The following is a 72,089-nucleotide window of genomic DNA, read 5'->3' as shown; positions in this document are numbered from 1 at the left end:
TCCCACAGACTTGCAATAAAAGAGAGACCCAAATAGGCTTGGGATCAATGCCTTTTTCACACATCACTAATTGGAAGATTTTCCAAATGATAATCTATATATCAGTACTTTTAACAGATATAAATAGGGCTGCTCGTTGCACGATAGTCTTAGTCTTGTCAAACATGTAAAGTGTGAGTGGCAGGGTAAATAAAATGGGGTTGCACACCGGACACATCTGGCAGACAACATGGCCCGTTTCAATATTCGTAACAATTATTTTCTATAAAGGTATGCATACAAATTCTGCAGTGCCACTGAGCACAACTTGCATAGTTTTTCATTAAATTTAACCCAAATCATTATCATAGGACAAAAATGATTTACTCTAGGCATCGCTGGATGATATATTGTATATGTATCTTTCATATTGCCTACACAATGTATTTTCAGTAACAAGTATGTCGTTTTGTGGTTAATGTCGTCATTTCTAATTGTTCAGTTTGCACAGTTACACCAGTTTTATACACTAACCTACAAACTCATCAATGTCACTTTGTTCATTCCTGAAGAAGTACAAAACCCTTCATATCTTTGGACTCGTCCTTTGTGTGTCAAGGAGATCTAACATACAATGTGTGCGATACCTTTGCCTTTCCCACAATATTAAATGTTATATCACCCTTTTGTGGTCTCCCAACGCCGTTACGCCAGACCGTTAAAGAGAAGACCAACTGAGTGAATTGGAAAGCATGCAAATTAGGCTTCTAAATAAAATGTATATCTAAATAAAAATAGTTTTAATATATCGATGACTCATAAATAACTTGATGAAATAACGTGCTCATCAATGATCAATTTCTCAATATTTTATTAAATCTCTAGACCCAAACCATATCTAGGGACAAGAATGTCATAGATACATGGGGGTGGGAACTTTGGACTTGGGCCTGTGAGTAACTACCAAGCTAACAAAGAAAATCCTAGCAACTAGTGGTGTAAATCGGACATTTCATCACGATACAATCTTATATCGATTATCTTGGCCTGCGATCCGATATTTGCAGATACTTCAAAGTCTTTCGTGATACAATTTCAATTTGATAAGATTCGGGGCCCTGCAATCGATATTCCCATATTATGTGCCTATTTTACACAATCAATTAAAAGAAATCACACCCAGACCTCTGGAACCTCCACATCTGGTCCCTGGATGGGACGTGGAAGATTAAGACTTAATTCCTGGAGTGGTGTGTGTTCGCTAAGTGGTGTTCTTCCCGCAGCAAAGACCCCCAGAGATGCGCAGTCAGGTCAGTGCTTTCCTTCCTGAAGGTGTAGCTGGAGGGGCAGCTGTCCTCCTCCACCCTGAAGGTGTACATAGCAGGCTATAGCAGTGCACCACGATGCAGATGAAGGTCAAAATCAAATCAAATCACTTTATTGTCACACTACCATGTACATAAGTGCAACAGTAGGTGAAAGTCTTGTGTGCAGTTCCGAGCAACATAGCAGTCATGACAGTGACGAGATATATACCAATTACAATAAACAACATATTTACACAACACAATTTACATATCAAATGTACACATACTTACACAACACAATAAACACAATAAAGGTAAGTCCCTTAGTAAGCACGACCTGATCATCAGGTTCCTGAGAGGTGCCAGGAGGCTGAAACCTCCTAGGCCTCGCCTGTTTCCTTCATGGGACCTTTCCGTCGTGCTGCTGGGCCTTCAGCAGCAACCACGAAAACCTGCTAGAAACCACATAGCAGCACGCAACCCATAAATCAGTAATCCTTGCAAAAGCGGAGCAATCACCAGAACATAGCAATAACCCAGAACATCCTTCAAACACCCTGGCATCCACTTAGCAATGCCCTAATACAGTGTTTCTCAACGTGATAGATTGTCATGTGTACCTTGGAAAATTATCAAATTCCACAAAATAAATAAATGCATGAAATAATCATTTCAGGGATCCAAACTCCTCACGTTTCGCCATTTTGAAACCATAATCGGTCACTTTTTTGATTGTGAAGAGCAATGATTAATGTGCATAAGTGAGTGATATTTATACTCGTTAAGGGTCTTTCACATGACTCTGCAGAATACATTGAAGTATATAAAGTGACGGTACTTTTTTCACACATGTTTTTGCTTCACCAATAATGGCTTTGAGAGTACTCAGCAACAAGAAATATTAAAAAACTGACCACATTTTTGAATAGACATTGAATGTCTCATAATTTATTTTATTTAAATATCACATTATTGTTTACGAATTTCAGAGACCCATATTGAACTAATTCAAAATCACCAGGAAAACGCTTCAACTTAAACCTTTTATTACTTTCTGCTATCAAAGCAACTGCAAGCTTTTTTCTCTCTTCCAAATACATGTTTTCAATGAGTATTGTGCAAACCTCCCATTTTTTTACGTGGCAAAGTCTTAAATCGCCCCTCTTTCTGCAACTCTTGTCATGTGGAGTGTGATGTGGCGCTTGACGCTGGTGTTGAACTGAGTGTTGACGCCTCGACTCAACTCATGTGAAATGCTCTGAAAGTACATTATTAAAACTCATAATTATTATTATTTGTATATTATTGTGGTCTTTTCTGATAAAAGACTTGCTCAACAGTTTAAATATGCTACTGTAGGAAACGTATCCCATAGATCTGCTTTGTGTTTATAATTCTTATACTGAAGTCAGTAGATTTGTAACCATGCAAGTTTTAATAAAGGAGAAGGTAAGGACATTTTTGAAGCTCACTATTATTAGACTATTATTGTTGTCTTTTTGGAGGAAAAATAATGCTCAGACTGAAGGAAGACTATAAATTTGCTTTATTCATTTAATGCTTAAACACTATAAAGTCTCTTGGTCGATTTAGTTCATGAACGACTCAAAATGATTCACTAACTCACTCATAGCACATAAGACGCTCATTTGTCACCACCTAGTGACAAATGGAATAGATGCAATTGGATTTAACATAGAGTAATAAGTAATCAGCGTATAAGGCTAATTTATGTTAAATTCCCTTGTGGATTATACCCTGAAAACAGGAAGTGTTCTAAGCATTATTGAAAGGGGCTCAATAGATATGGCAAAAAGTAATGGGGATAGGGGGCATCTCTGGCACGTACCCCGTAATAAAGTACAATATTCAGATTTAACATTGTTAGTATAAAATGAAGCTTGAGGGTCAGCATATAATAAATGTACCTATGAAATCAATCCCTCCCCAAAACCAAACTACTCCAGTACCCTAAAAATATAAACCCATTCTATCCTATCAAATGCCTTTTCGGCGTCCAACGAAATGATAACCTCAGAGGAGCTACTGTTTTGTCTTGAGTATAAAATATTAAAAAGTCAATTTCTAATGGATATTAGAAAATGAATACCGTCCTTTTATAAATCTGGTTTGTTCCTCTGAGATAATACTAGGAAGTATTTCTTCTAAACGAGAGGCCAAATGTTTGGCTAAAATCTTAACATCAACATTGAGGAGGCTAATAGGTCCGTATGAGTTACATAATGTTGGGTCCTTCCCATCTTTAAGCAATAGAGTTATAGATGCTTTTCTCAATGTTGGGGGCAACATACCTTGCTCTAAAGATTCCTCAAATACAGACAAAAGAAGTGGGGCCAATTTAGCATGAAATTTCTTGTAAAATTCGGAAGGCAGCCATCTGGGCCAGAGGATTTCTTAGATTGCAACAAATAAATTGACTTAATAATCTCCTCTAAGGTAATGGATCTATCAAGTTCGGATGCTAAATGAGAATCAGCCTTAGAGAAGTTAATACGCCAAAGAAAAAGCAGTCAGAAGCCTCAGTTTTGTACAGAGGAGTAAAAGTTTTTAAGAGCAAATGTTTTGAGGTTAGTGCACCACCGGGCTGTGCAATTTGAGTTATAAAACGTGAAGCCGCTTGACTGCGCAGCTGGTAGGCCAGGAGTTGACCGAACTTTTCCCTATATTTATAATAATTGCCACGCATGTGTAACAAAAGTCTCTCTGCCTCACCTGTGGATAACAGATTTAATTCTGCCTGCAAATTAAGTCTTTGTTTATGTAGCTCAGGAGACGGGCTATGAGCATATTGGTCTTCTAGAGCTTGAGTATTGTCAGATAATTTTTTAATCCTATTCCTCCATTCTTTATTAACATAAGCAGAGTAAGAATCTGTCCTCTTAAAAAAGACTTCAAAGTAAGGAATAAGAGATTGAATCGGTCTGATTAGTATTAAGAAATTCATCTATTGAGTTAGAAATATATTCACCTAATGCTGAATCAGATAGAAGCAAGGACTTGAACATCCAGGGCGGTCAAGAATGTCAAGGCTTAGAGAGGCATGGTCTGAAATAACAATGGGCAGATATTCAGAATTTACATCCTGAGGAATTAGAGGACTATTGATAAAAAATAATCTATACGAGAGAAAGATTGAGGGACAAATGAATAGAATTAATATATTCTCGCTGTGGGATTAAAGCGTCTCCATGGTTCAATGTAACCATTCTGAACCATAAACTTAGAAAATATCTTTGACATGGCAGAGGGAACTTTCATAACAGTACTTGATTTAACCAAATCTGGATCAATAACACAGTTTAAATCTCCCCCAAATATTAAAAGATGTGTGTGTTTAGAGCTGGGATTTTTGACAACTAATTCTGAGCAAAAAGGGTATTATCAAAATTTGGGGCATATACATTTACCAAAACTACTGGTGTTTGTGAAATTTTCCCTTTCACAATTACATATCTACCATTCACATCCGAATTAACATTGTCAATAGAGAAAGGCACAGTCTTATTAAATGAAACGGCAACTCCTCTAGACCTGGAATCAAAGTTGGAATGAAACATATGTGATGTCCAGCGAGCTTGGAGTCTGCATTGATCCTTGAAGTGCAGATGCGTTTCCTGGAGGAATACAACGTCAGGTTTTTGTAGTTTTAAATGTGTCAAAATGTTTGATCTTTTAATGGGACCATTCAGTCCTTTTACATTCCAACTCAGGAATCTTATTGAGCTTCTGGTATTCTCCATCAAGTTAGGTTAATATATATGTAGAGAGGAGGCCACAAGCGAAGGGAGAAAAAAAACAAAAAACAACAACCACCATCCCTCCCCCTACCCTGAACATCACTCAATTTCTTATCTCCATTCCCAAACAATGGAGGCAGAACACCAAAACTTTGGAACATCCCACACTTGTAAACCATTTCTATTCACATTTATGTCGAATGAAGTCACTCCCGAACATATGGAGTAACATAGAGAACATTCAATTCAGGCGACATGAAAACATATATTTGCTAAAACACCCTGGGTTAATAGTTATCAGTTATCCGAGTACAATTACTCATATATTTGTGTCCTTTGCATAATTAACTCTACGGGATTCCTAGGATGTTGAATACCGTTAGTTAAACTATCGCTGTGCTTTTTGGAGCAGTCGAAATTAAGCTTCTCATCACCGAGGTCAATCAGCAGGCGAGCGGGGAATCTAAGAGAGAACCGCACGTTTTTCTCACGCATGCTGTTTCTCACAGCTGTAAATGCCGCCCTCTTTTTAGCAACACTGGAGTTGAAATCAGGGAAACTTAAGACCTTAAGGCTCTGATAGAAGAGTTGAAGGCGAACAGCCTTTTCTTTGTCATTGAAGTAGTGAAACCGCACGATCATCACTCTAGAATCCTTTGATTCTCCCGGTCAGCCGAAGGTGCAGGGCCAATACGATGCGCTCTATCCAGCAGCGGGGGAGTTGGAAAGATTTCTGATCCGAGCACGTCCTGTAAAAATTGTGACATAAAAGTAACCGGATCGCTCTCTTCTGTTAGCTCAGGTATGTTGTTGACCCGAAGATTGCACCGCCAAGAGCGTGACTCCAATCCTTCACTTTGTCGGTAAGTTGTTTGTTAGCCGAATTCAACTTTAGCACCGTCTATTCCAGTGCTACAATATGGTCGTTGTAGTCGTTCATGTGCTGATTAAGCTCGTCAATCTACCGCCCTTGTGACTCAATGCTCGATTTAAAAATCGCAAAAGATGCAACAACTGGGGCAAGAGCGGAGTCAATGGCTGCTTTTACCGGTTCTGCCATGGTAGATGATAGCTCGGAGATCAGAGCGACACAGAGATTTTCTAGACCCAGCGGCAGCTTGTCGCCATAAACCTCTATTGTCGTTGTTGACAAATTAAGTTTCCGTTGCCTTTTAGAAGCCATGAATCTTTCCAAGCTACAATCTTAGAATGAGTAATTAAAAAAAAAAGCTTCAGGTAGCCTGAAAGATATAATTGTAAGACAAAATGCTTGGGAGCCCACTTCATGCGTGTCTTCTCTCTCACAAAAAATATGTGAAAAATAAATAATTTCACCATGTATATGCAGAAATGTATGTATAATGTGTGACAATAGATCAATTAAACTAAATTAAATTAAACATGCTCAACCAGAAGTCAGTGGCAGCAAGTTTTTAACTGGCACTGGGCACTCATATTTTCATCAGAAAATGTAAAATTCAGTTATTTACAGAATATACGCTTCACCTATGATGGTGCTTAATAACTCCATGGATACATATACACAACTGTATATAAATAGTTGGCTATATATGAAATGTATATCAATTCAATATTAAAATGAAAGTCTGGGAAATTTGTATTTTTTATTTCACCATTTATTTGACAAATAATTGGCACGTCAGTGTATGTTTTTCCATTATCAATACTTGACAATCATTATGTGAATTCATTTTCATGAAATTTTCATTTTCATGGGGTCAGGGTGTCGCTGTCCTTTTCTGAATATCGCTGCCCCCTTCGGCACATCATTCTGCATAACGGCAAAAGTCCCGGTTCTCGCGATGTCAGTCCGCCCCTGTCGTGTCTTTAAAATAGCGTGGGAATTGGAAGGTAAGGTTTAACAAACCACAAAAATGTGTTTTGAAAATCTAATGAAATATATAGACAGACACAAACTATATCCCATCTGGACAGGAGATCAGACAGATATCCAGTCACATTATTTTAATTTAGTCTTTGTGACCTTTCTTATGTGCCATATCCATTTAACTCTTGACTCTGGTAACTCACATATGCACTGTTATTATGGAATATTTGTTGCCATGGAAACACCCTCTTGCAGGGGACAGACTGAAGTTTGCTGGAACGAATTAGGTCATGTGGGGCTGAAAGCTGTTATTAGTCTACAATTAAGCTATCAAATTCTTAGCAGGCAGACACTTGTAAGTATAGACCACACTCTAATAAAGAGTTATACTTTAATAAAAACAAAAAACCAATTACAAAAAATATTTGTATGTAGATATAATAATACATTATATACACTGGCGGCCAAAAGTTTGGAATAATTAACAGATTTCTTGATTCGGAAGGAATTTGGTACTTTAATTCACCAAAGTGGCATTCAACTGATCACATTGTATAGTCAGAACATTACTGATGTAAAAAACAGCACCATCACTATTTGAAAAAGTAATTTTGGATAAAATCTAGACAGGCCCAATTTCCAGCAGCCATCACTCCAACCCCTTTTCCTTGAGTAATCATGCTAAATTGCTAATTTGGTACTAGAAAATTACTTGCCATTATATCAAACAGTTGAAAGCTATTCGGTTCATTAAATGAAGCTTAACATTGTCTTTGTGTTTGTTTTTGAGTTGCCACAGTATGCAATAGACTGGCATGCCTTAAGGTCAATATTAGGTAAAAAATGGCAAAAAAGAAACAGATATCTCTGTATAGCCTTCATTCCTCAAAACAATGATTGACTGGCGAGTTTCTAATGCTTGAAATGGCCAAAAATCTGAAGATTTCATGCAAAGGTGTACACTACAGTCTTCAAAGACAAAGTACATCTGGCTCTAACAAGGACAGAAAGAGATGTGGAAGGTCAGATGTACAACTAAACCAGTGGATAAGTACATCAGAGTCTTTAGTTTGATAAATATACGCCTCACATGTCACTGACAGCTTCATTGAATTCTATCCGCTCAACACCAGTTTAATGTACAACAGTAAAGAGATGACTCAGGGGTGCAGGCCTTATGGGAAGAATTGCAAAGTGAAAAATACTTTTGTAACAGAAAAACTAAAAGAAAAGGTTAGAGTGGGCAAAGAAACACAGACATTGGAAAACAGATAATTGGAAAAGAGTGTTATGGATCTTAACCCCATTGAGCTTTTGTGGGATCAGCTAGACTGTAAGATGCGTGAGAAGTACCCGACAAGACAGCCACATCTATGGCAAGTGCTACAGGAAGCGTGGGGTGAAATGTCACCTGAGTATCTGGACAAACTGACAGCTAGAATGCCAAGGATCTGCAAAGCTGTCATTGCTACATGTGGAGGATTTTTTGATGAGAACTCTTTGAAATATTTTAAGAAGTTCTGAAAAATTTCTAATTGTAATAGCAATTCTACACGTTATTAATGTCCTGACTATACATTGTGATCAGTTGAATGCCACTTTGTTGAATATAAGTACCAATTTCTTTCCATAAGTGTCAAATCTGTACATTATTCCAAACTTTTGAAAACCAGTGTGTGTGTGTATATATATACTGTATATATACAGTGGCAAGAAAAAGTATGTGAAACCTTTGAAATTACCTTCATTTATGTATATATTTGTCTTAAAATTTGGTTTGATATTCATCTAAGTGACAAATAATGAACAAACACAATCTGTTCTAACTAATACACATAATTGAATTGATCTTGTTCATATTGAAGACATCATTAAAAAAATAAAAGTGTAGGTTGGAAAAAGTACATGAACCCCTAGGCTAATGGCGTCAACAAAAGATAAATAGAGTCAGGAGTTGGCAAACCTGGCATTCAGTTAATGAAGTGAGATTGGAGGTGTGGGTTTGAACTACTTTAACTTATACATTTTGAGTTTGCTATTCACATCTGCTGATGTGGACCATGCCTCACCAAAAAAAAAGAGCTTAGATATTCATCTGTCCACAGTTAGACACATTGTCTATAAATGGAGACTGATTTAGTACTGTGGCTACTCTCCCTAGAAGTGGCAATTCAGCCAAGATGACTCAAAGGGCACACTGCAGAATGCTCAATGAGGTAAAAAAGAACCCTAGAGTGACAGCTCTACACTCAACCATGGAACTGGTTAACATCTCTGTTCATGAGTCGACTATACAGAAAACATTAAACAGGCATGGGGGGCCTGGACCACTTGCCATCATCAAGGGAACAATTAATTCCCAAGTTTGTCAAGGTATAGCTGTGTGTCAGCTGTAGCTCAGTAGAAGGTGGGTGATGCAGAAGGACAATGACCTTAAACAGCAAAGTAAATCCACTACAGAATGGCTTGAAAAAAGATAATCACCTTTTGGTGTGGCCCAGTCAGAACCCAGACCTTAGCCCAATAGAGATAGTATAGTATGACCTCAAGAGAGCCATTTACACCAGCCATCCTAAGAATATGGCTGAGCTGAAGCAGTTCTGTATGGAAACATTTTCCAAAATTCCTTCTGAACTTTGTGCAGGTCAATCTGCAGCTACCGGAACCACTTGGTTATGGTTATTGCGGCCAAATGAGGATTGACCAGTTATTAAATCCAAGGGTTCACTTACTTTTTGTTTAATGGGATTTATTTAATAAAAACATAAAAGATTATACTTTTTTGTGTTGTTAGCTTAAGCACATTGTCTATACTTGTGACTTTGATTAAGATGAGATCACATTTTATGACCAATTCTTGCAGAAAACCAGCTGATTCCAAAGAATACACACACACACACACACACACACACACACACACACACACACACACACACACACACACACACACACACACACACACATACATGTTGGGTTTCCATGTTTTATGGGGACTTTCCATAGACATAATGGTTTTTATACTGTACAAACTTTAGATTCTATCCCCTAACACTAACCATACCCCTAAACCTTACCCACACAGAAAACCTTCTGCATTTTTAAATTTTCAAAAAACACGTGGACCAACAAATTGTCCCCACGACGTCAAAAAGTTTGGGTTTTACTATCCTTATGGGACATTTGATCCCCACAAAGTGATAAATACACACTCTCTCTCTCACACACACACACACATACACATGCATATATATAAATATATACTGTATACTTTATATAATATTAAGAGGGTTTAATTAAAAATGGCAGCTTATTTCAGGTATGTTATAAAAATTAAACCTTCGCAATTTTAGATTTAAGTTTTTGTACTCTGAAGGTCAACATGAAATGCCATTCATAGCAAATTTTACTTAATATTGCATATTTCAGTGTAAAACAAGAGAAAAAAGAAAATAAATTCAACAACAGAAAATGTAGGGCAGAACTAGATTTTATCCACTGGGAATTTACTGTATTGTGAAACGATGGTGTTCCATGTCAGCATGGAGCCAGAAGGTTATTACATTGAGTTGTTTTATTACATTTCTTATTTGAAATTATTTGTACCGATATATTTATGCACAAACACACAAAAGCAAATGTTTTTGGTTACTGATGCTGTGCTGGTTACACAGATAAATTAGAATATAGTCTTGGAATATTGTATAGCTGTTGCCCAAAGCTAGTTTTTACTACAAGCAGATCAATTACTAACATAGTATAATTTTTCCATTTATCTTTTTCTGATATTCTTGGAGAATGATTTAACAGCACTGGAAACCACTCAATAGTCAGCATGCCACAAGAATACTAAACCTATATACCCATCACAACATCTCAGAAATCTAGTAAACACAGCTGACCTGCGATACCAGTCCATGCCCAAATATATCCTTCAAAATGTTCTCATTCCACTATCCCAAAAACACATTTCCACCTAACAGATTTTGTTACTATAAATATATATATATATATAAAGAAGTAGAAAAAAAGTTGTGTGAACATGATTATTGGCATTTTACCCACAACCACTAAGTGTGTCAATTTATAGAGGAGAAGAGCAGGACTGTGAGCTGTTTAGGTCAAAAGTGATGCTACAAAACTATTATTGTGGTGGTGGTGGGATAAAGGACATAACTGTTAATCAGAAGGTTGCTGGTTTGATCCCCACAGCCACCACCAGTGTGTCCTTGAGTAAGGCACTTAACTCCAAGTTGCTCCAGGGGGATTGTCCCTGTAATAAGTGCACTGTAAGTCGCTTTGGATAAAAGCATCTGCCAAATGCATAAATGTCAAATTATTGTCACCATGTTGAATAATAAGAATCCACCCTTCATTGAGTCTGAATTCTTCTAGTAGCACATATCTCACACCTTCATCAAAAATACTTGTGAGTGACCCAAATAGGCTGCATAACATTGAAAGTGGCACTTCATTTTGGAGATATTTAACTTCAGAAGTAAGAGATGGATTTGCCAACAGCTTTAGAAATCTGCATGTGTCACAGTTTGACCTGTTTTCAGCATCATATTACTATAGAGGAGTTTTTAGTCATCTCAGAAGAGATATTCTAAGTGAGGATATCAAAATGGGTATGGAGATACGCAGGTATTCATGTTGGTACCATGGACCAGAGAACCAGAGAATTCTCCACAGGTCCAAGAGAGACCATGAGAAGCTTTATGTGAAAAACAACCCAGTTCTAGGATAGTACTATATACACATTCTCATAAAGAATATTTCAAACACAACACAGAGAACAACCATCAAAAATGCATACTGTGGACAACTCTACATATTACATGGCTGAAGAATCAAAGAGGGGTGGTGAAAAGCAGACAAGAGTGGAGCTCCCCCTACTGGTCTGGAGAGGAGATGCAGAAAAACACAATCACCACATAAACTTTAGCACACACTCTAAATCATCCTCTTCTGCTCTAAGTGTTCTCCATCACTTTGTAGAAGGTTCGATGGTGGAGCTTGAGGGTGGTCGACTGAAGCGCATGGAGGATTTAAAGATGGAGGATTTGGAGCAGTGTGCTGAGCTACATCCTGAGCTGAGATTGAGCCGTTTTACTGTTTTGAACATCACATCCTCACACACACCTGCACTTTCTTGTTTACATGTTAAGCTTGAGCATGATCACTCACAGGTATATGTACACATGCACAGAAGCTACTTGTGATGTGCTGCATATTACACTTAAAGGGATAGTTCACCCAAAAATTAAAACTGTCATCATTTACTCTCCCTTGCATTGTTTCAAACCATATTATGTTCTTTCTTCTGTAGAACACAAAATGAGTTATTTTGAAGACTTGGCCGCTTTATATAATATATACACCAATCAGCCACAACATTAAAACCACCCAGTTCTGTGGATGGAAATTCCTTATTGATGAGAGAGGTCAACAGATACATGTCGAGACTGGTTCGACAAAGTTTGACAAAGTCTACGATATCTCAGATAACCACTCTGTACAATTGTGGTGAGAAGAATAGCGTCTCAGAATGCTATTCTAAGATGCGGTCATCGCAGATTTTGTGGCACGAGGGGGACCTACACAATATTAGGAAGGTGGTTTTAATGTTGTGGCTGATGTGTATATACGACTCATACGTGGTATTACAAGTCTTCTGAAGCAATTCAATAGCTTTGTGTGAGAAACATTCATTAATATTTAAGTAATCATTCACTGAAAATCTTGACATCTGGCTCTTCTTGGCTCATTTATGAGAGAAGTATAGCGAAATCCGATTCATGAGCAAATAATTCTTTTGAAAAATTCCTTTTCAATGAATCTGTTGATGCAGTTCACAAAACCGGTATGAATGATTCATTCAGGATCATCAATCAGACCAATCGGTTCTAAGTTCAACTCACTGAATCAGTGATCCGGTCGCAGAGGTTAACAGCTTTTTGGAGGGGAAATTATCATTGAGAAACAACACAGATTTGTGTCTGATTCTCACACAAAACAATGAAAAGGCTCCAGATGACTTGTATTATAGTATATTACAAAGTAAATCACCATACACTTGTATGGTAAACAGAAGCTCAAACATTCTGCCTAAGATCTCTTTTGGTGTACATAATGACAAACTTTTCATTTTTGGGCAAACCATTTGTTTATAATATCTCCATTTTCTCTGCAGTTGTCTCTGGAGGTGAGTGAAGGGTTTCCCTTCTTTGTATGTGGACATGGCTGGTCCTCTTGTAACCACCATACGAGTCAAACCTGCAGACTGCAATGCCACCAACTTAAGGTGGGTGACATGTGCCTGGCACTGACACATGTGCCCACCCCACGGGCAGACCCTAACAATCAGAGCCCAGCTGAGGTGAGCAGTGGTCACATGGTCCCAAACTGCCAAACCGAAATAAAGACCACACTGCTGAGAAAGAATAAATCATGAAAGAGACACTTCACAGCACCTGAGCTCAGGGAAATTTGTACGGTACACCGTGTCAAAGATTAAAAATAGAATGGTTGTATTATAGCTATTCTAGATTTTAACTAATCCCCATATCTGTTTTTTTTTTCTTTCCTGATCAGAGTTACCCTCTAATAAAAAAAAAATTATTATTTTATGTATTGCAGATAACTATGTATGAGCATTGCAAATGTCAAATATTGTGATATCTATGTATATAGCAACTGTAAATTATAGCAACTGTAAATTTGTATACAGCAGCAATCTGCATACAATCTGAAACTACCAATTTACAAGTCATTTTTATTTGTATAATGCTTTCACAACACATATCATTTCAACACTTTCAACTTTACAGAAAATTATGCTTTAACAGAAAAAGAAGCTGTAATATCTGTAATGTCTTAGAGTCATAATTGTGTATTTTGATAAAAAATTGTCAATTGTGCCTTAAAATACATAATTAATTAACTAAACAAGTAAATTATATTTTAATTTAGACCCCACAGTGAGCAGGCCAAAGGCAACTGTGGCAAGGAACACACAACTCCATTAGGTGTTAGGTGTTGGTTATTGGAGAAAATAACCTTGGGGGAAACCAGGTTCACTATGGGAGCCAGCTACCCTCTGGCTAAAACAGTGTGAATAATATAATGTCAATATTTACGTGTAGTACAATGCATGGTTTAAAATGAGTAAACTAAGTAAGTGTTAGGGGCCAATGTTTAAACAAAACAAAATTGTATGAACTGGAAGATTAATGACTTAAGTCTTTGAAGTCCATCCTGAATAACCTGCAGAAGTACACGCGGATGCATTACCTTTATTATTTGGCTGACGAAGGCTTTCATTTTTAATAATTTATTATTTACTGTATGACTTCCATTTTAAGAGTGTAGTCCAACAAATGTGATGCAGGCAGAGGTCAGTAAAGTGCATTGCAGTTCAAATGGAAGCTTGTGGTAGTACAGTACAAAGGGTTTTATAGTAGTGCTGTTTTATTTCTGTTTCCTAGTCACCATCATTTTCTAATGGAAGCAGGATCATGCCACGGAATAAAAAAAGGTAATTTTGACATCATGCAATTGTAACTTTATAACTCACATTTCAATTGGAATGAATTGGAATTGCAAATTATAAAGTATAATTGCAAGTTGATTTCACGTAATTGCAACTTTTATCACACAATTTTGACTTTATTTCTCACAATTGTAACTTTATAATTTTCAATTCCAATTGCAACCTTATTTCTTAGAATTGTGAATTGGGTGATATAAACTCGTAATTGCAAGAAATAAAATCTAAATTGTGATTCCAAGTAATACAACTGGAATTGTGAATTATAAAGTTGCAATTCCAAGAAATAATGTCGCAATTGCGACTTTATATCTTACAATTTGTACTTTATTTCTCGCAATTGTGAGTCTATAATTTGCAATCTTATTATACCAATTACACTGACATAAAGAACACTTTAAAGGCCCCATGATATCAAAATGTGCCTTTTAGTTCTTTATCATTAAATGGTGTCATACTGTATTCTTAAAAGTCGACAAAGTAAACTGTTAGCAAATAAACACATTCAATGTGTAGTAATTTTTCCTTAAAAATGTACCAATCATGCCACCAAGGAGGTCTATAATACCTGGAGAGAGCTATCTGCTAGCATTCCCATATCTCAACAGCAGTTGCTTGGCTGCACTGTAACAAATTCCTGTAAATTTACATGGAAATTTAACAGCAAAATGCTGCTTTCATGTAATAACAGCAAGTTGCTTTTTTTTTTACAATGCATTATGGGAAGACTTGTTCACTTCGGGTTGCGTGGTCGATCAACAGCAGTTGTCACTGTTATTTAACAGTATTATACCCTATTTGTATTTGCATCCAATGTGCACAAGGTGGCATTTTGGATTATCTGAATGAGGTAGGTTTGCAACGATTTATTATTGTATTATCTTTAAATGAGCTATTACTTTAAAATATAACATCTTAAACATCTAATGAAGCTTCTGTGATTTAAATCAGATGCCTCCATTAAATTATGTGTTTTAGGCAACTAATTGATCGACCGAGTGAGATTGAGCTCAGACTGCCGTCATACTGCCGTTTTATCACAGGTAAGAATCCCTAAATTTCATTCAACCTGCATATATTTTACCAAACTTTATCCAAGTAAAAGATGAATGGGAATGACCGAAATCAATAGTTTTTTTTTCTTGTGTGGTAAGTTAATGTTAACGTGCGCATTCGGTCCATGAGAGACATTATTATCTGCCGGTGTAATTTGCCGCTTCGCGCTTATTTTATTCGCCCTGTTATCAAGTAGCCTACTTGTAAAATAACAATACAGATCCAGTGAATCCTTTGTAATTTTAATTAGAAGCCGGTTAGTGAATGGGTAAGATTTGCACGTACATTCAGAACGCGTTTGTACTGTCAAGCATGCAAGTGAATTATGAAGTTTGAGTTTTGAATTATGAGTGTTTATGAAACGGGCCCACGTGCAAATTATTATTTTTTGTCAGTAAATGGTAAGTGAGGTATGAACAAAATTTTAAATTCTGTAAACGTGCCAATGCAAACCACTGCTGGCTTGATCGCAGAACTAGGCCTATTAGCAGCATGACAGTGACTGCATCTGTTTTAGCCATTTTATAACGTATTTTAACGAGAATCGATGGCTTCGGTAGTTATTAACTAGATAATCTATCTGTTCTTTACAACATGTTTCCTTGTCAGCTCTGCCGTGAAGGTTTTCTCTGCGATGTCTCCATTGAGACTAAACGTCAGAAGCTGGAGCATCTATTCTGTTGAGAAGGTGCAAAGGGAGCTGAGAAAGCTGAAGTAGAAAAACTGATGGAGACAACTTTCTGCCTGCAATGAAGCCAAATAAATATTGTGCCAGCACCTTCTGTTGCGGAGTTGATGGAAAAGTGGCCATACCTCTTTTTTCAGAAAGGCCTGTTCACACATTTTGAGCTTCTCACTGACATTAATGTCCTGCGTGCACTCGAACTTTTTATGGAGGAGTGTGGAAAGAGCATCGTAGAGTTTTTTAAAAGCAAGCCTACCAACTCCGAAGTCAAGTCAATCCTTTCCAAAGATGAACCCATTTTCACGGAAAAGCAAGAAGGACTCATTCTTCAAGAAAATGTAAGTTTATCTTTAGTTCTTACAATGAACACCTGTATAGGAATGGTTCAACCAAACATGATAGTCCTCTCATAATTTACTCCAATCAAAATATCATATTTTTTGTCATACCAGTTTGAATCAACATAAAGGTGAGTAAATGATGAGAGAATGATCATTTTGGATAAACTATTCCTGTTCTGAGTACAAAAAGCCTTTTACCTCTGTAGAATATTATCAAAGTTATCAGCAAGTATCACATTAAGATTTGTCAGTTGTCTTAAATTGTCATCTTTGACAATAGATGTCTGCCACTCCTGCTGACCTTGAAAAGACGGGTAACCTGCCTGTGTGTCCTCGTTTGATCCTGCTTGGTAAGTATATCATATTAGACATATCTGCAATTTGTTTTACTAAAACAAGGCTCTCACAAGTTTTACTATTATGAGAGGATTTATATTTATGTGCTTCATTCTAGAGTTTACTGTCTTTGAATCATGTTTTATTACACTGTGCTGGTTTGAATTTGAGGACATTTTTATTCATCAATGCCAAGTTTGAGTCTTTACAACACAATCACTATACTTAACTTTTTTACTTTTTTTCCCTCTCGGAAGCTGGCTTAGCGTTAAAAGTTAAAGTTAAAGTTAAAAACAGACTAAAACAAGCTTTCCTTTTCCTTTTTTTAATTTGTATATAGATATTGTAGGTTTTGTTATCTTGTAAGACATGACATTGTGTGCCTTTTTCAGGTTATAAAATAATGTATTAATTTCTCACTACCTTTTCTACACCAAGCTCTCCTGAGATCATAGAATAAACATGAATTTATCCATTCCTTTATGGTCCAGGTGATAATCCGGAGCAATGGATGAAACGATGGATGATCAGCCTGGAAGGCCGAATAATCTGCGAGGGTGTGCAGCCAACTTTTCTCTCTGGACTTGCTGCATTGTTCTCTTTGTTTTACATATTGAATTTGCAGTACCAAGAGGAAGCAGCATCCACACTGGAATTCCTTCAAAGGTAACAAGTTTGGACTTATTTTATTTATTTCTAATTAATATGTTAGTATTAGTATGGTGACAATAGAATAGGTAACCCGAAACTTAAATTTATCCACCCTCAAGCCATCCTAGGTGTATATTACTTTGTTCTTTGAGCCGAACACAGTCAGAGTTATATAAAATTGTATACTGGCTTCCAAGCTTTGCAATGGCATAGAATGGACCCGAGTTTTTGAAGCTCCAAAAAGCGCATCCATCCATCATAAAATCCATACGACTCCAGGGGGTTAATGAAGTGAAACGATGGGTTTTTGTAAGAAAAATATCCATGCTTATAACTTTTATAAACTATAATCACTGGCTTTCGGCAACAGCAGTACGCGAGTTCATGAGAGAGTTGAGTTCCGGCGGAAGAATGACCTCTGACCCGACATATGCAATCTTATATCAAAGTCCTTTTCTTTCAAAACGTCTCTTTTTAGACTTCTAATTCATGACCGGCATTTTGTGTTTTGCTCTATCCGCTGCACTTCCGCGTTCGTCAATTCTAACCTAAGCTTTCGCTACGTCTTCGCCATACGTCCTACGTCATGCGTCAGGTCAGAGGTCACCCTTCCGCCAGAACTCAACTCAATCATGAACACGCATACGGCCATGCCAGAAGCCAGTGATTATATTTTATAAAGTTATAAAATACAGATATCTTTCTTACAAAAACGCATGGCTTTTCTTCAGAAGACATTTATTAACCCCACTGGATTTATATCGATTACTTTTATGATTGATTGATGCGTTTTTTAAGCTTCAAAAACTTGGCACTGTTCAGTGCCATTACAAAGCTGGGAAGGATTTTATTTAATATAACTCTGATTGTGTTGGCTGGAAGAAGAAACCATATACACTTAGGATGGTTTGAGGGTGAGTAAATTATGGGATAAATTAATGTTTTGGGTGAACTATTCCTTTTAAATCATTGTTCACTGAAGATATTCTCCTCTTATTTTTCAGACGTTTTGTTGGAATTAATCCAGAAAAGGGGACCAAGGCTGCAAGGGGAAAAGTGGTGTCCAAAAATCTGGGAAAACCGTGCAGAAGAAGACCATAACCGTCAGTACCAAAGTATCAAATCTTTTAAAAAGACTTATGGACTTTGAGTGGCACTTCATTTAAAATGTAGCTGACACTCCCCACAAATGCAGTTTGTTTTCAGAAACATGGTGGGCTGGTGTGTTATATTTTGTTTATACAGAATTGTTTAGATATTAAAAAGGGCTGGTGTTTTGTAAAGCCTGATTTAAGAGTTTTTATTATTATTTAATTATTTTAAATAATTGCATTGTTTTAGTGAAACTGTTTTTGGGCTAATGTTTGCTGAAGCCTCATTTGAAACTAGATTTGTATTTTATATACAGGTAATTCAATTCTATATATTGTGTATTTTCATAAAGGAGAACTCCAGTCAATTTTAACATTGAGCTAATTTCTTTGTAAATTTGGAGTGCTGTCAGTACAGAGAACAATTGACCGGAGTTCTCCTTTAAGCCATTTTTGCATTTTGATGGGTGCTTATTTGTATGCACTGAATATTACTCGACTACCTGTATTTTTTTTATTTGCCTGTTTTAGTTCACAATAATTGAGCAGAATTTATCTGGTGTTGTATCAGAATAAAAAAAAACTTAAAAATCCTAACTTGTCTTTATTCCTTTTTGTAATTCATGACAAAAATAAAGTGCAGGGTTATAATAGCATTTAGAATTGAAATTATTGGGGTGTCATTGTAAAAAATAATCCTGTAAAAAACAGTAAACTACTGGCAGCTGTGGTTGCCAGCATCATACCAGTAAAAATACAGTGTGTTACTGTTGTTGAAATTAACAGCTAAATACCGTTTTGTCAGCTACAGTATAAAACTGTAAATTTACAGCATATAGCTATAGTTTTACAGTTTTATACTGTAGCTGACAAAACGGTATTTAGCTGTTAATTTCAAAAACAGTAACACACTGTATTTTTACAGTATGATGCTGGCAACCACAGCTGCCAGTAGTTTACCGTTTTTTTACAGGATTATTTTTTACAGTGTGACACGTGACAAGCCCTTCAATATGTCCCCAACTGTTTCAATAGGAAATACATCGACACAGTAAAGAACAATGCGTTCATAAGACCTTTTCATTGGGACTTTAACCTAACCTAACCATTTAATCAAAATGCAAATATCCAAGAGTTTTTTTTTTTTTATCAACCTTGGGAAAGGGACACAAGGGGTCACACATATTAGACTCCCACTGTATTGCAATACTAATATTGAAAATTTAAGAAAGATTGAGAAACGTAATGTATGGCAAATAAAATGATTTCCAGTTCCCCAAACATCTGGTTTGGAAGGTCACATCTTCCATCACTTGAACCTCTGTTTAATGCGTGACTACAATGTTGTATTATATTGATGTTATTGAGAACATCTGCAGGGTTCAAACTTTCATCTGCCAAAATCTAGTGCACCTGCTCCTCTTTAGACATTTTTATTCATTTCATTTTATCATTCGATTTATTACGAATGTTCAGATCATAACCAAATTCTCTCTCCTGATACCGCCCACCTGCTGGCTTGGCAATGCTTCACAGGCGGGAATGGCTAAGGGATGACTGATACTGCAGGTGGACATACTGCAACACTAGCCCTTGAGAATGGGGTGTTTTCACTGCATGAGGGGGCCAAATACACACACAAACATATATACATGCAAACAACGTCCACATTCACACTCATCAGAAGAAAGTGATTGACAAACTCACAAAATCAATTTCTCCTGAGACATTTGAGCTGTAAACAGAGAACAATGAGTTAGACTTTTCTGATGTCTCTGAAAGGCCAAATCCAGGCACATGGAGGGTTTGTCTTTTTATTGAATCTTTGAGCAATAACTGCTGAGAGAAAACATGTGCGCTTTCATGTATGTGATGAAATCAAAGTGACTCCAAGGCAAGACTGAGTTTCATCTTTTCTGCTGTCTTGTTTAACTGAGGAGAGAGTGGAACATATGTGAAAAGGGTTTGTTTAATGTCCTGAATAAGTGGAATTGAAAATAATTGCTTTGTGTCATTTTAACGGTCTCGCATAATTTGCATTTCTATCTCACATCTTGTACTGAAAGATATATTTATATTAAGTGAATCAGGGACGGAATTTTCAATAAATTACTTGAGTGTACTAAGAAGTTATATAAATCATTAATATCATTATAAATCCTCAAACTTAAAAGTGTTGGACCCCATTAACTGGACAAAAACAAAATATCTTCATCAAAATATCTAGTTTTGTTATGCAGAAGAAAAAAGTTTGAGACGGCATAATGATGAGTAAATGATAAAAGAATTTGCATTTTGTGGTGGGACAAACTCAGTTTAAAGCATTTAAATTCAAAAAGATACAAAATTTGCAATCTATTATAAATATATGTTATATTTTATGTATTTTTATTTGCAGTGGAATACGTTTTTTCAATGCATTATTAATACATTTTAATGTTTGACTCTAAGCATGTTTGTACGATAACAACTTGGGTTACGTTGCCACTTGATGTCCAATATACTGTAAGTGTGGGATCTGAAGCAAAAGTGATTTAAATACTAATAAATCCAGTTTTGTAGTGTGTGGCATTAGTGGTTTTCCTAATAAAATCTCTTTGTGTAGAGCATCTTCCTTGAGCAGTCTCTTTAAATGTCTTTGAGGCCAGTTTTTGCTCTCCGTATCTGCTCATGCCTTCTTTGATATTCCAAACTTGGCTCACTGTGCACAGATGAAATCCAGAATGCCACACACTTGACTTAGCTGTGGTCAGCTCCTTGCAATTCCAAGTTTTTGAGTTTTGAATGAGAATGTATGCTTTGAATCAGGGGCGGACTGGGAAGAGAAATCGGCCTGTTTCAACTTATCGTGGCCCATTCAGCCCCGTTTCGCGGCCGGCCCATCGGGAAAAGACCCGGTTCTCCCGATGGCCAGTCTGCCACTGCTTTGAATGCACAATTTGCTAACAATGAAGTCCAGTTTTGGTCCAGTATTGAGTCGCTTTCCTCTCTGGAATCTTGATAATCAAGAAAATCGGTCTTCTGTCCCTTATATTCTCTTGTCCCTCTACTAGTGGTGCACCGATCAGGAAATTTGAGGCTGATACCGATCTCTGATTTTTTAACACTAAGATTGTCGGATACTGATACCAATATTTTTCTTAAAATGCCCTATGCCACACTTTTGCAAGTTATATGCAGCAGTTATATATTTATGCCCCACACAGTAAAATTACGGCAACACTACCATTTGTTAACATTATTTAACTAATTAAGTTAATGTTAGTTACAACATATACTAATACATTATCAAAATCAAAAGTTGTATTAGTTAATGCACATTAATGCACTATGAACTAACAATGAACAAATGTATTTATATTAAATAACATTATGATTAATAAATGCTGTAAAAATATATTGTACATTGTTCATGATACCTAATGCATTAACTGATGTTAAAGAAATTATTAAGTGTTACCAAATTTACATTAAAATGGCATTAATTGTCAATTGCTAACATTTATTTTTATTGAATACAGCTATTAATAGTTCTGTTGCTAATGTCAAAAAGTAATTGTGACATACTGGCAACCAAAAACCATGAGCATCACACTCAGCAGATATTAATATATATGATTTGTTTACTGCCTTTGGCATCTTGTAACACAAATCACTAATTATTAAACAAATGTGTGAAGACGCGGTGCCGTTATTGAAGGTTAAACAGTTATATCTGTTATTAGTGGTAATGTGACCAACATTAATCTGATTTAAATTGGGATCCTCAAAGAATAGCGCTGGGATGAGTGACTGATGATGATATATTGAGAGCACCTGGAGAGCCGCATGTTTGATTGACACAGTGAGCAATCATGTTAAAGAGAGTACAGCTAAAAGTGCTCATGAAGGCTCAAAAAGTCTCTATTGCTCCACACAACATCTGATTTCCACGACTCCCATTACATCACGTGCACTCAGATTTGTATTTGCATGTTTATTTGTTGTTTAATTAGTTTTTTAACCCGTTAGCAGCCTCTTTATCCTCTTCCTGCTTACTGTGCAATGAGTCCGAATAATTACCGTTTTGACTCTAGAAAATGGGCAACTTAATATTCATACATGTGTAATTCTTACAAATTTTTTAAACAAAAACAGCATATTCATGTGAATTACATCATGTCTTAAAGTTTAAATTCATGAATGCTTAGAATTACCAACAACTTACCCTCCAACGGCCACACGGTCATGCTTCAAGGGCTGAGCAAGTGCTCATTCATTAAAGGAGCATCATATTGGTGATTTCTTGCATGCTGCAAAAAAGATTGGCCCTGATTCTAGACATGATCACCGATAACGTATTTAAGACGAATATCGGCCGATTTTGATCGGTGGTCGACCGATCGGTGCACCCCTAGTCCCTACCATTTCGCACTGCCAAGGGCAGTAGTAGTGACTTAATGGCATCCACAGGCTCTGACTACCATGTTGCGGTACTTTTTCAATATAACATTAGAGCTGTCATCAAAGTACAAGACGGAGATTCCATGCAACTGAGTAGGAGCGCAGCAGGGTTTTGGGACTGTTTCTGGGTTAATGAAATGAACCTAGGATGACAAAAGAAATACAAGATTTGAAGTGGATGGAGTCAATTTATAACCATTGCAGTCAAATATAGAATAGTGATATTGATCTTTGTTAACTCATGAACAGGCCTACACAGAATGTATGCTAACAGAAATGTTCATACTTTTCAGAAAAATCAACCTATACGAATGGCTTACTTATAGTTGTCTCTGGGATATGAGAAATTGTTTTAACATCCAAAGAAATTATACAATTCAACTTTAAATATTTTAACTAAATTTGGTTATCAGCTACTAATCAGTTTGGAGTACCCTCAGCTATGTTAAGCACTTTTTATCCAGTTTAAATGCATTCCCAAGGATTTGTAATTGCCCCCTAAAATTTGTGTGGAAAAACATGTAACATATGACAATCCATAGATTCCATCTAGGTTTACTGATGACTGTAATACTCACCAATGTCTGAACGATAGCATGATTTGTGGCATTCATATATGAATTTAAGGGGAAAACACATTCTCCCTCGCAGTAGTACGCAGCATAACCCTCTGGAGCAATGATCCAATCCTGGAAATGTGAGAGAGAGAGATATGAGACAGATTAGAGGCAGAAAGATAAAGTCATGAAATGAAAGAGGGCTCTGATGGAGAGAGAAACTAAGAAACAGATGAAGTTCATCACTGTACCTGCCATCCCAGGTCTCTGAAACTGACATAGAGTTCATGTTTCTTGCAGCCTTGTTTGGGGTCAATGCTAGCCCCATCTAGAGGGAACAGGTAAAAGGATAAATATGCAGCACATTTAAATTCAGATAAACAGTTTTTTTGTAAGGGCTAAGCAGTTTAACTGTATTTACTATGTGATGGTAGAACTGGGTCAACCATTAGAGGTTCTGCTGTATTGTTTATACCACAATATTGGCAGACTATCGGTGAGAAGTACTGCCTTACATTATTTACATGCTAGAGCGATGAAAAAGCATGTGCTCCAAACAAGAGAAGGAAGAACTTGTTAGTAAAGGCCCAATATACTTCCGGAGAAGTTATTTTTCATTCAGGGGTAAAAAGAAGTTTGAAACAATGTTGCAGAGCAAGGGTATACTGTTTGTGAACATTCAGACACCCGCCAAACTGCTGAGGGAGGTGTTTAGAGGAGCATTTAAATATGAGGATTCTCACTAAAACCTTAACTAATGTTACATTCAAATGCGTTATCGATGGGTTAATGATGCTAATGCACCAGCACTCTGTATACGGCCATAATATGCGCCGATTACACTCTGTTATTGTGATTTTTGATGACACTGATACTACTGCAAAGATTGGTGTATAAAAGAGAGTTAATGGGCAGAGTACAGACAAAAGAATGATAATAGGCATACCTTACTCTGGACATATGTGTGAATGGCTTTCAATGCAGAAAACACTTGAGTGAATGGGTACTTAAGAGTATTTGAATAGATTTGATTCCTTTTGTAGTCTAATTTAAAAAGAAATGCATGACTTGCTCTTGGAAAATGAACGATCATACAGATGTAGGCAAATTTGCACCAGCTTCCTAACAACTGCACGCCATGTTGACTGATCTTGACTGACTGAACAACATAAACAAAATTAGCTGCTGGCCTCAAAGTTGGTGGAGCTCCAGGTCATTACAACAATCAACTAGCTAAAAAACATGCTAAAACATGCTAATATCAAACTTTAACAATTGCACTCTGAATTTTACCTGTGAATTCAGCTGTCTTTAGGGCCACCTTGTTGGGTGCAGCACCGGGTTTGGTGTTTTTAGAGCGGCTGTGACCCCTCTGTTTGTTTCCTGATGCTGAGCGGACACTGCGGAGGTGGACTCCAGACGCTTTGAAGAACGCCACCATAAACGGCTGCTGATCCTGGGGTCCACTTCTGCCCACCAGCCCTGCTCTCCTGGGGTTCATACTTTCACCTACAACAGAGGGCAACAGTGAGTTGCATGATGAAATAAGTCAACATGAAATAAAAATGGTATTTCCTATTGTACATTCCTGGTCTTGTTGTGCTCATCAGTGCACATACAAAAAAATTATTTCTTCGTAATCTTTTAGAAATATTGAATAACTTGCTCCACCACCACTGAAGCGACTTTTCTCTTCAGCTGATGTCCGAAATCTCTCCTAAATTTCAACCCCTCCCCTCCAACCACATGGATTAATTCTGGTATGTATTGGCCACTTTTCATGAGCAAATACATTTTAAATTAATAAAATAAAGTCCTGTCTGTCCCTTAAAAGTTTTTTCTCAATAAATATCCCATTTCACTCAGAAATGTGCCACATTACGGAAGTAAAATGGGCTGCAAACGCAGTTTCACTAAAATATTTAGATTCTAATCCTGAGATGAACTTTGAAGCGTTCAGGCACAGAGTTGATTGTAATGATTTAGCTAATAACAGTAAAGTGAGTTGAAGCAATAAGCACTCTATGAATTTGTGTGAATTATATAAATGTAGGTCAGTGTTACATTAGTTGAGAGATATACTGCTATGGCACTGTTTATGATAGTGAGACTGTTTGGAAACATTTGTGTTCTATGGATCTTGATTTTTTGAGTTTGCAGAAACCCACCATGTGCTGTCTCCAGAGAGAGCTGTAGTCCCAGGTTCTGACCTGGGTTTATGACCCAGAGGTTACTGGTTACTGTGAGGTCAAATACCAGCCATCCCTCTTCCACTGCCCATACTACTCGCGAGTCCAGCAGGTAGAACTCCCTACATGGGGACAGAAGAGGTCACATATGGGTCAATAGTGGTGACAAGCTCTTTAGTACATACTTAACAGTGGCTTTCAGCTGAAAAAGTGGATATGACGACTGAAACAATGAAAATATTTTTGCCCAGGATGTTACTAGTGCCCAGGGTGGTGACAAATAAATAGAGCCCACCCCCAAGATAATCTGGTTCCTGGATATGGCTTGGGTCTCCCCTTCAATGTAAGTTTATGATATAACCCATTGAAACATTTTGTACATGGCTGTTAAGTGCAAAACAAAACAACCAATCTAAAAACACAACAGCAAATCCAAAGACAAAATAACTATTCAGATACACATTACCAAATCATAAAACACAACGGCATATCCGCTAACAAAAGTGCAAATCAGAAAACACAATAACGAATCCGGAAACAAACAACAAGTTAGAAAACATAACAGCAATTCAGAAAACACAACAGCAATTCAGAAAACATAACAGCAATTCAGTTGAAATGGAAAGGGTAGGTACCAATAGCTTCTCACCTGATTGGATGTGAATGAGACCTAGTCCTTTCCTCCGGATTGATTAAATGATTATATACAAAATCCATGCCAAAAGGTCACTGCCTAAAAAACGAAATCATTTGGAGTATATTCCCTCTCGGGAAAATAGTAACAGGAAACTTTGTAACACTGAGATTAAAAACAGCGAATGGGAAAAGTTAGTTTTAGGTACAATGTTCATCTATGGTCTCATGGTTCATCTGGTGCGTAAGGGACCGTTTTTAAGCCCACAAACTGTGCAAAAACTTTGGTGGCATCCAAGCGTTCATTCAATTTGCATGTTCTAAACACTGTTGTTTAAAATTAAAATAAAAAATAAAAATGTTTAAGGTTCCAGTTGATGCCAATGGATAGATTTTCCAAGTATATTTAATTAAACGGATACAGTGTTCAATTATTAAAAAAAAAAAAAAAAAAAAACTCTAAAATTCACCAAGATGTAATTTTTACATTACAATGGTTGTAGCATGCTGCCAGTGGTCTGATTGACTATTTTACATTGTTTTTTATTATTACTATTTAAATAATGTAATATTTGTATTTGTATAATTCCACTTCTTGGGAGAATCTCACTTAGAGTAAGTCAGCATATCTAAGAGCAGCCTTTTACAACCTTTTAGTATTTTTCTTTTTCTAAAATAATTTAACACTGTACTCATAATTGGACATGCTGGCTTCAAATGTAGAAAGTGAGGCATCACACCAGCAGTCTACTGCAACCTTTACAATGAGAAAATGCTTTTTTAAATAACAGTGTTTGTTATGTTAGAATAAACACTTGGAAACAATTGCACAAGTGGTCAGAGAACCAGTCCTGAGGAAAGGAGGTGTTCTCCACACAGCCAATCAAGTGAGAAGCAATTGGTACCTACCCTTTCCATTTCGACTGAATTGCTGTTGTGTTTTCTGATTTGCTATTGTGTTATTCATGTCTGTGGCATCAAAATCTAAAGCTTAAGTATGTTACTTTTTCGGTGTAAAAATATTTTCCCCTATACCAAATGAAAATTCTCTCATCATTTACTCAACACAAACAAAGATTTTTAGAAGAATATCTCCACTATATAGGTCCTCACAATGCAAGTGAATGGTGACCAAATTTTTATAATGAAATTATAAAAATAATCCAATAGACTCCAGTGGTTAAATCCATATCTTCAGAAGCGATATGACATGAAGCATCAATATTTAAGCCCTTTTTACTATAGAGTCTCCTCCTTGGCCAGTAGGTAGGGATATGCATGAAGAATGTGAATCACCAAAAAACAAAAGAAGAAGAACCTGAAAGTGGGGATTTGTCATAAAAAAGGACTTAAATATTGATCTGTTTCTCATCCACACCTGTCATATTGCTTCTGAAGATATTGATTAAACCGCTGGAGTCGTATAGATTACTTTTATGCTGCCTTTATGTGCTTTTTGGACATTCAAAATTGTGGTACCATTCACTTGCATTGTGAGGACCTACAGAGCTGAGATATTCTTCTAAAAATCTTTTTTTGGGTGTTCAGAAGAAGAATTAAAGTCATACACATCTGGGATGGCATGAGAGCGAGTAAATGATGAGATAATTTTCATTGTAGGGTGAACTATCTCTTTAATATGCAGAGACAGCCAAAAATAAAACATTCATAGGTTCAATTTTCTTGAAAACTGTAAACATTGTGTCTCTGAGCACTATGAAAATGTCTCTGTTTTGAGCGACCTGTCTCAAGAGAGAAAATAACATTGAATGGCATGAGTTTGGGGTGGGATTATCAGTTAGTTTGATCAATGGCATAAAGGGGGCATATTTAGAAAGCTGTTTTGAAAACAATGTTTATTTTTGCAATTCTGTTTGGTGGCACTAGTGGTGCAGAAATGACATACTTCATAAGGACTATATGTCCTTGTTCAAGTATGATCTAGGAAGAACCACTAACACCTTCTAAATGATGTATTTCATGTCATTTTCCAGCATATTGCTTCAATAAAATGTGCCTCACAATATAAACCCTCAATGAGAATACCCTTCAGTGTGGTTTCAAATGTAACACATCATCCACATTAATGATGCATAATCTTGTCAAATGTCAGTTACTAATAGTATCGTGATTCCTTGGTGAGGTTTTCTTTGCAGACAAGTAGATGACAAGCAGACAACTGCAGAAATGAGAAGCTTCGCATAATAATGCCATCTCATGCCAGAACTTGTTGTCCGTCTCAAATAAAGATATCACCAAATGAGCTCTATTCCATGAGATAAGAGTTTGAGGTCTGGCTGATACAGCTCAGAAAGTCAAAAACAACTGAACTGCTGGAGGTCCACAGGCAACAACATGTTCCCAAGACAGCGTCAAATTTCTCTCTTATTAAATGTGATGCCTCTTAAAAGAGATCAGATTGTCCTCTGGTGATGAAAACAGGGGGACTCTGTTAGACTCTCTTGAACAATGACTTGGCTTACAGGTAGGATTTCAGACCTTGAGGGCAACAGATAGACTAGCTCTTTATGCTCCTCTGTCTAGTCACCTTGCTGTCTGTGAGCATCAATGTGGCAAAGCATCTCTGGATAACAATGGGAGAGGGGTAGGAAGGATGATTCACAATGGGTGGTCTTCACAGGGTGTTTGTGTAATTTAGAACAAACAGCAAAGAATGAATGAGAGACAGTCTGTCACTTGGAGGACTTCTTCAGGTGGGATCCACACACAGAATGACAGGACTGGGGGCTGGATACGTGATCTGGCAGTTCAACCCCTAAAAGCTGCTGGACTTGCGTCAGAGGCCACACCAAGTCAAGCTTTCATAACAACAACAACAACAACAACAACAACAACAACAACAACAACAACAACTCAATCTGACAAGACTGAGGCAAAAATTTTTATAAAAAATAGATGGCACTAAACTAGAAATGCAGTGAGGTAATGTGTGTTCAGTTGACGGTAGGGCTGAAATGATTAGTCGGTGTTAACGACAAGAAAAATTTTCGACAAAAATTGTCATTGTCGAATAGTCAATAGAGGAAGAATTACACAGCTCACAGTCCAGATGCACTCTAAACACTCTAAAACTATCAAAACAGCTTCAAGTGATGTAGATCACAAAGTATGAGGGAATTATACAAAAATACCAAATAAGCAAATACAGAAGCACTCTTGTTGTGGAATAAGTGGAGCCGGAGCTCTTTAAAGGAAACACCCTGGCTTTACATCTTAAATGTAGTTATATTTAAAGCGTTATAGCTTTATTACATTTCAAATAATAAGAAAGCAGATCATGTAAATAACTACAAACTCCGAAACTTGCATTTCTCTGTGCGGTCAGCACCTCTTCTATTAGTTTTGTGAAGTGTCACAATCTAATGGGGAGCGATTGAAACTGCACCCGGCTGATGCACATTCTGTCATGGGGACACGTGTCCCTCGACCACACACAATTAATGCAGCTAGATTATAACGTGATAGCTTACGACTTATTGAACATAATATACACTCACCTAAAGGATTATTAGGAACACCTGTTCAATTTCTCATTAATGCAATTATCTAATCAACCAATCACATGGCAGTTGCTTCAATGCATTTAGGGGTGTGGTCCTGCTCAAGACAATCTCCTGAACTCCAAACTGAATGTCAGAATGGGAAAGAAAGGTGATTTAAGCCATTTTGAGCGTGTCATGGTTGTTGGTGCCAGACGGGCCGGTCTGAGTATTTCACAATATGCTCAGTTACTGGGATTTTCACGCACAACCATTTCTAGGGTTTACAAAGAATGGTGTGAAAAGGGAAAAACATCCAGTATGTGGCAGTCCTGTGGGTGAAAATGCCTTGTTGATGCTAGAGGTCAGAGGAGAATGGGCCGACTGATTCAAGCTGATAGAAGAGCAACTTTGCCTGAAATAACCACTCGTTACAACCGAGGTATGCAGCAAAGCATTTGTGAAGCCACAACACGCACAACCTTGAGGCGGATGGGCTACAACAGCAGAAGACCCCGCTGGGTACCACTCATCTCCACTACAAATAGGAAAAAGAGGCTACAATTTGCAAGAGCTCACCAAAATTGGACAGTTGAAGACTGGAAAATGTTGCCTAGTCTGATGAGTCTCGATTTCTGTTGAGACATTCAGATGGTAGAGTCAGAATTTGGCATAAACAGAATGAGAACATGGATCCATCATGCCTTGTTACCACTGTGCAGGCTGGTGGTGGTGGTGTAATGGTGTGGGGGATGTTTTCTTGGCACACTTTAGGCCCCTTAGTGCCAATTGGGCATCGTTTAAATGCCACGGCCTACCTGAGCATTGTTTCTGACCATGTCCATCCCTTTATGGCCACCATGTACCCATCCTCTTGTGGCTACTTCCAGCAGGATAATGCACCATGTCACAAAGCTCGAATCATTTCAAATTGGTTTCTTGAACATGACAATGAGTTCACTGTACTAAAATGGCCCCCACAGTCACCAGATCTCAACCCAATAGAGCATCTTTGGGATGTGGTGGAACGGGAGCTTCGTGCCCTGGATGTGCATTTCCCACAAATCTCCATCAACTGCAAGATGCTATCCTATCAATATGGGCCAACATTTGCTTTCAGCACCTTGTTGAATCAATGCCACGTAGAATTAAGGCAGTTCTGAAGGCGAAAGGGGGTCAAACACAGTATTAGTATGGTGTTCCTAATAATCCTTTAGGTGAGTGTATGTAACTGTGCATTTATTATTGTGAAGAAAATTGGCAATACACAGCTTTATTAATAAGAGAGATTTTTTTTTGTGAGTTAAAGTGAACAGAAAGGTGAGAGAGAGTAGTCTTCGCCCCATTATACACTGTGACAAAATGGTTTGGCTTGTTTTCCAATATAAATATCTAAAACACCAACATACATGTTCTTTAGCAGCTATACTGTAGAAGAAGAAAAAATATTTGAGAATGTTGAATATAATATTATAAATACAAATACTTGAACATATCTAAAAAGCCTTTAAAAAAGATGCATTCACATGAGAAGCAGCATATAAGATATTTAGACTTGCTTTAAGAGAACAGATCTTTAATATAGTATATAGCGTCTAGTATATTTTGTCTTTACTGCCCTCACAGAAGTATAACCGAGTGAAAAAATACATAAGATATATTCTCTTAAAGCAAGTATAATTAAATATTCTCTTAAAAATGCTTATCAAGTAAATGTATCTTGTTTTAAGGATTTTTAGACAATTTTAAATAGAAAACAAGACAAAAACACTTGATAACAAGTATTTTTCCTCTTTAATTCAGTGAATGTCAATTAGAGGTATTCTTAAAAGATGATTTTGACCTCTTTATTGTTAGTAAGCAAGTTTAATACAACCTTTTATGTTGGGGCACAAGCTGAATAATCGGTTAAAAGCTAATCAATGCAATAATCGCCCGAATAGTCAAATAATTGTTCTAATAATCGTTATATAATCGATTATCAAAATTATCATTAGTTGCAGCCCTAGTTGATGGACTTTTCATTACAAGCACTGGCTTTTGCTCAAGCAACAACATTTTGGAAAAGTCCAAAAAATACAGGTGTGATCTAGAATGAGAGAATGAAGAGGGATAAATCATTTCGGGTGAAGAAGTGGGGTGTTTCTCCAAATGTCTGGGGTAGGAGTTCCTCCTCTCAGCTGAGAACTCTACATTTCAATAATTGACAGTAATGGCTGTGTAATGGCAGCCGCTCTCACTGACTGTTAGCAGCCACACCGTAAATCAGCTTGAGGAATTCAGTGGGAGCCCTGGCACTAGACAGGTACCGTTGAATAGACAAATCAGTGTGTGTGTGTGTGTCCATCCCTCCCATTTAGGCTTAAAAAGTGTGGGTGGTGGCATAAGTTTCATCTCATTTCACTATGATGCCTTGAGGCCTTTGGATACCACGCTATTAAAACCTAACCAAATTGAACATATCAAAAGACATTAATTCTTTTTTACATATTCCGTATCAGAGCATGTAAGCGGAGCATTGAGCGGAATGTTGATAATTCCATCTGAGCGGAGAGCGCCTTTTTGAAGATTCCACTCTGCTCGCTCAGGGCTGATCACTCAACCCAGAACGCACTTCGTGATATGCTGGTTTGGGAAACTACGAAATAAGCAATAGGTCTGAGGAAGTTCAAACATTGTTTTAGTGAAATTGCAAACCTTATAGCCTACATACTGTAAATGAAAAGTATAAATCAAAGTTAAGAACGTGGAAATCGAAAGGGTTTGTGGAGAGACTGTAGTAAGCAAAGATTCCTTAATCTTACACGTCACATTGACAAAAAGCAAAAGGATGTGCTATGCGAACATGGTAGCACAGCAAAAGGTGAGCTAGTAGGCTCACTACCATTCAATAATAAATTAAAAGATAAGTAGATAGTAAGGACTCTTGTTATTTTGCAATCATGTCAATGCAGCTGCCAGCTAAATGCAGGCCCGGTTCCGATGTGGCGCATATGGTTTATCACTTGTAGAGGCATGTTTGATGACTTGTTAAATAAAGTAAATAAAGATCACTTAAAGATGAAACAATTTAAAGGATTATTTGAAGTTCAATGGCATATGTGCTAACAGAGAACATCTCGGTTACTGTCGTAACCTCCGTTCCCTGATGGAGGGAACGAGATTTTGTGTAGATGAAGTGACACTAGGGGTCACTCTTGGGAGGCAGATTCACCTTCAGGTCTTCGAGAAAAGGCCAATGAGAATTGGCAAGTTGAATTTTGATGCCACTGCCCTTGACATATGGGTATAAAGGGAGGCCAGCAGGCAAGTTCATTCAGGTTTTGTGCTGAGGAGCTGAGACAAGGTCCCGGCCGTTACAGCGGTACAGTTCTGTCTGTGGCAAGAGGGACACGAGGCTGCAATCGGCCAGTTTTTGGTGGCCGTGGGGGCGGTGACCGAGAACGCTGGCGATCTAACCTGAGGAGAGAAGAAACTGCTCTTTTCTTGACAATGTGGGTACAACAACCCATGCGGGGTGCAGCGAACAGAAAAGATTGGAACAAAAGATTTACCTCCCGGCCCTCCACCGGGGGAGGGAGTGGTCTGTACACCAGCTCCTGGTTCCTGTAGTCAGCTCCTTCCTCAGGTGGCCCATCTTAGGGCCGCTTGGGAGAACTTTTAGGGGTGTTGGTGGCCGGCTGAGAAGCGTGGGGCGTCGCTCTCCTGCCGGGGGCTCTACGCCATGGGCAAGTAGTAGGCTCGAGCTGGGATCGTAGTAGGTAGTAGTAAGTAGCAAGTAGTAGGCATCTTGCCGCAGAGGAATGCCCTCGGCGAACAGACGGGTTGCGCTCTCTTGAGCCGCGCTGGGGCAAGATGTGCTGTATGGCCTCTGTCTGTTGCTTCACCGGCACGAACTGCTGGGCGAAGTCCTCGACGGTGTCGCCAAAGAGGCCAGCCTGGGAGCTGGGGGCATTGAGGAACCGTGCCTTGTCTGCCTCCCTCATCTCTACCAGATTCAGCCATAGGTGGCCCTTTAAGGGGCACATATTATGCAAAATCCACTTTTTCAATTTATATGAACATAATTATGTGTCCCCAGTGTGTATAGACACCACAAAATATGACAAAATAAGACAAATAAGACAATCTCCTCATTTCTTTCCTTTCCCCATCAATAAAAAGCAGTCTTTCCGAACGTGCCATTCAGGTTTGCAGCCCCTTATGACGTCAAAAGGGGAAAGGTACCACCCACGGCTGGCGAAGAGATCCGCCCAAGTAGCTTAGATCTGCCCTCATTACAACCTGAGCGAGCAGCGCACTCCGCCATATTTATCTCCTCGCTAGAGCCACTTGTGCTTACTCGAGAATGTCCCAGCTACGAGGTAAACATGCCAAATGTTCTGTTGATGGCTGCAAGAGCGAACACAAGAGTCTTAAGGTACTTCCGACATCTGAGCCACTGAAGACCCAGTGGATTCATTTTATTTTTGATAGCAATGTGCCCACAACAATAGGAAAATCCCTAATGTTTGTTCAAACCATTTTACGTCAGACTGCTTCATCAACGAGGGTCAGCACAAGGCTGGATTTGCTTCCAAGCTAAGGTTCAAGGATGGATTATTACTAGCTCTCCATGACCCAACTTCAGATTTGCAAATCATAAGTTTCTCACTTTATACTTTTTTAATGTTTGCAATTTGGCTTTCTGAATTTGCTTGTTTGCACGTTGCATGAAAAAACACTTGTTGTGAAAACATTGTGCTTTGTGTAATGTAGCAACTCTGTAGGCATCGTTTCACAGTTTCAGCATGAGTACCTGTACCAGAATTAAAAAATGAGCCTTATACTAAATGTATCATGTCACTACATTGCAATTAGCAAATGTCATTACAGCACTTAGTGTGTGTTGCTTATTGAAGTAGTACTGTTTCCTACAATGGAAAAAAGAGAAAGCTAAAGTTGGCGCAAGACACCGAACAACACATCATCCATCGTAGCAAAGCGGCTGAAATAACCCTGCAAAAGTTACACAAATTTGTCAAACATGTACGGCTGAACTTCGGTGTTTTCAGTAGTAGCCATATTGGTTCTCCTGCATTGTTGTCACCGGGGTATCCATGGCACCAGCAGGAAAGGCACAGGGGAGAATTTAAGGGGAGAAGTTGCATTTAAAGCTACAGACACTAAAACAGCCTGTTTGGAACAGGGCTACAAAACAATCTGTGAACTATTTTGAGCTGTAACACCTGAGACTTATATTACATTGTGTAAAAAATGGGCATAATATGTCCCTGTGAGAGGGCGGAGGGTGGGGCCGTGTGGTGATTCTGCACACCGGTCCCTTATCAGGCTAATTAAGCCTCCGAAAGGGATAAAGGCCGGATGGTGGTGCGACAGAGAGAGAACGTTTACGGGCAGCTGACCGTCGTGTGTTTATGTGAGTGTCTTTTTGGTTCAGTTAAATTAAACTATTATTTATTTATATTGCCAAGCCGGTTCTCGCCTCCTCCTTTCCATTGTTCCCTTTACAGTCCCCTTTAAGGAAATCAATAGGATCAATTTTGATTTCATGTTGACTTTAAATTAGGCAGTCTTGTGGTACAAATAGTCAAACACATTTTTGTTTTATAATAGACTAACATTTTGTCACAAACCTTTTGGGCTGCTGTTTGAGCACCTGGAACACACTGACATGGAATGTCTCATTTTCATAATGCTCATGTACAAAGTCCTTGTAGATACGGAACTCTGCAGCAGTCACGGTTTCTCCAGCTGGGATGCGAGAGAGGTCAAAACGGAACTCTCTGCGGTGCTGATGATACAGATGGAAGTCTTTATCTGAATCCACTAAGAAGAGAGGGAGAGAGAAGAATCAGCTTATACAGTACTCATTCATTTGCACATTATACTGTATGTAACTTCATTGATAAGAGAAGGACTATTTAAGTCTCTTAAAGGGATAGTTCACACAAAAATGAAAATTCCATCATCATTTACTCAGTAAGGTTTTGTCTCTTACATGGAACACAATATGGCCTCCGTCACCATTCATCTTTTTTCTATACAATGAAAGTGAATGTCAGTCCCTTACATTATGCCTAACATCTCTGTAAAAGGGTAAATGGAATAGAGGCCAGAACCGGCTTGACAATATAAATAATAGTTTAATGAAAAACTAAACAAAAAAAGAGAACCACACAAAGGTGCCGGACAGCTGCCCATAAATCTCTCTCTCTAGCACTGCAGCTTCGAGTCGGCCTTTATCACTCTCTGAGGCTTGATTAGCCTGATTAGGGGCTGGGTGTGCAGCATCACGACCCAGCCCCGCCCTGTCACAATCTCCTTTTGTGTTTCACAGAAGAAAGTCATACGGGTTTGAAACAACATGAGGGTGTGTAAATAATTAAAGATATAAACATTTTGGGCAAACTATACCAATGCAAAATTAACCCCAACAATGGTTTCTTAGGCCTGAAACTATGCAATTAACCTTATGCAAGTATGTGAATTTGTTTAAGCACTACTCAAACTTCATTTCACATTGTTGCGTTATGTTTCAGAATTAATTTGAACAGTAAAAGTTGTATATTGTAACATTAATTTATTATGAACTAACAAAAATGAACAATGAACAAAAGTTTATTTAGAAATTAATATTATCCATGTTTAAAAATGTTTATAAAAAATTATTGTTTGTTGTTAGTTCATGATACCAAATGGATTTACTTATGTTAACGAATAGAACCTTACTTTAAAGTGTTACCCTTTATTCATACAATATCAGTCCCTAACATTCTGCTTTCGTCTTTTGTGTTTCACTGTGGAAAGTAAGACATACAGGTTTGGGAACAACATGATGAGATAATGAGTAAAATGGGTGCGTGAATGATGACCGAGGTTTTAGTTTGCATACATTTTCGCTTTAAGGTGTAACATTTTCTGCCCCAACTCTTTTTGATATAAGATAGTACCTTTGGTTAAAAACTGTCCTCTAAGTCATCTAGATTTGGTTCAGTATGAATGTGCACTGCAGGCTTTTGTCTCATTTGACTTAATTTGAGTTCTGTTACAAACCAATGAGAACTTACTCAAACCACAGCATAAGTCAACGTACCCAGACTTCATCCTGTCAGAATTGCTTTGGAGTCACATTAAGCGCTAACGCTTGATTGCCTCACCCACATCACTGTGTCCAAAAAAGAAATGTTTGCTTCCATAAGCCAGTGATTGATTTGAGAAATGGGGACCCCTGGGGACTCAAATTGGAGTAAAAACCACAGGCTCTGCACCCACCCACTATAGACTTCAATCACACACATGTGCCAACCACAAGAAAAGCTCTGTTAAAGGCTTGGTCCGGAAACCAACGTTGTCCCACATACATATACGCAATATACACATTTGTTCAGATGGTATATCGTTGGCTCAAATGGAGACTCCTAGCAACACTAACCTGAGAGACCTGTTATGCACAGTACTTTAATTTAATTTAGGATACAGAGGGAATGATGGCTGCACAATTAATCAAATAAATAATTGCGATTACAATGACAGTTGCCACAATTAGCCTAACTAATTATAAAAAGTGTAAATTACTGCATTTAATTTAGGTCTACTTCTGTTACATTTTCTAATGTAATTTCATGTAAGGTAAAGAGGAAATTAATCGCACTTGCAATATCAAGGGAAACAATCAACAATAGTCATAATCATGCAGCCCTAAAGTGAAGGATAAACGTCTCAAGGCCTCTATAGCAATATCTGACTGCTCACAAATAATAAATGTATATACATGTAGACCACATTTTGGGTTAAAGCTGTCCCTACTCTGCTAAAAAGACCATTTTAACCAGCATTCAATTCCCATGCTAGGTTAGATTATGCTGGCCAGTGCTAGTTTGGTCTTGTCTTGCTGGTTGACCAGCAAAGCCATAGTGTTCACCAGCAAAACCTAGATGGTGCAGCTGATTGACCAGAAATGCTGTGTTTTTCCCCAGCAGAGTAGGCCCCTTATACTGTTTGGCTGGCAGTTTGGCATATGTTTTTGTTAACACACACCCATAAACAGCAATGAAGGCTAAAATAAAGAATCTCCATGAGTAGAGAGAGAGAGAGAGAGAGAGAGAGTGGAAAAAAAAAAGATTTCGTAATGAAGTCTTGGCCGACACCAACTTAACCTCCATGCTGTTTCCACCATGCCCTAACCCAGTGTTCTCATAATTTCACGTTCTCAGAATTTTCAGTCTGATGGTGGTGGCATGTACCGAACATTTCCTAGAGGTTTCCAATGTGCTGTTTTTACAATCAATCTGTTCGTACCTCCATCAACACCCCGACTGCTACGCCTGACCTCCCACAGGTATGAAGGGAATCGGTCATGACAATTATTCTTATTTTTATGCACATCCTGCCTGTGAGTTCATGGCATCGTGTGCTGGTGAATAGCGATGTGTTATAATCATTTCCAACATCTTGTAATCTTGTGTGTGCATGATTATTGAAGGAAGCACTATGTGCATACTCAAAACAGTGAGTCATTTTTTTGAAGGCAATTAAACAGAGGACAGAAAAAAAAAATATTTTATGGAGGCAATAATAGCTTGTAAGGATTTTGATGTGTTTACATTTACAAATCTGATGTACATGGTACTTAAATAAACTTCTTATATATTTTAAACGTTCCTTATAAACACGTTAAAATATGTACCACATGATAAATGGAAGCTTTCCAAAGGGCAGCTTATTGCATGTTATGTAGTCTACTAGACAACCTCACCTTGCATTACTGGCAATAGAATCAAAACACAGAGCTGTACACACAGAACTCAACAGTTGGTGCATAAAATACGATGACGATAACAATCAACAGATAATTATTGATAAAGAACAGATCATTTTTGAGAAAACAAGAAGTTACCAAACATAACAACTAAATCAAAAACTGTGTAAATAAACTTGCATACAGTAAAACCATGAAAGCTCATTAATTACTCAAGCCCAGTGCATGCTGGGAACACTAGCTTCTATTATTTGCCAGTGAAATGTACTCAAATTAGCGAATACATATGACAAGGTTTTCTACTTTAGGATTGATACATGATGATGCATTGTAAAGATAACAATCAATCATAAATACTATTTACTTATAAGTTAGAGCAGGGGTCAGCAACCTTTTTTAAAATGAGTGCCATTTATTATTTTCCTGGTCAATGACTGTGCCTATTTTTGTTTTCATCAGCTGAATGGGAGGCTAAACACTATTAAAGTGTGATGAGATTTATTTCCATGATTAATTTATATTTTGAATATATTATGTTTTCTCTTTTAATCTTTTAAATGTAATTTTGAATGTGACCATGGTTTAAGGAGGGTGTAGCTGTATGCTGGGTTGGAAATCTCAAGAATTAATAATGGTGTTTTCCTTATTACACCAATTTGGGATATTGTTCTGAAAGCAAAAAGAAACAAATGAAACATGGAATGTTGGCTGTCATCCGCGCAGCCTGGCCGAAGCAAAGCGGACTTAACCGAAAGTGAAGCACTGCCATCCAGGGCAGGTCTGGGAAGAGAAATCGGCCCGGGATTTTACATGGCAACTGGCCCAACTGTTGACACAGGGGTGGGGGTGTTCGCTGTCCTTCTCTGCATATCACGGCGTCGTTTTGTAGTCCGTTCTGCATAACGCGGTGGCTCATTGTTGCTTATCGTGGCTCGTTCGGACCACCGGCCCGCTTGGTTCTCCCGATGGCCATTACACCCCTGATCGGCCCAAAAGAACATTGGCCCACCGGGAAAATGCCCGGTATGCCAGATTACCAGTCCAGCCCTGCTGCCGACTCATGTGGCTTGAGTCTCTTCACACTTTAATAGTGTTTTTCCTCCCATTAAGCTGATGAAAACATGCTTTGTGATCATGAGGACGGAATACATCAAGGTGTAGATTGGAATGCTGAATTTATATAAATAAAATAGTTTACTCCTCTCTCGCCATAGGTTGCCGACACCTGACATAGAGCATTCGTTTTTACATGCTTGAATGGAGTACAAATGTAGAATTTACTTTAGAGTTTCAAGTTCACGCTTAGACTTACTTATTCAATAGTAGGAAGTACTGAATCTTTCCTGTTTTTTTTTACTTCACCACAAAATCCGTTTTTTTTTCCATGTAGGCCTTTTCCATTGTGGGATATGGTTATAACACTTGCATTGTGGGCAGGGTTGGGAGGGTTACATTTTAAATGTATTCCACTACAGATTACAGAAAACATGCTGTGAAATATAATTTATAACATATTTAATTAAATTACTCAAGGTATTGTAAATACTTTGGATTACTTCTTCAGCACTGGTAGATTTTTTTCACTTTTTTTGACTATAAAAACTCTGCCAGTAAAGTAAGACAAAATACACATGTTAAAAATACATTCTCTGAAAAAAAAATATATCATATGCAGTGTTGTTTCTAAAACAAGATAAATCAAATTGACCTTTTTTAAGGATATTTTTACAGGAAAACAATAAAAAAATTATTATCAAGAATACAGTTTTTGCCCTAATATCAAAGGTCTTACTAGAAAGAAGAAATTACGATCAAATGCGAATTTTCTTGAAAATAAAAAATCGTGGTAACATGTGCATGTAAAATGGCAAGAAATAGCATTTTAGCTTAGCGTAAAGATGACAATTTACACAAGGTTTATTTATATTTCTTCTGCTCCAAACTTACTTCTCGCATGAATGTAACACATCATAAGAAAGTGTTTCACAGCTGTTCAAATACACTTTTGATCGCATCATTTATATGTATAAATGTTTTCCATCTGAAAGGAATAAATATTAAGTGAAACAATTACAATAAAATGCAAAGTAATCTCTACAGTAATCAAAATACTTTTTGAACATAACTGCGTTGTAATTACCAAAGATTTAAATTGTAACTGTAGTGGAATGCAGTTACTTATATTTTGTATTTTAAATACGTATTCCTGTTACATGTATTACGTTACTCCCCAACCCTGATTGTGGGATATGGTTAATGGTAAAGATCACACATTGATTTATGCATTATTTATTGACTGTATGCAATAAAGCTATGACTGCTCCATTGGTCTACTTCCTGTGATCAAAAATTCAAATGTTCTCATGTCTCTATTCAAGGTTGAATGCTAAACATAAGACAAGACAAATGTGTTTTCTGAGAGAGCTGAAAAACGAATTGGTAGGACTAATGAGCTTTTGGTGCAAAGGCAAGAAATCTTAGGTAAGGTCTGCTTACTTTCCTCAAAATCAGCTTATGAACATAAACAGGTGGATTTGTAACCTGCTTATTGTGCATGCTTCTACATTACATTTGGATCTAGAAAGAACTTGGAGTAACAATTCACATAAGGGATCACTATTCATTTTGGTTTGGTTACAATAATCTTGGTTGACTTACTGTAATGTCTTAAATGTAAACTGATTTGGTGTCTGCTGCGGCATTATGCTCTGTCAAACACTCAAATTTAGGGCAAGATGCCTAGCAGATGTCTGTGAAATGTTCAAGGCCAAACAATCAATCCAATCTACAGTATATCTTTATCAACCTCTTTTGGAACATCTGACTCTTACCATGAAAAACAGCATAGGGGCATCAACATTTTTTGTAAAACTTGAACGTGAAACATGGAAAATGGGAGTCAGGTAATTTTTACCACAAGCTGCTCTATGAAGTCACAGTTAGGCTGCTGGAAAATGTGTTTGTCTATATTTTTGTAGAAAACATGTGATCGAGTCTGGTTTGTTTAATAGTATCAAAACCTCTGTGCAAACAAGGATGGATGGATAGATAGAACTTGCTTTAATTCTGAACTTATGGTCAGGCTGGGGAAATAACTTTAATTCTGAACTTATGGTCAGGCTGGGGAAATACCTTTAATTCTGAACTTATGGTCAGGCTGGGGAAATACTTTAATTCACTTCAGTGTGGTCTTAAACGTCCACTCTACAGGCGTGCCAGCGTTGTCACACAACTCAGAAGGAGGAAATGACTCTGCCAGTCATGAGAGAGAAAACACCCTGTGCTACTAGCCCGATCACCCACTCCAACACATACAAATTCAAAAACATCATATCTCTACTCTCTCTCAGAATTTGTAAGTTGTAACACCCAAGAGCTCAGTCAACACATTATTTTCCAATATTAAAAATAGCATAGTTTCAGCAGCAGCTGTCATTAGTAATGAAAAGGACTGATGCTATATGGAGACTTTCAGCACTTTGGAACACTGTTCACAGTTCGGTTTCCAAGAGAAACAAAGACAAGAATTGGGATTAACAAATGCAATAACACTCAAAGAATTCCTTGACTGGAGTGTGCCCTTCTGGACTTGCATAAATACACACAAGCAAACATTTTTGCATCTTGAATTCCACACAACTGCATTTGTTGTCCACATACAAATCAAAGTTCCATCTTAGAAAAATTCTTCATCATTTTGAACCATACACACACTATAATCTCACACTTTTAGCACGCACTGCTGTCTTGACAGCAATTCGTATTTGGATGATGTATGTGACCCCCAAGTATGTTGCCCTCAGCACAGTTCAAAATGCCTCCCTAAATCCTAGTCATGCGAAACAAAGCCCTTTTAAAACCCATGTCTTAGAGCTTTCAAGGGATTCTGTGGAAACTGAATATTTGTCCTCAAAAATAACTTTGTTATGAAAAAGTAAATGTAGCAAAGGCAGAAGCTGAATTCTCTGAATATTCAAATTACTTCAAATTCAAACAGATTAATTCCTTAATCGAGTCAAATTGTCAATCAAATCAAAATTAATTATGGTGACCGAATTCCTTATTTTGCATTAGTTATTTTATGTAGATGTGCATCATTTTAGGGATGGCAGAAATAACAGGCTAAATATTTACATGTGGTGGAATGAAAAACTCACAGTATATGTTCATAAAATGATTGATGGAAAGCTACTTTCTTAAGATTTGGGCCTACATTTTTTTATATATATATTGATTGATTTGGTTAATAGAGACATTTAAAGATATTTCCAAAACAATAATTACATTTTGTATGATTAATAACATATCTAAACTTTGATAAATAGATATAGATTTTTATTTTTGTAATGAATAACAAATTAGCCTACTAATGAAAATGATTTAGTGTTTTCAAAAGAAAATAATCCCAAAGAAATGCTAATGGAATTTGTTTTATAAATTACTAATCTTAAAGGAACAGTTCACCCACAAATTTAAATTCTCTGGTTATTTCATCACCCGCATGCCATCCCAGATGTGTATGACTTTCTTTCTTCTGCTGAACACAAATTGCCTCAGCTCTGAAGGTCCATGGAATTCAAGTGAATGGTGACCAGAACTTTGAAGGTCCAAAAAGCATATAAAGGCAGCATAAAAGTTGTCCATATGACTCCAGTGGTTTAATCCATGTCTTCAGAAGTGATTTGATTGGTTTGGGTGAGAAATAGATCAATATTTAAGCCCTTTTTACCTAAAAATATTTTTCTTTTGTGTTTGGTGAATGCATATTGCCACCTAATGGGCAGGGAGGATACTTTATAGTAAAAAAGGACTTAAATATTGATCTGTTTCTCACTCACACCTATCATACTGCTCCTGAAGATACGGATTAAACCACTGCAGCCGTGTGGATTACATTTATGCTGCCTTTATTTGCTTTTTGGACCTTCAATGTTCTGGCCACCATTCACTTGCATTGTATGGACCTACAGAGCTGAGATACTCTTTTCAAAATATTTGTTTGTGTTCAGCAGAAGAAAGAAAGTCATTGAAATCTGTGACAGTATGGTGTGTAAATGACAGAATTTACATTTTTGGGTGAACTATCTCTTTAATGTTTTACTATACAGAATTACTGTATGTCATGATCCAGTTCCCTTATTCTTGTCATGCTCCACTAAAAAAAAAAAAAAATGTTTTCTTTATTATTAATAATTAATTGTATATAATACGAATAAGAATCAAATATAAAAATTAATAACGTATGGGATATTTACAGCAAGTTAGTATACAATTTATATATTTTACAGTAATATACCTCAGCCAATTACAGTGATCAGTAAATAAATGTACACAACGATTGCAGTAGCTTACCGTTAAGCCAATATATTACTGTAGAAAAACCATGGTAAGGTCTAACAGTATATCCTTAACTTATCTTAAAGGGGTCAATTAAGACCTTTATTTCTTCAGATTTACTGTTTGATTCTTAGTGGATTCGTGATCCCTTAAGATTAAGAATTGTTTCCAAATTATGATCAACATTTCAGTATCAATCCATCAGAATTCCTTTGGAGTTCTCTGACAAGCATATATATATAATCTATTTAAATGATTGTATATTATAAAATGCTCACCCAAATTGACAAAACTCATCACCATGTCTGCATCATTCAGAAGGCTACTGTCCTGCTGGGTCACCATCGGGGGTCCCGGGGTCGTGTAAACCGATTCATAAGAGTACGCATAACCGCTGCGCTGCCCTCCATCCTCCAGGATGGCGTTGTACAGATCCAGCATGTACATGGGAGCTGCGGTTTGTCTCTCGTGGATATGGGGACGGGGCCGTTGGGGCAGCCCGAGGATGGAGAGGATCTCCCGCTGCATCTCTCTGCGCTCTTGGCTCTTGAGTCGCCGCTGGATGAAGCTGGACTGAATCTCATTATCCAGAGTCAAGTTAGCGCTAATCGCGAGACTGCAACCACACGCCACTATCAAAACTCTAATCAGCTGCAATGGAGTCATATTATAGCTATTGCTCGAATTGAAAATGTCTAAATAAATCCTAAATTGATTATAACTCGCAACTTTTCTACCTCATTTGATCATATTATGATGTTGAGTTGATTTTCAATATACTGAATAAGAACAATAATCCAACGCAGAGATGAATTAATCCAGCATCGTAACTGATGTTGCACTCGCACTGATGTCGCGCTGCTGCTGTGTACACGCTTTAAATAGCGCGCTGAAGCTGGTGGGTGGGGCGCACGCGCAGCCGTGCGCAGAGGGCTGTCTTGCCGTAAACAGCATAAAGAGAGTTGTTTGGAGGGTAAAGGGACATTTGCATACCTAGCTGTTGGCTATTTCGAGCCCCCGTTATCCTATTTTAAATGATTCTCTCACTTTTTTTCTTCTGAAAACTGATTTGTTTACATGCCGTGTGAGCATGATTTATACAAGCCAGAACAATCTCTCAGATTCAGAACAAAGAAATATTATATACCTTTTTTTTTTTAATTTTTTTTTTAAATAACTGTCCAATAAGTGAAAGGCAGGGCCGGATTATGACTAAATGCCCCATGGCCAATTTTCGTTTAAGGGCCCCCCCTTCCAATTATCTTTCAAAGTTGAGACCAGGGGCATAGATTCCAGGGGGAAATGGGAGAAAGTACACCACCCAACAATCAAAGCAAGCAAGTACATCCCAATGAATAGTATAATAAATGTTTTTTGTTCGATAGCACTTTTCATACAAAGCATAAACTTTAATCCTATAAAGCCTAAAGTATTAAATAGTCAGAAAATGTTTTAAAGAGTAGCTCAATTTTTTATTTTAAATTAGAAAGAGGAAGGCAAAAGTGTCCTATACGCGGGCTGGGGGCCTTCGTAGTCACAGGGCCCTATTGAGGGGGCCCTGTATAAACTGACAGCTGTGGGGGCCACATATAAACATGTTTTCAAAATTGATAAGATGCCAGATCTTGCAGCCCAGGGCCCCACCGGCCCCTGGTAGTCAAGGGCCCCTGGGCACTGGCCCGCTCCGTAATACACGTAGTGAAAGAATAGTATTTGGGGTAAAAAGCCCCGCTGTTGCAGGGGCTAAAGACACCCATAAAACACATTGTTTTTCTTAAGTGGGGTGAATAGATTTGTTATAAAAAAAAATATGGGCTCACATTGACTGATCAAATCACAATGGAGATTAATTTGTTTATAGGATACTTGAGATGCTGATGCCAAATGTGATTGAAATTAACAGAAAATGGTTAACCCTTTTCTGAGGTGGTTACTTTAAATAAGCATCATAATTTGTTACTCAGAAAAGCATCTCGCTGTCTCAACAAGACTGTACTGTAATTATTGTCCCTATATTTACACAATATCACTTTAACCCTTGGGGCCTTTTACCCAGAGCCACTTTAAAAAAAAAAAAAAAAAAAAAAGAAGAAGAAGAATTTTTATCAAAAACAACCTTAAGTAAATATTTTTTTTTTCACACAAATTATGTTACTCAATAAAATACAATAAAAATAAATATATTTTCAATCTTGATACACTTTGTGACCAGAAAAAAACAACAACAAAATTTTTTTTTTCTTAAGGTCTACCTTTATTCCAGATGTACCCTACAAAAATGTTAGGTGCACATTTATTATAAAAGGTTTTAGACCGACGTCATCTTTCAGAGGGGCAAAGTGAAATTAAATGGCTATTTACAAATCCTGTGTAGAACTTTCAATTCAACTCTGTAGATGCGTCAAACTCAAAACTAGGGTTTTTAATTAGCAGGGTCTTGGTATTAGTTAACACTGTACAAAATTATGTTAAATACAATGACAAAATTTGATTCTGAAAGCTTCTCACACTTATTGAGATTTCAAAGTGATTCATAATTGTTTTACAGTTAGTAACAATAATAGCAGCAACTGACACTTTGGATGAAACTGCATGGAATGTTAAAGGGACATTTTTATTTCTCAGTTACCAAATGACCAAATGATGACTCTTCAATGTTGCTTAGTTGACAGTTCAATGATGTTTATTGTTTAACACCATACCAGAATTGCCCTTTATTTTTTTTTCAAGGTTAATTATTGCAGCCAAAATGCAGCCTTATTCCTGTGAGCACACAATCACCACCTGACCTGATCAATGAAAACGCCCAGCACATCCTTGACCTGTAAACTCCTTTTGCACTGCCTTCCTGTCTTAATCTCAGACTGATTGTAACAAACATCAGGCAAGTCATGACAGAACCTTATTACTTGTAATGCAGCAGTAAGGACTCTGAAAGTCAATGTGATGACAGCTCTAGCATACTGATCTGCCATGCTGCTGATCACCTGGTGTGGTTTGAGTCCCTTGTCTGTGGCAACCAGCATCACCCTCCTGCTGGGCTTCAAGTCTACGTGCACCAACCAGCCTGAACTCAAAGGTCAAACAAATCTCACACCCTGGTTAGCTCATTACTCCTATGCTGAAAGGCACAAGTGATCTCACTAGCAGCTCTCTTTGCCCTATGATTAAATTGTCTTTCCAAGACTATTTTCCTTTGGAGACATCAATGATTGTCTTCTCTCTTTGAAGTTGTCGCTCCTCTTTTTAAAATCATAATTTGCTCATAAATTGGTAGAATCTTGTGAATATCCAATGTTCTCATTGAGTGATAATGACATAATTAGCCTACATTTCTCTTTAGATTTATGATGACATCGAATTGCATTAACATCAGCATGATTATTATTTTTTTATTTCGTTTACCATCAGTTTCTGTTTAAAATGAAAATGTGGTGCACATTGGGTTTGTGATATATTTTAGTGCTTAAAAACACAATATTCGTAAGGAGGTAAAAATTTGATTAGAAATCAAAATGTAAAATTTGAACAGATGGAAACTCTGTAAAAAAGTAATTTTGTAATATTAAATGATGATGAATAATTTGCTCTTTTTGCAGTTAGTAAAATGGACATGTTGAAAATGCAAAGATAAATGTGACTATATAGATGTGTGTCCTGTCAGCACATACATTGTGTCTCCAACTCATATCTTGTATAGTATAATACAAATAATCTGGTGAAATAAGTGTCCCTGGTGTGTTTTTGATTATATTAAAAAGTCTTGCTTTATGCAGCATATCTTATTGGGATTTTGGTTATTAAAAAAAAGCATCAGGTATTTTTATATATTTTGGACTCGTGTTACCTCAACGTCTGTGCCTGTCATAGTAAGGAAAGAATAAGCTAAAAAAAAAATAACATTCTATAAATTGATTTTTAAAAGCTATCATGCAATTAATCGCTTATCTTTTTCCACCACCTTCGGTATTGGCAAAATCTACTATCGGTCGACCTCTAATGATAAGAAGATGAAATAAGTCTGTGTCCTGTGTTGTTGTTTTTGTCTTCATTTATCTACTTTTTTGTGTATTTGTTTCTTCCTTTGTAATCTGATTTTATTAATTGATCATGCTATTTTGTTTCATGTTCATATAAAATGACACTCAATAAATATATAAATAGGTACAAATAACATAGCAAAAGAACACATTTTCTTGATATTTGGATAATCCTTTCATTTTGGTCAATGTTCCTCCTACTTTACCTGCCCCGGGCTATTCAACCACTTGAGCCCTCTCACCTTATCTACACAAGCCAGAAATCAGTCAACATTAAACTAATGCCCCAAACCTACATGAACACCCCAAAAAATAAATAAATACACACACACACACATATATATATATATATATATATATATATATATATATATATATATATATATATATATATATATATTGTTTTTTAAATAGAGGGGTTTTAGTTTTAGACACTAATTCGGATTGATTCGAAACGCTGCAGACAGTCGGTCAGAACTGTGTGTGATGACACTTATTTGCAGAGATTCACCAGGCAGTTTCCAAGTTCTTTCAATGAGTTTACTGAAATTCACTTCGTTGGGCATACCTGTGGTTCTGTAACAAATTAACACAGTAAATAAACTTAGTACACATTCAGTGAAACAGTCCTCAGACACTCATAACATTCTAGATTGAATATTAATGAAGGTGCAATGTCGCTAGTTTTATGCTATGATGCATCAAAGCAAACAACTAATTAAGAACAGAAAGTCCACTTGCACTTACTTTATATGCACGCACACCATATCCCATATCCCTAAAACTCAAAGTACTAACTAGAGTGAAGTTAGCGAACTGTTCACTCTAACTTGCAATATTGCATCTGCTCAATGCTCTCGTTGGGTTTTCACTTCAGACACGTGAGGCTGCAGTAACAAGCAATCTGATTGGTCAGAATTCTCTATCACGTCTGAGAATACCTGGGCCTTTTGAACATATATATATATATATATATATATATATATATATATATATATATATATATATATATATATATATATATATTGTGTGTGTTTTTGTGTGTGTGTGTGTGTGTCTATAAATATTTTAAAAAGACATGTTAAAAAGTCACTTCATGCAAACATCTTATTTAACATTAAAATTAAATGGCTTTTACCAGACTAAAAGCAGCACATCTCACATTTAAAGGATGATATTTTGCCCTGAGACACGTGGGGAAGGTATGCTTTTTAATATCAGTTGTTGATGGGAGATAATCCCACGACTGGTAATTCACGATTTTAGTTTCTTTGTTCTAAAACAAAGAGCTGGGAGACGCCCTTATGTGACAACACAATCAGTAATCTAACTTACTTACATCTTGTGAGTTACAAAACACAAGATATGTGCTAATGTCCTCACACAATTAGGCTAATTGCCCTACCATGAGTGTGCAAATCTTTGCATTTCAAACTGTAACAACGATGAGGCGTGTCTATGGATAATATAACTGGATTAAAATAATAATAAGTATATAAAAAGCAAACATAAACAAAATTATATAGTTTTTTAGTTGAAATTTTAAGAAACGTGGGCGTTGAGTCGACATTATTCTAATTGCATTGCAAATATCTTATTTTGGGTGGATCATCTGCATTTGGAAGAATGCGTCCTCCGGATCGGCCCCAAAGTGCGTCGGCCCACCAGATTACCAGTCCAGCCCTGACACTTGGTATACTGCAGCCTTCAAAGGACGCGTCCTACCTAGCACGCAGCCTTCGAAATGAGACACAGCCATAGACGTCACGTTTAGACGTCCATTATCTGTCCGAGATTCCGGGTAAATGGTACAGTTTGAAAACGCTCAACTTATATAATCATTTTATAAAGTTCAAACAATAGTCTTGAAATGTGTGTGCAGGCATGCTTTAAACATAAATAATATTTAAACACAGAAAGATAAAGCAGCAATACATTTTCATGCTTTAGTATACCACCTTCAGGAAAAACTCGGAGAAAAGGTCGGTTTCGTTTGGTCACGTTTGCCAACCAGAGTTTTAAACGCGATTTTATTATCAAATTTGTTTTTATTATCAAGTATAATTTGAAATAAGTAGGCAACAAGAAGTACAAAACAAGATACATTGCAGTTATGTACAGCTAAGATACAAAATAATTTTTTGTTAATGGAGCAAAACACCTTAATAAAACAAAGATTTGTTTAATAAAATCACTCTTTTCGATTTGTTTCTACGTGCTCTATATTTACTATCTTAGAAATCCTTAAGGTACCAGACTTATTCACAGTAGCGCCATCTTTCTTTTTGACGGAAATAAAAACAATGCAAAGCTCATAGAGCTCGTAATATTTTTCACAACTCATGTCGTCTGTAGTTTTTTGTTTATTGAAATATATTTGTCAATGTGTTGTCAGCGGGACGATTCAAAAACACTTTAACAACTGTAATAACCCATCGAAGAGACTCGATTGCGGAGCCTCACAACCTCGTTGTCATTCCCGTCAAAAACCAAAGATGGCGCTGTGGGGAATTCTGTATCCTTGGAGCGTATGGGCAGTGGGGACAAATCCTCACTGCGCATGTGCTAAGACTATATAAGACATGTGAGCGCATTTTTCCACCCTTGTTCGCTTCCTGTGGTGTCGTGATGGTAAGGTTATTCATTGTTTTGTCTTTACGTGTTTACTAAAATTGTATTCTGCTGAAGAGATCACTGTTTTATGGTTAAAGTTGTTTAAAAAAAGAGCAAGTGTTCATGTATCAAGCTGTAGCGCTTTTTCGGCACTCGTAGGAAGATTAAGTTTATAAAACACCACGACAAGCCTTGTATAGTAGTTATATATGAAGTTTAATGCTCGTGTTTGTTTTACACGTTTTATTTAGATCACTTTTGTCAAAATGTTGATGCCTAAATTCAAATTCAGCCCACGGACCGTTGGAATAGGCACCATGTGCTTTTTGCTTCAGCACAGACTCTGGATATGGTGAGCTTGGATTAATTGTGTACTACTTGGGAACGGTTGTTTCTAAAATTTCAGGCTGCAATGATGACTGATCTTTTTTCCCCAGCAGATCGGCTCTGTTGACCTTTTAGAAAAATAAGCCAAATGATCTGAGCAACCAAATGTCTAAAATAAAAATGTGAGATTCTTAATCCCCCACCCTAAACAATTGATCGGTTTTTCTCCCTTCTCCAGATTATGCTTGTGCCAAATGGGTGACCACACATTCATCTGATTTCCTAAAACTATCACTGTCTTGAATAGGTAAGGTTAAACATGTGCTTTGGCCACACCGTTTTGGTGAGCTCTAATTCACAATGGGCTCACTGGGAACTAATACTATAACATTTCTGGCTGCAATGATGACTGACCTTTTTTCCCCATCAGATCGACTCTGTTGACCTTTAGAAAAATAAGCCAAATGATCTGAGCAACCAAATGACTAAAAGAAACATTTGAGATTCTTAATCCCCCACCCTAAACAATTGATCGGTTTTTCTTCCTTCAGATTATGCTTGTCAAATGGGTGACCACACATTCATCTGACTTCATTTCATAAGACTAGCACTGTTTTTAATAGGTAAGTTTGAACATGTGCTTTCGCAACACCGTTTGGTGAGCTCTAATTCATATTGAGCTCACAGGAAACTGGTACTATAAAAGGTCTGGCTGCAATGATGACTGATCTTTTTTCCCCTGCAGATCGACATTGTTGACCTCTTTAATATAAATAAGCCAAATTGTCTGAGCAACCAGATGGCCACAATATTTGTTCCTCCATTATTTCCCATAAGTTTACCAGTACTTTTTTTCTTTTCAGATCATGTTTGTACCACGTGGGTAACCACATTCTGAAACGGGTAAGGTTGAATATTCTTTTCAGCCACAGTGCATGCCCTTAATCTGGTGCACATGATGACATGATCTTTTTTCCCCAGCAGATCGATAATGTTGATTTTGCTCTGTTTATTAAAGCCAAAATTCCTGAAGCACCAAGAGTTTCTTTACATGTGAGTGTAATTTTATTTTTTTTTGTTCATAAATCAAAATGTTTTTGTATTTTTATTTACAGGACACATGATTGATGAAAGAGGACCTTGAACAAGTGACCCTTGATGGTTGGCCACATGTGAAGGTATTTTATTTGTACAGTGACATTTTTTCCAAGTAGATGTTTTTGCATGTGCTTAAGATTGGTTCCATTGCATTGTTTTAATGTATTATGGTCCCTAATCCACATGTTAGGGGATTGAGGTGTCAATTTGAAGCCCTCTCGGTGTGGAGAAGCAAGTGGATTCAAAATGGCTCCTGCTGTTCCAGCCAGACCAACTGATGTTTCCACATCCTGTTCAGTACTTTTTAAAGTGTCAATGTACAATATTTTGTGAAATTTGAGTTTCAAAAAGCTTAATTTCAACAACCACAAGCAGCTACATTAAACGTTTGGCTGGAAGTGCATTCCTTTTTGTATTGGTCATTTGATCTGTAAAAATTGTTAAATTAGCTCATAGCTTGCATTTGTTACTTAAAATTATTTAAAATCATGAACCAAAAACTACTAAGGAAACATCCATAACATTTTTCCTAATTGTGATACTAGCATTAACTATTATTGCTGTTATTTATAGTAACCGACTAAAGCCTTGGTCTTAATTGAACCTTTTCCAAAAACATTGGAGTGAAAAAGGGTCTTTTGAAAGCTGCAGCTCTTATTTAGGCATATACCATATTAAGTTTATTGTACACTAGTGTACATTTCATTCCTAAAAGCCAAGAGCAAGGTGCTTCGACCCCCTTCAACTGGCTTAATCTGAAGGACAGTTCTTATAGTTAACCAAGCAATGGACCTTTTATTTCTAAAACGTAGTCCATTTTATTGATACTTTTCATAAAATATTTGGATACAATATGAAAAGCCATTAACGGATCACAGATCACGGTGAGCAGCTTTGCTTTGAAGACTCTCAATTTACATAACCATAAAATGGTACCCATGTGTTTTTTTTTTTTTTTTTTTTTTTATAAATACAAAAGGTTAATACATAACAATACTTCAAAACATAATGCACAAAGTTTACATTAAATCAGCCCAACACCACGCTGCAATAACTTAGTCCTTGTAGTGATCCTCAGTTGAACATCTGGGTTATGATCCAAATAACCTGAAAATACATGCATAAGAGTAAACGCATATAGCATAGTTCAACAAACTGTTTGCTTTTAAACAGGATAAGGAGTGTTTTTATTTGCATACATCTGATGGACAACCAAAATGTTTATATTAGGATTGCAGCTGTATACTGGTTTCACGGTATACCACGGTTTGAAAATTGACTTGCCATGTACATTTGCTTATCTACGGTATTGAGGAAAAAAATGCTACCGGGGCTGATAATTTCATATGTGTGTGCGCATCACCTTTCCTTCTTGTCAACAACTTGCTGCAGGGGCGAAAATTATCAAAATGTTGGGGGGGGGCAATAAACAACAATTCTCAAGAGCAATTTTTGAAGGGGACACCAAGGGTTTTTTTGTTGTTGCCCCATTTGCATTTGTATTTTATTTCTTCAATTATTTTAAGAATATATCATATTATTTGCAATGCACATATTTTCATGATATTTTAGGGGGGGACAACCCTCAGATCCCCCTATCTGTTGTTATTATTATTACTATTTAACTCTAGCACACTGACCAAACCATGGTAATGAGGAGCCTTTACCTGTAATATGTGTATAAATATGTAATATTAGTTAACAAACGGGATAATAATGGGCTCATATAAGTAAATATGCTCTTCAATTTTTAAAAGGGAGAGAGAAAACTTCCTGTACATTTTGTTGATGACATCAACAACAAAATAATGTCAATTGCTGCATGTCCTTGTACTGGAAAACCATGAACAAAACTATGCAACATAAAAGAAAATGCAACCCAGGATACATTAAATACAGGTTATGTTTAATCTATGGCAGGTCGACACTTCATTTCCAATGTAAAATCTGTCCTGAAGCAAAACCACTTGAGAACCGCTGAGTTAAAGGTAAAGACAGGAGCAATCTACAGTATATGATAATTATGAATAATCATAGGACATTACTTTAAAAGCTCACACAGCTGATGTTATTTTTCATTTAGTAGTTAATTTAACATGTAAACTAACATGCTTTAGATATGTAACGTTATAGTTGCATGCTATTTTTTATCATGTTTATAATTCTGTTAGCTTTCTTATTTTTTCTATTTATTTTGAAAAGGGAGACTTTTTTTTTTATTTTTTTTTTTTTTACACATATTTCAATAAAATTAATGGTGTCAAGTTTCAATTATAATAAAGTGTTTGCTCAAAAATAAATAAAATAACCCTTCTGTTTTCACTGATAATAGTAATTGTGTAATACCGTGATATTTTCTGAGACGGTTATCATACCGTGAAAATCTCATACCGTTGCAACCCTAGTTGATATATAATGTAAATACTCACAAGATCATGCAAAACATGATGAAAATGTTCCATAGTGCGATAAATATGCGAAAGTACCGAAGACTCAGGAGAAACTCTCTGATATTTTCACCTAAACACAAATGATGCATGTAAAAGAGACAATTGGACATCCTTGTAGTAATAACAAGGGTCAGAATTAAATTGAGACTTGGGAGAAAAATGCAGCTCTAATTAATTCCTGTATTATCTGTTATCCAACACTTGACATAGGCGTAAAAACAATGTACAGTTATGGTTATGTATTATTATTCTATAAAAATAAATACAAATCGGACACTCGAACATAAAAAGTATCGGTCGTAATTAACAATATCGGTTTATCTCTTAGTGATCTGACGTAATGTGTTGTTACCTGTGCTGGATGCTCGATGTTCATCTCCAAACCCTTGAGACTGCGCCTCTCTCTTCTTTCTACGTATACAGACAGTGTATATAACCGATTAATGAGCAATCCATCTGACAAAGCTGTGTGCATGTATGTGTTTACTCACAGTTTAAAGTTGAGCACAGCGCCGGCGTTCATTAGCAGAGTGCTGGGCATACACACATAATGAAGTAATATGAGTGACGTGGAAAAGAATACACCAATGTAGTATATTGTACATATGAACAGCATGGATAACTTTCTGTTTAATTGTATCGCGAAACGACTTGTGCTTTTATCAAAACCAGCGAAACTTACCCAAATATTAATAGATCTCCAATCATTTTGAACGATGTTTATATCTGCTTCGGTTCGTCTTCTTCCTCTTCTGTCCGAGTGTGTGTACAGTAAGTATCTTTCGCTCATCATCGCCACCTGGCGGTTGAAATGTTACCCGAACAGTCCTATCAATAAAGCTGCAGTTTTCCTATAGATATATATTTGGGATAGTTCACCCAAAAATGTAAATTCTCATCATTTACTCACACTTATGCCATCCCCGGTGTGTTTGACTTTCTTTCTTTAGTGGAACAAAAAAATACGATTTTTAGAAGAATATTTCCACTCTTTCCATACAATGCAAGTGAATGGTGGCCAGACATTTGTAGCTCCAAAAATCACATAAAGGAAACATAAAAGTATTTAATATGACTGCAGTGGTTAAATCTATATCTTCAGAAGCTGGATGAGAAAAAAACCGCGCCAAATATAATCCTTTTTCTGCCCTTAAATATCCACTTTCACGTTCACATCTGAAAGTAAAAGTGGAGATTTAGTGTAAAAAAAAACGTAAATATTGATCACATATTATATCGCTTAGGAGATATATATTTAATCACTGGAGCTATGATGATTACTTTTATGTTTATGCTATTTTTGGGGCTGCAAAGGTCTGGTGACAATTCACTTGCATTGTAAACATCCACAGAGCTGAATTATTATTCTAAAAAGCTTTGTTTGTGTTCTGCAGAAGAAGTCATACACATGGCATGCCATGAGGGTGAGAAAATTATGATATTTATTTTTAGTTTTTGTGTGAACTATCCCTTTAAACATTTATTACAAGAATGAAATGTTACATTTGGAGCTCTTTTCGAGTGCGTAGACTCTTACAAAATGTAGTGTGAAATAATAAATAAATATAAAAAATGAAAATGTCTAAAATTAGGTCAAGTCGATGCAAATTTTCTACAATGCTGTAACATAACTCAGTCTTAACTCAGACTCGGAGTTTTCTTAGTTCTGTGATAGGACATTTTTTTACAGTCTATGGATAGGACTGATTACACATTTCCTTGTATATCCACTGAGTGGCAGTAACATCATCTACCGCATCCATGTGTCTTGATTTAACCTCAGTTGTGCACCTTATTAATAGGCGAGTTGTATGTGAGAAGAGCCCTCCGCTCGAGCAGACAGAGGGTCTCATACACAGATCTCTGTTCATGCGGTAGGTTAAGCGCAACATCATGGACGTACTGGATGTCCTCAATCTGGGCGAAATTGCCCAGTATTTCTCGAAAATGGCGATGTTTCCAGTTTTCGATCTCGCTTATTATATCGTGTCAATACTCTACCTCAAATACGAGCCAGGTAAGTGATAATGTTGTTTAGAATGGGAGGCTTAATTTTACTATCCATGATTTAATCACAATCTTACACTGAAGCTTTATCTGGGTCAATAATATGTCTAATCGGATGAGGTATATGCATTTTTCTTTTATTCTTTGCATTTACGATTAGATCAGTGTGGCATAAGTCTGACATAACGTTAAATATGTGACTCAGTGACTACGTATTATAAATGTTTTTTTTTTCTTCAACAAGTGGGGTCGTTCACACCGAACGTTTTTGCATGCGTCTGCTAAGTGTCACTGGTTTGACTGTTGCGCAGCGAGAGCCGCGTATTTTTGACGCAACGTGTCAAGTTTAAAAGAACTAGATTTTTTTATATGAAAGTATTACATTTTTTATTCTTGTCTGTACGTTTCATTCATCGTCATCTCTATTTTTGGGGGGAAAGATTTTGCACACTCTTGAAGACCCCTCGAAACACGATAGAGTCCGTGCGCATTCCTGTACGCGCCTCGCTGCAATTAATAGAAGCGCCCTAAATAGACAGCATCAGAGGAGAGGGCAAAACGCTCAACGGTTGAAGCCGGACATTTGTTAAGCAAATTAATTTAGCTCAGGACTTGCTCTGCAGTTTCATCTAGCAATATTAAAAACATGTCCCGTAAAAGTTTGACTTTTGTGTGTGTTTGTACCTTGGCTCATTCACAGTGTGGATTCTCGTTTTATCAGCTACTGTACAGTAATGATAATCAAGCCTACTTTCTGTCATTGTATATATATCATTTAGAATGTATTTTTAATTGATATTTCGAAAAAGTCGTTGTGCCCACTTGTCACTCTGTAAACCCTAGTAAGTTATCAGAACAAGTAAAAATGTGGCAATCAGTTATATCAAATTTTAAAGTTAAACTCCCAAGTTTAAGTTTATAGGACTTTCAGATTTCGATTTTGTACATGCATGTTAATCTTAATATAAGATATTGAGTAAGCTGACTTAAACTTATTTCCATTTAAATGTATCTTTTTGGTTGAAATATAAATACAAATGAACATGAAACTATGATTTTTTTATTTAAATAGACTGAGTGTAACTAATGTAATCTACAATTAAAAGTATGGGTATTATATTAAATGTATGTTATTTGAAATAACATGCTTCAGTTTGTTGAGCAGTTGCACAGATCTTGTATTACAATTAAAATTTTAACATGCTCAAGCTTGACTATTGACTTGACACCATAATGGTAACCCTCCAAATCTTTATCAAACTCTTTTAAATAACACAATAAATCATTAAACACTAACACGTCTCACCCTTTACATTCATCTTGCACAAAGACACATTATATAACACTTCATTTTAACATTTATTGTCCCTGTTGAGTGCATGCAAAGCATGCTGGGAAATAGAAATCCCCTGCCAGTTTCAGATAAATTTAAGTCCCTGTAAATGTAAAGTTCATTAAACTCAAAACAATAAAACAAATCAGGTTACTGAAAAGGTGTCAGTTTTGTGAAATCAAAAGAAAGAGAAAGTTCTAAATCCTAATCCAGGTTAATTTATTAGAACTAATTTGTATGATTCAAGTTTTCCCTACTCAAAACAGGCTTAAAAAATAGGCTTAATTATTATTATTCTTTTAATTGTATTTCTTTTGATTTTGGAGTAAAATATGACTCAGACAGGTTTCTAATGAGATCCACCAATTACCCATTGTTCAATGTAATTTTTGTGTGTGTGTGTGTGTGTGTGTGTTTGTCATCGCCCTGGATCTGTTTCCATGTTATATTCAGTGTGTAGTGGATGTTTGACAGTCACCACTTTTAATGGTTTCAACTTCATTTTCAGTGTAGAATTTTCAGATGGTTATTCAAGGGTACACTTAAACTATACATCGAGAGTAGACAAAGAATGCGATATAAATATCAACCACTTACAACATTGTGCCGTTTTTGGATGAAGCTCATCCTGTCAGCTCTGTTTGCAGTTTGGAGGTTGTGGTGTGAAACAGGCCTGCAGTTGCGACGGACGAAAAGCTTTAGGCTTCTGTTTATTTTTAGTCCACATTTGAGAGGATCAGTTTTCAGTCAAAATGCCTGTTGAGTGTGTAACCGCCCTGGCCACACCTGTTCTGTAAGATCGGTTCTGGGGTTTTAGAAAGGGGTGTGTGAACCCCTAGAGCTTGATATTTTTCTTAACGAATAGCCTACAACATCTCTTAATGGTGTCAGAAATTATGTTGTTAATCTAACATCCCTTCAAAGTCTGATGTTTGATATTACAATTTAAAAGTATTTAGACATTGTAAGAAACTGTTGAAAATTTGATGTTGTCACATCACTGGGGGATCCCAACTAGAGCATATGGTCATCAATTGTAGAATGGCCATTAAGAACCATCTCAAATAATGGAATGCCTGAGCTTCATTAACATTCAGATCATATCTTGTAGGGTTCTTAATTTACATTGATGAAGAGTAAAACTTCATTTGGGTGCAGAAAACTGTTTTACAAACTGGCTAAAAGGTTTGAGTTAACAATGTTCATAGTTTAGTCAGACTCTGCTGAATCCAAAATGCTTTATGAACTTTATCACTGCTTCACAAAGACTTTATCATCCTCAACTCAAGACCCTTCCTCTGCGTTTTTTCTCTCTCTCGCAACAAGTAAATGCAAAGTGAATGGAGCACAACAGTGACTGGTCAATTTTTCCGCCTTGGTTCCAGAAGGATTTTCCTCCCCTTTAATTTTCTCCATAAAGATTTCTTAAAATTCTTCTAAGAATTCTAAGCTATGAACCAAACCATCTAGCTCTGAGATAAATAACAACATTACAAACTGTAACATGAAGCAAAAAAAAAAAAAAAAAGAGAGAGAGAGAGAGAGAGAATAGAAAGAAAAAACAAAGACACAAGACTGTATACTTAATTTATTTTTCATGCAGAAATGAACTACTTATCCTATGATGACGTAACTGACTTGTATATTAATAATTTACTTATAGTCAATGAGCTCATTTATATGCACATCATATGCCGATACATACAACAAACCAGCTTATTGAAATAAACTGTTTTAAAGTTTTTTTTTAAAGGTTTACATGCAAACCAATGGACCAACAATGCAAGCTAAACTCATTTACACGGGGCTTGAAATAATCAGGAAATTCCATGTTTTTGATTTTCAAACCATGAAGAGGAATGCACATAACACTAGCACACAATGGATAAGCCTGTAAGTTTATTGCAAATGACAATGAGTCAGTTACATCATTCACAATGCTGCATCATGGTAGAGGTCAGTGAATGCTGAGCTATTTTGCTGAAAATCCAATTTCCATGGTAACAGGGACATAGTTTTGTATGGCATTCTATCCATTCTACTTCTGCTACTTCTGCCATAGACAAATATGGCAGAAGTAGTAAGAGTAGTATGTATGCCATTCCGAACTCAGAAAGTGTCTTCTCTGATTGGTTGAGCTCGCTTTAGGATTATGGGTAGTGTAGTTCATTATCTAAAGTTTGGACTATTAAACAGACAAAAACATTTTTTTTTTATTGAAACCACACTGACCCCATTTATGCACTTAAGAAAATGGCTTATTCCAGGGTAACTGCAGAAAGCAGCATTCTGAAATGTCACATAAAAGCAAAAGGCACTTAATGGATTTAGAAAAAGTGGTTCAACACACCTATAGGCTTTCTGATGTCCATGTAAATAAGCTCACTGACATGTGGCTTCTACAGGAGCATACCCCGCCCATTAACAATTTCAGTGTATTATTAGCCTTTCTTAAAAGGTTTATACCTTTTATTTAAAAAAATTAATTCTCTGTCGAGAAATTGAATGAAGTTGTAACTTCCGGAAAGACTGTGTTGCAAAGCCTGTGAAAGTGTTATTCTCATGTTTAATGGTCTGTGCTAATCAGGTGCCATTGAGGTGTCCCGTAAAAGTCCAGTTGCTTCCTGGCTCTGTGCCATGCTGTACTGCTTTGGGAGTTACATATTAGCAGACATCATGTTGGGTGTGTCTCCCATCGACTATTTCCATAACAACAGTCACATCCTCTTGGCCTCAGCTGTCTGGTGAGCCACTTTTGAGTGCTTGTACACATTGCAAGTTACTTTGAAAATTATTTCAAGATATAAAAATGTCTGATACTGCATTGAAAATCTAGGATTTTTAATAAAGTGATAGGATTTTTAATAAAAAAAAATAAATAAATAATGTTTATGTACATTGAAGAAGAAAGATTCTGCACCATTTCTAGGTCATTAATTAACTGTTAGCAAATTTGTGACATTGACCAAGTCTTTTGTACAAAAGGTCTTGTTTCCTGGCTTACAGCTCAAGTACATGTCACTGAAGCAAATGAGGAAATAAGAACTTCTGAAATTTATATGAATTTTTTAGTTTTAAAAATGTTCACTAAAATTGTTCTGCTGATAATATCACTTGTAATTGGAACATTTGATTGAATTAGAAAATAATGCAAAATAGAAACATTTTCACTTGGTTTCAGGCTTTTGGATTGCACTGTACATTTATAGATACAAGATCTTTATGGTTAGCCAAACTGAAAATTGTGCTTTTAATCAGTTCATGATAGTTACTGTCATGAAAATAGTCATGATAATTTATTTCACAGTCAGGCATATATGAAACATGTGAAAGTATAAGAGATAGGTATGAGCGTTTCTTCTCATTACTTTGCAGGTATCTGATCTTCTTCTGCCCTCTTAATCTGTTCTACAAATGTGTGGCTTTTCTGCCTGTGAAACTTGTGCTGGTGGCCATGAAAGAAGTTGTCCGCACTCGTAAAATTGCTGCCGGAGTCCATCACGCTCACCACACATATCACCAAGGCTGGCTGATCATGCTCATTACAGGTTATGTTAAGGGTAAGTATCTTATAACTTCAGAGGGATTTATCTTTTGGAATCATGTGACACTTTCATAAGAACCTTCATAAAACTCTTGCTCTGAGGATATGTGCCACTCTTCTAATTGACTCACACTCTGCTAATACTCGTAGGGTCAGGGGTTGCTCTGATGTCTAATTTCGAGCAGCTGTTGCGTGGAGTGTGGAAGCCAGAGACCAATGAAATTCTCAACATGTCATTGTAAGTGGGCTGTTCATTACTTGCATGTTGATGTGGCATATTTACTGTTTTAAGCTTAAAGTCAACATGAAATGCTGTTCGCAGACCATTGTTCTTAATTTTACGTATTTCCGACTGAAGCAGAATATTCAAGGAAGGACTTTCCATCAGGAATGGATTAAACCATTAAAAGTTATGGTTACATACCAGAATGGAGACAGGTGGTTGGAGAGGAGGGTTTGAGAGGGATTGGTCAATGAAAAGGAAAGTAGTTTCAGAGGCAGATTTATTACAAATTATTACTATTCAAATATTCTGAAGACATGCATTTGTTCCTTTAGAGTTATGTTCACAAACTTGTATTAAAGGAACAGTTTAAAGGAACAATAAAATGAAAATTTCAGAGGTCATTCGACAGCTTTGAAACAGACTGAAACTGACAGAAATGTAAATTTTTACTTAATAAGAATTTTCTCACATGACATTTTCCATTTGGCATTATCTAGCATGCCCAAATAGTAATTAAAATATTTTGATTTCATGTTGGATGTTAGTTGATTGCACCATTCTTAACCACTGGAATTTATTAGAGTTGAAAAGAAACTGTACATGTTTTAGGTGGATTATTTCTCATAGAATTTGTGATTAGGGGATTTATGTTTTTTCCAGCCCTACCAAAGCCAGTCTGTATGGAGCCATTCTGTTCACTCTTCAGGAGGCTCAATGGATCCCTGTGTCTAAGAGCATGCTCATCTGCCTCTTCACACTCTTCATGGCAACAACCAAGGTAATATTAAGCCTCTCCAATAATCCTGTCACATACAGTAGTTGTTGAGAGAAAACATTGTTAGTTACCCCCCACAGTTCATTAAAGGTTTAGTTCACCCAAAAATGAAAACTCTCTCACCATTTATTCACCCTCATGCTATCTAACATGTATAGGACTTTATTTCTTCTACAGAATGCAAACAAAGATTTTAGAAGAATATCTCAAAATATCATAAGTTCGGAGTCTTGTGGTTTATGCTTATGCTGACTTCATCTCCTTTTTGAAGCTTCAAAGGCCTGATCACCATTCACTTGCATTTTATGGGCCTACAGAGCTGATATTTTCTTTTAAAAATCTTTGTTTGTGCTCTTCAGAAGAAAGTAAGTCATACACATCTGGGATGGCATGAGGGTGAATAAATGATGATAGAATTTATATCTTTGGGTGAACTACATTATATATCCCTTTAAGTTTAAATACAATAAATAATGTAAATACAACTGTGGTACAAATTAGTAATTTGAGCATAAATATATTGCATGATTAGCATGCTGTTGTAATCCCCCATACATATAAAAGTACTTAAAGGATCATGAAACCCCAAAACACATTATTTGAGGTTGCATATAATTAAAAACAATGATAGCACTCATTTTTTTCATTTTTTTACCATTTTGTTCTTCTGGTTTTAAAACAAATGTTGAAGTAATGTCACAAAAATTTGGTAATTGCATAAAATTATACCAAGAGTTATGATTGGTTGGACAGTACACATGTAGGTCAATAGATTCTGAACTTTTCTCCACAATATTCATGAGAAGGAACACTTCCATCCAATTACAGCGCTGCCTCATGTATGAGCTGGCATTACAGCAGAGAAATCCAATTCATGGACGTAACAGCTGTTGTGGTTATCATTTTGCAGAAAGACAAGGAAATGTCTGAGAAATATATTCAATTAGTTTGTCATAAAGTACTTATTTGTTAAATTATAAGTGCCATATTTATGATGTCACTGTGTTTCAGTGCTAAAAGAGGTTTTAGAGGTTACATTTATATCACTCAATCATTATTTATTCAAATAAGTTGATAAGTTGAACTTTCTGTATATAATACAGCATTTTATTGCATTATGGACAGGACTGTTATGGATGTGACATATACGTGGCTTCATATAAAATCAGATGGATATCAATCTGTGAAAATTTCTTTGTTTACATAAGCACAGTGCACCTGACAAACCAGGGGTGCTCACACATCTATGCAATGAGATCACCTTTTCATAATATTATTATAGTAAGATCTACAATGCAAAATTGAAGCAGTGTTGTCACGATAGTTCGGTAGTCTTTACCAATACTATTAAATTTTTTATTATTGTCAATACCAATTTCTGTTCCACAAAAAAAAAACTAATACTAAATTGTTAATTAGATAAACAGTAATAACATGAGTCAGTCAGTAATAACATGAGAATGCAGAGACTGCCTCAGATTGACAGGAATATGTCAGTAGGCAGAGGTGACACAGTATTGGGTGGCGACTGCTAGACAGGGGGAAGTGAGCTAGACGGCAGCCACTGGACAGGATTCAGGAGGGAAGGGCTGAAGGGGTGGAGTTGTGGAAGGCTCGGGCACTGGCCATGGCAGGGTAATGGCCTCCATTGCTGTGAATGCTGGAAAAGACTGGGGAACGGCCTCCATGGCCATGAGAACTGGCAGGGAACGGGGAATGGCCTCCGTGGCTGTGGGGACTGGCAGTGACAGGGGAATGACCACCGTGGTTGTGGGCACTGGCAGAGATAGGGGAGTATGAGCCCTTCTTCTCCTTCTCTCCGGGCAGCCAGGAGCACTGCTGTGGGAATGGCCTTCGTGACCGAGGATGCTGGCACTGGGACGGCCAGCATCCTCGGTGGCTCTGGGATGGACAGGGCTTCAGGAACTGGCCCGTTGACCATGGCAGACATGGGCTCATTTACTGTTGCAGGCGTGGGTGCTGGCTCATTGACCATGGCAGGCGTGGGCACTGGCTCATCAACCGTTGCAGGCGTGGACACTGGCTCCTCAAACGTGGCAGGTGTGGGCACTGGCTCGTCGACCGGGGCAGGTGTGGGTGCTGGCTCATCGACCAGGGCAGGTGTGGGCGCTGACTCGTCAACCGTGGCAAGCATGGGCACTGGAAGCAGCAGTGGAACAACCTCTGTGGCCATAGATGATGGTTGCGGCAGGGGTACGGCCTCCATGGTGTCGTCCTCCTCCGGGCAGTCAGCAGCAGGAGCGACTGCTATATCCTGGAGGTCAGTAGTGGTGGAAATGGGCGATGGGCTGGGCTTCCTTCTCTGCTTCCTCTTTGAGGTGGCCAATGGCTGAGTCATCCACCTCCGCTTGGGGAGTGCCCTTGTCCTCGGGTTAGGATGAGATTGGGAAGTTCCCGAGACACCAGCTGTGATAAATTCCTCCCATTTAAGGGCTTGCCTGACTGCCTTGAGAAAGTACTCATCCTCACCCCGTTCTGGGACACAGGATCTAATAGGTTCATTCAGACCTGCCCTATAAAGATCAATTAGACAGGTCTGATTGTAACCCAGACCCGAGGAGAGTGACAAAAATTCTAGGGCATATCCCCACACAGACTTGTCCTCCTGCCTTACCCCATGCAGCCTCTTGGTGTGCCCTGCACACTGGTGGGTAGTTAACCAGTTCTTTCTGTCATGGAATGCTGAGGCAGGACCCAATCGCTGAGTACAAAAAACAAGAATGTATCCAGGTTGGGGCACAGGGTAATGGAAATGGGCTAGACTGGAAAATGGGGCAAACACACAGGTCCGACTAGATGGGAAACAGGACCCACTGGAACAAGACCAACAAACAGGACCGACTAAAATACACACAAGATGAACTGGTACTGGACAGCACAGGGAAGGAGACTAAAATAGGGAGAGAAATCAATAGGTTAACCAGACAGGGCAGGTGTGACTAAAAAACTAATAATGAGCAAACAAGGAGGCTGGGTATGACATAAGACAGAGAGAGACACAGTTATACAGAAACAAAACAAAGCCAAGTACTCTCACAAGACAAAAAAAAAACCAAATGACATGTGCGCACATCTGCAAGAAAATAAGACAATTAGGGTTGGGAGGGGTTATATAATTTCATATAATTTCCAAAAATTATATGAAAAATTATCATTTCGTTATTTTACTAACCCAACCCATCGTCGGCGCTTTATCAGTAGGTTGCACGACACGTGAAGCATTTTTTTTTTTTTAGCTTTCACTTAAGAAGAGTTGTGCACTTTTTATTTTAATATATCTCTTTACATAAATACTATTTTCCACTTAAAAACTATAATTTCGTTATTTTGCTATCCCAACTGACTCATCCGCGCTTTCCAATAGGTTGCACGTAAGGGGGAAAAATATTTCTTCCACTTAAGAAGAGTTGTGCACTTTTAAGCACTTTTTATTTTAATATATCTCTTTACATAGATATTTTTTTTTCTACTGAAAAACTATAATTTCGTTATTTTACTAGCCCAACTAATTAGTACTCATCCAGGCTTTTTAATATATTGCGCCTAAGAAAAAAAAGTCGTCTTTGGGCAGCCTTCTTGCGAAGAGAGCAGCCACAGCCACGCTCACTGATGAGCAAAAGGTCGAGGCAGAAATGACCATGTACCTGCAGGAAATGGCCATTGATGGGGAAGAGGACCCGCTGACTTGGTGGAAAACGAACGACAAAAGGTTTCCGTTCATGGCAAGATTAGCACGGAAATATCTGTGCATATGTGCTACCAGTACTCCATCAGAGCGGGTCTTCAGCACAGCGGGTAGTGTAGTTACTCCAATCCGCAGCTTATTAAAACCAGATAAAGTGAATATGTTGGTATTTCTGGCCAGAAACATTGAAATTTAAACATGGTCTATGGTGAAAGATATTAGACATCTTTACGCATTTTTCGCCATCCGTTGCGGAGCTATTCGATTTTGAATATTATTGTTTAAATGTACATTTGTGTAGTTCATATGACCACTTTACAATATTTCCATAACATAATTTATTTTGTAGCCTGTGCTGAAGTTAATTGTGCTGCTAATTATAAGTGAAATGTTAATGCCGAGTTTCGGTCTGAGTGTTGTTCCGTTTTCTAGTTCTTTATTTGTTGTTCTTCTATGTTTTAATAAATGTGTGTTATTCATATTCACCTTGTTTCTTTCATTTGATTTGACATTATGGATTTATGGCCAAGGAAATTTTTCTTTAAAAGTATTAACCAGACAAAAGTTATTTGACGTTCGCTGGTCTGGGTTTATCACTGCCGCTTCAGTGTACAAGAGCTATGTGACAATGAGCAAGATTTTCTGAGATGCTACAACTACTAATAATTAATTAATAAAGGCTATTTTCTTGTAGCCTACAACATAAAATATTTTAATCTAAATGTACAGTGTAAGACATGTAAAAAAAAGACAAGAAGCTAACAATGTCAAGATCAATATTTGTGTAGCCTGCCTGACACGGTATTTTCACAGACTAACACGTCACGTCTCTGGCATATACTACAGTATTTAAAATAGCATATATGCATTAGTTATATTCTCAATTTAATTTACAGAGCAATCCCTGCAAAGTTTTTAGGTTAACTATAGAAGAGACTAGGATTAGTGAGTCACACTAGCAAGACTCGCAAAAGGGGGCGTGGCATCACGATGGTGGCTCGACATCGTGATGTTGGTCAGCCATCACGATGGACGATGATATCGTCCATCGGCACAACCCTAAAGGCAATATACGCCCATGCCAACTGACAAACAAGATGAGAGAATGTGTTGCAATCTCAAACAAAGGGATGTCATGCATTCTCACACTAAATGAAACCTGAGAGTACGTCACTCCAAATGGGTCAAAATGGGCACAAGGTGTCCTGTGTAATTCCCCTTTGGTGTGCAGGAAGAGAAGGCATATCTCTACTGCTCTTCTCTTCACATTTCTAACCAACCATCAGTGGTGGTTGTGAGCCAAGGGTGGGATCATGTAAAGTTAGGCATTGATATCTTTCAGGGGAATGTGTGTTTCACAAAACCATGGAAGTAGAGAACGAGGCATTTTTGCAGATTGGTTTAAATACTTTTTTTTTTTTTTACATTTGTAAAAGACGTTTTGATTTCTGAAATTTACAGTATGTTTTTACATAAAATGAACTCTTATATGTTAAAAGATAAACTAAAATGTCATGTCATGACCCCTTTTTGCAATGCCTAATGAGAAAATGAACGGGAAAACTATGAAACCAAGTCTGCTAAAACAGTGGCTAGTCCCTGCACGTCATAAATGCAAATTTAATTGTATACATACAGTAAATTGGATCCATAAACTTTCCTTTTCACCAATGCCTCTGCTCCAATTATGCCAGAAAAGATCATTGGACAGTTACTACCTCTCTATTCCTTATACAGGTGTTTATGACGGCCCGTCACTCTCACGGATCACCCTTCGCCCTCATTGAGTCCTGGATGTGCCACTTGCTGTTCGGTTCTCCTCTCGGTAGTGACGATTCCCATGATCATCATCATGCTGCACCGGACACTACCCCCGTGCCCCACACTCTGGCCAAAACAAAGGAGGAGCTGAGTGAAGGAACCCGTAAAAGGAAGTCAAAGAAAGCAGACTAGGGCATCGACACAAAATTATCCAAAGAACCTGTGATATAAAAGATGGGCTCAGCTCTCAGTTTAAGAAAGGAGGAAATTAATGTTAAAGCAATGCAAGGTTCTCTTTCAATGGTGCTTTTAATGACAGACATGCTACATTGGGACTCTGTATATAGTGTATATAGCTTCCCAACATCAGTGTCTTTATTTATTTTTCAATGTTTTCCATCATTTTTCCCATTTGCTGAAGTATATGAACTGATGCATGAATAAATGAATGAATGAAAGGCAGTGAGATGTAAATCTGCCCCCATTAATTTGACTTCACGGAAGGGTCCATCCAAACAACTTGAAAATCACAGTTTGACTTCTCACTTCCACAGCACACTACTGACTTTTAAATCCAGTTTTATTGAAAAAAATGACATATTTTCAAAAATAAATAAAAAGTAAATAATTTTTCAGCCAGAAACATATGAGTACTTGTTCTTGTTTCCGCTGTTGCCACATTTTTCATTCTTCAATTATATCTCTGATAGCACACATCATCCAGACGTCTATTTTATGTGTGTTTACGTCTGGAAGACTTTTTTTTTTATGTTGCTTGCTCAACGTTTCCTCCCGGATGTTAATAAGACATTCATCAGATGTCTTTGAAACATTTATGATTCATATCATAAATGTTTATAAATCTGATATTTATAAGATGGTAAGCAGATGTTATTGAAAATGTGATGCTTTCCAGATGAAACATCGAAAACAGACATCTCAGAGATGTTCATGTGCTGGGAATGTGTGATCAGACACATTTTCACATTCTACTGTGGAATAATTTCAAGTTTGGTGAACTATGACCTGCGAATCTGGATGACAAAAAGACATGTGACCACTAGAAGATGAAAGAGTCACACACTGTCCTCTTGGCTCAAACAAAGAATACTTGTTTCATGGCTGCATGCTTTTATTATTGTTGCAGGAAAGTGAGTAGACATATATTTAAACATTTTGAGAATAATATGATTTGCTATTTTTTATTTATTATTTATTAAAACCTGAAGCCATAGAGTTCAGTGACTGTCCGCCCCTTTCTTTGAAAATGTACTGTGTCTTAGAGGGAAAATTTTTCCGAGTAGGTCTGTGCGTTGAACTTTTCTCTCTGTCGCCGGAAGCTCCATCATACTTAATCTGATGTTTGTCTGCACATGAGTCTGCTCACCTGCTAGAAGACAAAGATGTCGGAGTATGTTAAATTAATTTTACAACTGTTGGGGAGTAGTTAACTAAAAGTAGCAATGCTACTTTTATTTCAGACTGCATAGCCTTACAGGGACTTTGCCTTATTTTTTGAAAGTGAAATAATATTTATATTCAGCTTTATAAAATTGTGATATCTGGTGTATTTGCCTATATTAAGAATACAATTTATTTTTGTCACCCTACAGTAATTGTTTCAACTTTATTAAAATTAACAATGGTTTTACATGGTTTTTAACAATGGTTATTATAAATATAGGCTGTAGAAAGTAACCAGGGACTAAAAAGGTTCAAGGAAAAACTTTTTTAGCAGAACGTTACCGAAAACTGGAACAAATTGATATAATAGTTCAGGAGTGAAAACGTTATTTTTGAATGCAGGAAACTTTTGTGCTGATAATATTTCATGAAACTAAAGGCCAAAGGGTTTATCACAGCATATTTTTGGAACTACACCACTTTTAATCCTGTGAATTAAAAACTTTTAACAACTAATTTATGTATAATTCCTACATATACATGCACAGCTAATTCAGATACTAGGAAAAAATTATTACATGTAAAAAGTACTTTTCTCAGTTGTTTCCAAGTCTTCACTGACTTATTGTCAGATATGATGCATTAATACAGATTTGGTGCTGCAGGGTTTTCATTTAAACTTGACTTAACTGTTAAATAACTGCTTTTGTTTATTTTGAGGCAAGTGGTTTATTTATTAATTATTATTATTTTTCCAGATCAGATTGCTTGCATCTCTTGTGAGATCTGACAACACTGCAATTGGTATTTCCCCCACCCCTTGGCGCAGAATACTGCCATTTTAAAACATGTTATTAATCGTTCTTTTAATTTGTTCCAACCGGTAACCATTTGGAAAGGAGGCTGGAACTAATAAGTACCATTTTTGCTCAGAATAAACCAAAATGAAAAACATTTTGTTTTTAGTCCCTGGTAGAAATGTTTTTTTTTTTTTTTGTGTAAAACAGCGTTATGATACAATTAACGATCGTTCTCTTTCAAGAAGGTGACTTCGATGTTGCATCATAAAGCCTAAAGTATACTTCAGTCAGACACTGAGCGTCCACCTACAGGACCCATGATGCATATGTCATCATGAGCAGAGTGCGTGAGCACTGAATGCACGCAGCCCGATTTTTCTAACCAGGTGTCTTTAAACATGCAGAATGGAGCACCCCCAGGGGTCATTGACTTTGAAACCCTTATTTCATTGGCTGGTTAAGCTTGGCACTCCATCTATGCTGACATCATTGTGAGCATATAAGCCAGAGCCCAGTCAGAATTGTCCTGTTTCAGGGCAGCATAGACTAGCTTTGGAACCCTAAACCATTATTTTTTATCTACACCCGGTCAGTGGGAAAGAGTCCTACTCTTCTTGCATACAGAGATTGGAGATTTTTAGGAGGGTATTTTCACCAGCTTAAGCATTTTCAAAATATAAAGAAACTTCGCCTGAACGTGACGATGTGTGCCCCACAATCAGTGTGCATAAGATGCGATAGAGGAAGTAACAACATGCAAGGCACAGAATCATTTTCAAGTTGCCAAGTAGGACGGTGGATTGTGGCCTGTACTGGACTTGAAGGACTTGAACTGGACACTTATAAGATTCCATTCAAGGTAGGTACTCAGAAACAGTTTTTGTCTCATGCCTGTCCACTGGACTGGGTTGAGCCAAATGATTTGCAAGCAAAACAATACAATAGACTAAAGATTGAAACAAGGCGTGTGCATATTACTGGTGTGAAACAAGGAAATTAAATAGACACTGACATTTGTAGTGGTACCCAAACGGAAAAAATTTGCTGCCGGGACATCGTGCTTGTGAAGACATGGGGTTAGTCAAACATGTGCTTGCAATTACAAACCCAGAAACACTAGAAATAGGATTCCCACTGACGCACAACACCAAAACACAAGACTACAATGAAAACAATTCACAGGGAATATGTGGGGAAAACCAGTTTCCTAGATTATATGGGGGAATTGGAGTTTTGCCTTAGACCCACAGCATTAAACTGAATGACAGTGCCAAACAAATGGTTCATGCCCCATTAAGAATTCCTATTCTACTCCGGCAAAAACGAAAAGTTGAACAGGATGGACAACATCCTTCGGGAACAATAATAAAATACCAAAAAGAAAGGAGATCCTGAGTGAAATGGCAGAGGCTAAGTGCATCAAGTTCATAAGCTCAACGCATCACATGGCTTTTTGCTGCTGTTACTGGATGAGAAAAGATTTATGCACATTTAACACACCTTTTGGGAGCTATAGCTATCAGTGGCTAATGGTCGGTACATCATCAGCCCCAGAGATTTTTTATTGTGCAATGGAAAAAATATGTGAAGGACTGGAGGGTGTACAAGTGTTCCTTGATGGTGTCATCATCTGGGGAGAGACAAAAGCTGAATTAAATGTAAGAGTGCAGAGAGATTTGGAGAGACTGCATAAATATAGAATATATAAATATTTGCCAGACAGATCACATTTCTAGAAAGCTGACACCTACGGTACAGGATTAAAACCAGACATGTAAATAAAGTCACGGCAGTCATTAACTAGCCAGAACCAACAGATAAGAAAGCAGTACATATTCCATAGTATGGTGAACTAGATGCAAGTTTGTTCCTAATTTATCTACAAAGATGGACACTTTGTGAGAATTGCTGCAGTCTTAAAGTGAATGGTCATGACAAGAAGCACAGAGTAGGAAGCTGAAAGAGAAAGGAATGTTTGGGGCT

The 72,089-nt window shown here is 37.2% G+C and overlaps 3 protein-coding genes, 1 long non-coding RNA gene and 4 other non-coding genes across 8 annotated transcripts; 6 read left to right on the top strand and 2 right to left on the bottom strand.

Moving 5' to 3' along the window:
- Positions 1-23,038: 23,038 nt before the first annotated feature.
- LOC127626022 (bone morphogenetic protein 7-like) lies at positions 23,039-44,688 on the bottom strand. Its single transcript, XM_052101528.1, has 7 exons — positions 44,301-44,688; positions 35,561-35,753; positions 25,771-25,913; positions 24,896-25,111; positions 23,854-23,930; positions 23,624-23,734; positions 23,039-23,188 (listed from the first exon to the last, which is right to left on the bottom strand). The coding sequence occupies exons 1-7, from the start codon at positions 44,686-44,688 to the stop codon at positions 23,039-23,041; spliced, it is 1,278 nt and encodes a 425-aa protein (XP_051957488.1).
- A 5,963-nt stretch (positions 44,689-50,651) lies between these two features.
- LOC127626033 (uncharacterized) lies at positions 50,652-52,503 on the top strand. The gene is made up of 7 exons (XR_007968394.1): positions 50,652-50,693; positions 50,927-51,027; positions 51,241-51,309; positions 51,554-51,625; positions 51,866-51,905; positions 52,118-52,180; positions 52,291-52,503. It is a non-coding gene; the product is annotated as an uncharacterized LOC127626033 (long non-coding RNA).
- Positions 51,078-51,168, top strand: LOC127626395 (small nucleolar SNORD12/SNORD106). Its single transcript, XR_007968448.1, has one exon. It is a non-coding gene; the product is annotated as a small nucleolar SNORD12/SNORD106 (small nucleolar RNA).
- Positions 51,395-51,484, top strand: LOC127626394 (small nucleolar SNORD12/SNORD106). The gene has a single exon (XR_007968447.1). It is a non-coding gene; the product is annotated as a small nucleolar SNORD12/SNORD106 (small nucleolar RNA).
- On the top strand, positions 51,710-51,802 carry LOC127626392 (small nucleolar SNORD12/SNORD106). The gene has a single exon (XR_007968446.1). It is a non-coding gene; the product is annotated as a small nucleolar SNORD12/SNORD106 (small nucleolar RNA).
- Positions 51,948-52,042, top strand: LOC127626396 (small nucleolar SNORD12/SNORD106). The gene has a single exon (XR_007968449.1). It is a non-coding gene; the product is annotated as a small nucleolar SNORD12/SNORD106 (small nucleolar RNA).
- Positions 52,504-52,893: 390 nt separating the features above from the next.
- Positions 52,894-55,311, bottom strand: LOC127626031 (small integral membrane protein 7). Its single transcript, XM_052101541.1, has 5 exons — positions 55,233-55,311; positions 55,042-55,083; positions 54,903-54,961; positions 54,530-54,620; positions 52,894-53,207 (listed from the first exon to the last, which is right to left on the bottom strand). The coding sequence occupies exons 1-5, from the start codon at positions 55,256-55,258 to the stop codon at positions 53,192-53,194; spliced, it is 234 nt and encodes a 77-aa protein (XP_051957501.1). The 5' UTR covers positions 55,259-55,311; the 3' UTR covers positions 52,894-53,191.
- Positions 55,312-56,337: 1,026 nt separating this feature from the next.
- LOC127626024 (trimeric intracellular cation channel type A-like) lies at positions 56,338-69,308 on the top strand. Its single transcript, XM_052101530.1, has 6 exons — positions 56,338-56,567; positions 60,478-60,634; positions 61,266-61,450; positions 61,585-61,672; positions 62,321-62,438; positions 67,879-69,308. Exons 1-6 carry the CDS (start codon positions 56,444-56,446, stop codon positions 68,092-68,094), a joined length of 888 nt encoding a protein of 295 aa, XP_051957490.1. The 5' UTR covers positions 56,338-56,443; the 3' UTR covers positions 68,095-69,308.
- The last annotated feature ends 2,781 nt before the right edge of the window (positions 69,309-72,089 follow it).

Source organism: Xyrauchen texanus, chromosome 32 (genome assembly GCF_025860055.1).
Source record: "Xyrauchen texanus isolate HMW12.3.18 chromosome 32, RBS_HiC_50CHRs, whole genome shotgun sequence".
In the NCBI taxonomy this organism is placed as follows: domain Eukaryota; kingdom Metazoa; phylum Chordata; class Actinopteri; order Cypriniformes; family Catostomidae; genus Xyrauchen; species Xyrauchen texanus.
Note: the sequence above shows the minus strand (reverse complement) of the source record. Positions and strands in the feature narration are given on the sequence as shown.

What these genes read in the sequence shown, in the direction of transcription:
- LOC127626022 (XM_052101528.1), bottom strand. Translation starts at nt 44,688, where the DNA reads ATGACTCCATTGCAGCTGATTAGAGTTTTGATAGTGGCGTGTGGTTGC. An exon ending in AAAGACAGCTGAATTCACAG is followed by an intron (nt 23,931 to 24,895) that starts GTAAAATTCAGA and finishes TGTTCCCTCTAG; the next exon opens with ATGGGGCTAGCATTGACCCC. An exon ending in TCAGAGACCTGGGATGGCAG is followed by an intron (nt 23,735 to 23,853) that starts GTACAGTGATGA and finishes TCACATTTCCAG; the next exon opens with GATTGGATCATTGCTCCAGA.
- LOC127626031 (XM_052101541.1), bottom strand. Translation starts at nt 55,258, where the DNA reads ATGATTGGAGATCTATTAATATTTGG. An exon ending in GGAGATCTATTAATATTTGG is followed by an intron (nt 55,084 to 55,232) that starts GTAAGTTTCGCT and finishes GTGTATGCCCAG; the next exon opens with CACTCTGCTAATGAACGCCG. An exon ending in GCTGTGCTCAACTTTAAACT is followed by an intron (nt 54,962 to 55,041) that starts GTGAGTAAACAC and finishes CTGTATACGTAG; the next exon opens with AAAGAAGAGAGAGGCGCAGT.
- LOC127626024 (XM_052101530.1), top strand. Translation starts at nt 56,444, where the DNA reads ATGGACGTACTGGATGTCCTCAATCTGGGCGAAATTGCCCAGTATTTC. An exon ending in CTACCTCAAATACGAGCCAG is followed by an intron (nt 56,568 to 60,477) that starts GTAAGTGATAAT and finishes TGTGCTAATCAG; the next exon opens with GTGCCATTGAGGTGTCCCGT. An exon ending in GAAATTCTCAACATGTCATT is followed by an intron (nt 61,673 to 62,320) that starts GTAAGTGGGCTG and finishes TGTTTTTTCCAG; the next exon opens with CCCTACCAAAGCCAGTCTGT.